At 39.0% G+C, this 71,276-nt stretch overlaps 6 protein-coding genes across 8 annotated transcripts; 1 reads left to right on the top strand and 5 right to left on the bottom strand.

Moving 5' to 3' along the window:
- The first annotated feature begins 2,335 nt into the window (after positions 1–2,335).
- LOC122038174 lies at positions 2,336–8,008 on the top strand. 3 transcript variants are annotated; one of them, XM_042597806.1, is made up of 5 exons: positions 2,338–2,621; positions 4,612–4,951; positions 5,843–6,293; positions 6,710–7,005; positions 7,166–8,008. In XM_042597806.1, exons 2-5 carry the CDS (start codon positions 4,640–4,642, stop codon positions 7,475–7,477), a joined length of 1,371 nt encoding a protein of 456 aa, XP_042453740.1. In that variant the 5' UTR covers positions 2,338–2,621; positions 4,612–4,639; the 3' UTR covers positions 7,478–8,008. The 3 variants fall into 3 exon arrangements, 2 of the variants coding, with proteins under 2 accessions (XP_042453740.1, XP_042453741.1); XM_042597807.1 differs by lacking the exon at positions 2,338–2,621 and adding an exon at positions 2,668–3,693; XR_006127817.1 differs by having other exon boundaries at positions 2,336–2,621; positions 4,612–6,534.
- A 4,160-nt stretch (positions 8,009–12,168) lies between these two features.
- Positions 12,169–13,240, bottom strand: LOC122038175 (transcription factor MYB2-like). Its single transcript, XM_042597808.1, has 3 exons — positions 13,042–13,240; positions 12,828–12,957; positions 12,169–12,739 (listed from the first exon to the last, which is right to left on the bottom strand). The coding sequence occupies exons 1-3, from the start codon at positions 13,190–13,192 to the stop codon at positions 12,244–12,246; spliced, it is 777 nt and encodes a 258-aa protein (XP_042453742.1). The 5' UTR covers positions 13,193–13,240; the 3' UTR covers positions 12,169–12,243.
- A 9,929-nt stretch (positions 13,241–23,169) lies between these two features.
- On the bottom strand, positions 23,170–25,373 carry LOC122011775 (WAT1-related protein At1g09380-like). The gene is made up of 7 exons (XM_042568156.1): positions 24,996–25,373; positions 24,803–24,865; positions 24,382–24,498; positions 24,047–24,296; positions 23,813–23,971; positions 23,567–23,718; positions 23,170–23,488 (listed from the first exon to the last, which is right to left on the bottom strand). The coding sequence occupies exons 1-7, from the start codon at positions 25,172–25,174 to the stop codon at positions 23,281–23,283; spliced, it is 1,128 nt and encodes a 375-aa protein (XP_042424090.1). The 5' UTR covers positions 25,175–25,373; the 3' UTR covers positions 23,170–23,280.
- An 11,287-nt stretch (positions 25,374–36,660) lies between these two features.
- On the bottom strand, positions 36,661–37,466 carry LOC122011767 (ubiquitin-40S ribosomal protein S27a-1). The gene has a single exon (XM_042568147.1). The coding sequence runs from the start codon at positions 37,378–37,380 to the stop codon at positions 36,907–36,909; it is 474 nt and encodes a 157-aa protein (XP_042424081.1). The 5' UTR covers positions 37,381–37,466; the 3' UTR covers positions 36,661–36,906.
- A 1,299-nt stretch (positions 37,467–38,765) lies between these two features.
- Positions 38,766–42,012, bottom strand: LOC122038173 (transcription factor TIP2-like). Its single transcript, XM_042597805.1, has 3 exons — positions 39,556–42,012; positions 39,059–39,484; positions 38,766–38,925 (listed from the first exon to the last, which is right to left on the bottom strand). Exons 1-3 carry the CDS (start codon positions 40,036–40,038, stop codon positions 38,854–38,856), a joined length of 981 nt encoding a protein of 326 aa, XP_042453739.1. The 5' UTR covers positions 40,039–42,012; the 3' UTR covers positions 38,766–38,853.
- Positions 42,013–42,140: 128 nt separating this feature from the next.
- On the bottom strand, positions 42,141–45,427 carry LOC122038172 (CBL-interacting protein kinase 1-like). Its single transcript, XM_042597804.1, has 13 exons — positions 45,065–45,427; positions 44,917–44,979; positions 44,485–44,556; positions 44,303–44,410; positions 44,134–44,214; positions 43,995–44,048; positions 43,778–43,903; positions 43,488–43,697; positions 43,288–43,392; positions 43,048–43,164; positions 42,880–42,951; positions 42,721–42,795; positions 42,141–42,608 (listed from the first exon to the last, which is right to left on the bottom strand). The coding sequence occupies exons 1-13, from the start codon at positions 45,248–45,250 to the stop codon at positions 42,483–42,485; spliced, it is 1,395 nt and encodes a 464-aa protein (XP_042453738.1). The 5' UTR covers positions 45,251–45,427; the 3' UTR covers positions 42,141–42,482.
- Positions 45,428–71,276: the final 25,849 nt, after the last annotated feature.

Below are 71,276 nucleotides of genomic sequence, written 5' to 3'. Positions count from 1 at the left end.
CACTGCTTGGACTAGAGCAACTTTCTTATCAGTTTCCTGATCCAGTCAAGATTTGCCATTTGTTTCTTGAATTTATAAACTTCACCAGCAGTAACAAGCTCGTTTCCTCCAACTTGAAGGAAGGCAGAAACATTGGTTTGATCACTGACCGCATTTTCCAACCTAAATTATCCTAACAATCTTTGCAATTCACCATCTGCCCCTTGTCCAATAGCTTTAATATTCCAATTTTTTAACAGAAACGAAAGGTTGGTGATGAAGAAATCCACTAAGTTGTTGCATGGCTTTCTCATTCACCAATGAATTTTTCTTTCGCTTAAGATATTGATTTGTATAATGCCAAAACTCTTTCCTTGATACACCTCTCGTCCCAACTTCCCCTATTAACTCATTCCAACCTTCACGGACCAAGTGTATCCTATTCCATTTCTCCGATCCCTTTTTTCCTCTCCAATTTCTTGAGACGAATTCTTCATCCCAAGTTCCTAAAACCTGTTCTTGAGTTCCTCTCCCTGTGTGCTTGTTGGGCTCCAAGGATCTTCAATCAGAAGAGCAATATAAAGTTTAGTAATTTCTCCTCCTTTTTTCCCTCTCTTTTCTATTTTAAACACTCCTGTTCTTAACTACTTTGCAGTTGTAGCTTTTGATTCATCAGGAAAAGAGGCTTCTCCTTTAGTTAACGATTGTGTTCATCATCATAATGTCCTTCAGTGATACAACAATCTTATAGACTTTATGACGTTCCTTATCTGCTTCCTCCAATCCTACTCAGTTGCATTCCTCTACTGGTTCTACTCCATCCAATGAGATCCACCTCAACAACTTAATTCTTGTACCGGTTCCTTCAAAGGAGAACCGAATTATCCAATTTATATTCAGCTTGCATATATATGATTTCACAAATCCTCCAAAATACCATGTTTACTGAAGGAGATCCGCAGCTTGTCGGAGAAGAAAAGAAACGGAAGCGAATGCTGTCGAACCGCGAGTCCGCAAAGAGGTCAAGGATGAAGAAGCAGCAACAACTGGATGATCTGACAAACCAAGTATCAGAGCTGAAGAGCCAAAACGAGCAGCTCCTCTTACAGGTCCATCTGCTGACGCAGCAAAACATGTTTATGGAGTCCGACAACGTCATCTTGAGGACTGAGTTAAACTCGTTGAAAGAGAGGTTGCTGTTTCTGAATTCGACAATCCGAAGCATGGAGCAGATCAGCGGGATATCGATCGATGTGCTAACGGCTCCAGACCCACTCCTCATGCCATGGCAGCTCCCCTGTCCCTTTCAGTTGATCATGGCAAACCATGGCATCTTCCAGCTTTAAATGAACTGGCTACAAGGTGACAATTGGCTACCATGCGTTAGGTTTGATTGCTTGAACATGGTGTGGTGTGCTACGTTTCCGTTCAGTTTAGCTGCAGTCCTATATGTAAATGGATGTGTTGTTATGACTCTTGCCTTAGTTAAATCATGTATTGTATCGCTTGTTATATTAATGTTTGGTTTTGCAGCAATCTATCACTTGTAGTCTTTGCTGTATATTAGCTCGTTCTACAAGAAGTCTTTAGCACCTCCAAAAAGTAAAGTTATCAAAGCATTTTTTGTTTTTGATAGATGGTCAACAAATTGTGAAGATATTAGAACAGGACTATTTCAAAGGTTGCAGAGGTGTCTATTTTGTTTTTTTTTTTTGAGAGAGAGAATCTTCCTGTTGAAATATCAACTCCTTTGTCGTTTGAACATTAAAAATTAAATATTAAATATTTTGGGCCATTTATCCATAGGCATCCCTCGTACATACACATCTGTTTACCATAGCAGAGGACAGAGGTCTTCGCCAGCTTCGATATGTTCTTTAGCAAAACATAATTGCATAACCTTTATGACCTTCAAAAGATCATGTCGTCATAAAAATATTTAAATTTAGTGGGTCTAAATTTGTTTATGTTTCTGTCTATAGATTTGCTCTTTAATTTGGCGAAAATAAAATAAAATATTATTATTTATTTTATTATAGTTTTAAAAATGTCAACCAAAGTTTTCAAATAGCTAAAATACCTTAAATTTTTAATCTCTTGTCGGTTCAATTTTAATTATTAATAAAATAAATTAACTAATGAGACGAGATAGCACGCGTTCCATGTCCAGTAAGAACGATAAATAATTTAGGAGTTCTGAGAATATTCAATCGTTATAAATTTTGGGGAGATATTTTAAAATGAATAAATTTTAGGGGTAAAATGAAATTTTATGAAATTCTAAATCGTGTATGTTGGATTCGGTTTACCGTATCGGATCTAGTGGGAACCCGAACCGTAATCTAGAAGAATAGCACTCAGATCGGTGAGCAGCACTTGCCCTAATTCCAGTATTCCATCCACTCGATTCCGATACAAGTTCCTCGCCGCCACATGCAATCGTCGCTCTCCCGCTTCCATGGTTTCCACGTGAGAGTCCACTCCTCGACCGCGCTTCGAGTTTGCGCTCCTCGCCCTTGAGGACTTTCTCTGTTGTCATCGTCACTTCTTTATCAAGGATATCAAGCAGCCATATAATTGCAGCATGTGGCATTTGAGGTTATAAGTCTAGAAGTTTTAAATTTGTGAGATTTAACTAGAAGGTATGAATTTGCCTTCGTGCCCCTTCACTTTTGCTTTTTTTTTTTTAATGAATTTTCAGTTCGCGTTTTTTTTGCCTCTGCTGTTTCAGAGCTCTTGGCTTAGAGCCTATTTTGTGCTACATCCTTTATCGTAGAAATTGTGATCTATGTAGGGAATGTTTATGCTTAGAATGAATCAAGTCTCTAGCTATTACTATTCATCATGCGCGAACTTTATCATTTGTCTTTTCTGAATATACTAAATTAACAATAGTTTAGATTCAAGCTGAAGAACAAAATTTTGTCTTTATTTCATTGTTTTAATTGTATTTAATAATATCTTGCACATTAAGCAATTTGGTTGTTGAAACATGCAACAAAAAAGTATATTCTTGACCTCGCATTAAAGATCCACTCATAGGAAGTTTGAGTATAGAACTTCTGTTTTTCTTGCTATTCTGTGTATTAAACTTGCTTGTTAAACCTAAAAATAAGAATCTTTCAGGGTAAGTCTAAAATAAGATCTTAAAAGAACTTGATAATCTGCTATGATCAGAAGTAATCAGATGATACCCTCGGTATACTATTGGTAGGTCTAGTGTTATTAAGTTTATTTAAAACTTTGCTTAAGAATAGTTTGAAGAGAACAAAGTTGTTACAGGTCCAAGGCAAAAAATAAATATATAACTCCTTTCTTGATTTTTGGTAATAAAGGACAAAAAGGCGCCCATCTACCAAAGTGTTCTCTTAGTTTTGTGATTGACAGCAGCTTTTACTATAGAAAATATTTTAATTGGCTATTACAAGATGCGGAATGCTTCCTTGACCTATATTGCTTGGACTCGCTTCTCCTCCTTCCGGTACTTGTGTTGACAGGACACAACTCATCTACTGGTATGAAATGAACCTGAGCTAAACTCTTCTTCCTCAAACAGAGGGGAAGAAAAAAAGAAGAGAAGAAACAAGAGGATGAAAAATAAGAACTGAAGAAGAGGAGACAGACTTAGATGAGGAAGACGAAGGGCACCACAAGTCGCTTGTTGTTCTCATAGGAGGCTTGCTGGCTGGCAATGTGACACTTTCACAATAAAAGGTGATGAGGAGAGGAGTGTGATTGAGTTGCACTGCATGAGACTCATGGGGTTCACAGGGGAATGCCATGCAAAAAGGGGGGAAAAACCCTGAAATCCATTCTCCCATGTGAACTGGATTGGTTAATTTTGGTTCACCATCAGTTCATTTATAAAATGCTCAATTTGAATTTGACTCATGCCCATTTGAGTCCAAGGCAAACTCAACTTGATAAACATGTGATCCAACCAGATATTGGGTCAAAATTCTCAAATTGGGCATAAACCAAGCAGAATCCTGAAAACCCCGAAACACTCTGATGGGTCATATTAAATTTCCCTTATTAACATCTCTAATAGATTAGTTTTAACTATAGCAGATTAATATTCATTTGTATTGATACTAGTATTTATATCTGTTGTGTTCCTGTATTTGTTCCCTAAAATAGATCCTTTTTTGATAAGCCCTCATCTCCCTTACCCAAAAAAAAATTATAAATCTTCGATCCTTTTTTCTAGCCTTTGACTATGGAAAACTAATGCTTATTGCTTCTTATTGCTTACATTCTTGATAAAGATCCGCACTACGCGGAGTACTTCAACATTGTGCGTTGAACATCTTGTTTTCCTTTACCTGCAACCTTTTAAGCAAATAATTTAATGTACTGTTTATGTATTACTAAAGTTGGTTAAACGATGAATATAGCTACAATTAACTATTAGGAATTGAATGCCTCTTTGGTCATTGTTTTCATGTTAACACTTTTATTAATTCATTTTAGCTTTGTTGTGCAAAATTCCATTGGGTGTTATGAGATGGAGATAATCTAGTAGATGATTATAGTCATTCTATGGTCATCAGATGAGCAATTTCTCATTTCTCTGAGGAGTGAGTAGAATATGTCAAATGAAGATTATAACTGTACTTATTTGTGATGCAGACTTAAACTGATTTGCTGGCTTCTTGAAATGGCCAGACATCCAAGTCCTGACATAGATGATGAGCTTTTTAATGAAATCTACGGGAAGGCATATACTGGTCCAGCACAATCAAAAGCTGATATTGCCACACAGAAAGAAGCAAACAAGAGGGTCCTTTCTGGTAGTCATTCCGATGAGGAAGATAAGCCTCGAGATCCTAATGCCGTGCCAACTGATTTTACAAGCAGAGAGGCAAAGGTTTGGGAGGCTAAAGCCAAGGCAACAGAAAGAAATTGGAAGAAAAGAAAAGAAGAAGAGATGATATGCAAGATTTGTGGAGAGTCAGGCCATTTTACTCAGGTAAGTTGTATGGTTTATGTAAGGTATTGCTACAAGGGAACCAACTTGCACATAAGTTTGTCAAATTCTTATAGGGCATCACTGCCTATCTTATTATACAGAAAATTGCAAAGAACGCTGCTTATCATAGTACCCTGTGATAATGTTTTATCTCTTTCGTATACATTAAACACGTATATATTATATGCATCTGTTTTTGTGATAACTAGAATAGTTCAATGGATGCTTATGTTGACTGATAATATTTAATTATATTTTTTTTGAAGAGGTAAGCAAAAAAACTGGGATGGGAGATGATTGAGTTGTGCTACCATGATCTCTCTCTCCTCTATAGCACCTTGTGCAGAACCAAAGTTGGTTACATATGTGCCCTTATTTTAATTATGATGGTCTTTTTCCTCAACCTGAACATGGTCCATTCATCTTTTTTCATAAACATAATTCACTGACACTCACTTCTAAAGAGCTGGTATGGCATTTTGAAATTGTGTTCTTTAAAAACAACACAAACTTAATTTGATTGTCTGCTCACTTAGTGTCAATGGTCATAGGTTTCATCTCCCCCTTGGATGCTTTCCCTTTGTAGCTGGCAAGTGAACTACTAAAAATCAATTTTTGAGGAGAGCACTGAATTAGCAATAGTGGAAGGAGAGTGGAGGAGACTTGGTTTTTGGTTTCCTTTAAGTTTCTTTTCTTTTAACATTGTTCTTATAAATTTTTCTACAATTTTGCCAACATATCTAACTTTATTATAGAAGCATTGCATTTAGTCGAGGAACCATTCAATGTACAAGAGCTGTTGTATTTAAGGAAGCCAGATATCACATAATTTTTCATATCCTTTTATGTTGTAAAAGATCTAATCCTCTCTACTTCCATTCTTCCCTTTAGGGATGCCCATCTACACTTGGAGCAAGCCGTAAATCTGCAGAGTTTTTTGAAAGGGTTCCTGCTAGGGACAAGAATGTGAGAGTCCTTTTCTCTGAGAAGGTGATACTTCAAATTGAAATGGATGTTGGATGCAATATTAAAATGGACGAGAAGTTTTTATTTGTTAGTGGGAAAGACCGATTAATTTTAGCAAAAGGTGTAGAAGCTGTTCATAAAATAATTCAGGATGGCAGGGATAGACAGAAAAGCCCAAGTAGGTCCCACAGAAATGAGTCCAGATCACCTCACGGAAGTCCCAAGTCTACACATCTAAGACCTTCTGAATCTCAAAGGTCTCATTCTAGCCCTAGAAGCACATCACACTTCCCAAGTAGAAGCTTCAATCAGGAAAGGCCTGCTGAAGAACATGTACGTCAAGATCCACATAAAATGTCTAGGAGTTCTCCAAGAGGTAGGACTTCAAACTGATTTTTTGTCAGTTGCAGAATTATTGGTACTTGAAACATATTGTTTGGTGTAATAGTTTTCTTTTTGGTCCAATGATCATTTAAGAGATTATCTTATCTGTTTTATCATGAAGTAATTTGGTACTTGTCCTTTGCAGCAAGAGGTAAGTTCAAGCTTTATGTGTTCGATTATGAAGTGATTTTCTCCGTGCTTCTGGGTCAGACTGATTTATTGAGTGAAAATAGGTATACTGAAAGGACACAGAGCCTATTATGATTTGTTTACCTTTTTTAGATTTGTGTATCTTTCTGGCAGTGATCCTTCTTCAATCATATTCTACCCTCTAGATAAAGCATCAAGCTACCTTATAAATCTGGATTTATAGTCACAAATTGCTTACATGTTCTTCATTTCCTGAAGCTTATCCAAATGATGGAGGAAAAGATCGCCAAGCACGTTCAAAGTCTCCTCTTCATCCGGATTTTACACGGGACACATATAGATCTTATGATGGGCGCAATCATTTTACTGGTTTGCATGAAGATAACTGGGATCTTGGGAGGCAGAGAACAGATCCCCTTCCCGAGCACAAGTATGAGTTCCGTAATTACCCTCAATCTTTGGAAGAGCTTGAGAAGGAATTTAAGGAAGAAGTCATAGAATTGTCAAGGATACAAGCTCAAGAAGAGGATGAAGAGAACTACAAACACCGTGAGGTATCATTTAAGCATATTTATTAACTGTACATCTATTAAGAAATCTTTTCATGTTTGCAGTTAGTATATGTACATGAAAGATCCTTGGTTTTCTGGTGGTTATTGTGTGTGTGTGTGTATTCATGGAAGTTTCTCAGTATTTTTCTGTATGAAAATGCAGTGCATAAGGCAGCTGAGAGAGGATTTCATGAAAAAGCTGACGGCTATGAGGGCTGAGCACTTGAAACACTGGGAAGAATTTCTTCAAAGGCGGCTACAAACCCAACAGGCTGTGTATAGCCAACTATCTTTGGCTGAGTATGACCAATCTTCGAGGAATCTGCAGTATGTTGGGTCTAGTTTACCCGTGGATTCTGCGAGCAGATATCAGTATCCTTCTGACAATTATTCAGCTCCAAGGCCACATGAAGGGTATGGTGAGTTTCAGCACCAAAGACATGAAGATTTTGGCAACACATATGGCCGTTATTGATCAGTATTGGGTCTGGCGGTGACTTGAATTTTGATTTTTGAACCTTCCAGAGTTGCAAGAGAACTAGGTGATATTTCATCTTGGTTTTTTTCTTCCATGATGCTTTAAGCCACAATACTTAAAAGAATGATGCAAAAGCAAATTGGCTACAGTTTGTGAGGTGTGGCTACATTGCCTAATCTCTGACTAGGAAAGGTATCTTTTGACACCAGTGAATGGGAAATGGATCCTTAAATAAGAAATTTTCAGGGAGCATATGTGGGACATAAGGCTGAGAGATGGTCTTTCCTCTTAAGCAGCTGGCTCTTTATTATAGTTAAGTCGAGGTTCGTGTTAAATGATTTGAATGTTTTTGTGATACTTAACCCAATGCTTTATTGTATATGTTTTGATGTCTTTGCTTTGCATTGGATGGTTTGTCACATTGAAAAGTGTTGAAGGTGTATTTTGTTAGTAGGACCTTGTTTGCACATGTAAGTTATCTGACAACATTAACTGCATTTCTAGTTAAATTTGTTTTACAAGCTGAAATGCTAGATGAACTGATACTGACTCTGCAAAGTTTAGAGTATTGTTTTTTTTATAATATTTCTAAAATTTAAAATAAATTATTTATTTTATTAACAACATTCACATTAACTTCTCTAAACATAGAATTTATCAATCTACTTTGAATTTTATATTTTATATATTTTTTTTATATTTTACTAAATTTAGATTTTATAAATAGTATTTTTTAAAAAAATATTTTTAATTATATTTCTCTCTTTCAATATATAATATCTATTTTTTATTGCTCAGCGTTTTTTAAATTTTTTTTCCTTTTAAATTAAATAATATGACAAACATTTAATGAATGAATTCATTAAATTATTGTGTTAATATTAGGTTGTTCTCCGGAAGGAATGTGTTGTAGGGTATGACTGTAACATCTCGACAAGGATCGTTACATCTCTAGAACTCGGGTGTAGTGATAAATATGTAAGAGTTCGCGTTACAAGATCTAACTGTAACGTCTCAGCAAGAATCGCTACATCTCCATGAAAACTTGGGTGTAGTGTTAAATAGGTAAGAGTTCCCATACCATAGGTTGGATAAGAACAAATATAATAGGAAAACTAATAATCTAAGGTTTGGAACATGAAACATAGGAATTCTCACTGGTAAATCAATAGAGGTAGTAGATATGATGATTAGGAGAAAAATTAATATTTTGTATGTACAAGAGACAAAATGGAGAGGCGAGAAGGCAAAGATGATAGAGAACTCGGATTTTAAGTTATGGTACACTGAAAGAGTAAAGCAAGAAATGGAGTAGATATTATTGTAAATAGTTTGTTAAAGGATAAAGTTGTAGGAGTAGTTAGAAAAGAAGATAGAATTATAGCCCTTAAGATAATAGTGGTGAAAGAAACTATGAACATAATTAGTGTATATGCACTACAAGTAGGATTAGATGAAGCTACCAAATCAAGGTTTTGGGAGGACTTAGATGAAATATTACAAAATATTCCACCAAATGGAATGATTTTAATAGGAGGTAATTTAAATGGGCATGTCGGAGTGAAAAATGAGGAATATGAGAAAGTACATGGGAGTTATGGGTTTAGAACGAGGAATGAGGAAGGGAAAACTATATTAGATTTTGCGATAGCATATGACCTTATATTAGCTAATACGTTTTTTAAGAAAAGAAAAGAACACTTAGTCACATTCAAAAGTGAGAATAATAAATTGTAAATTGACTTTCTTATATTTAGGAAAAATGATAGGAAGATTTGTAAAGATTGTAAAGTATCTCTGAAGAAAGCTTAACTACCTAACATAGGGTAGTAGTGTTAGATATACGCCTCAAATATAATATCAATAGAAAGAAAATATATACAATTCCTAAAATTAAGTGGTGAAAATTAAAGAATGGGAAGCAAAATATATTTAAGGAGAATGTTGAAGTACAAGCATTAGGTGAAATATACGATGACTCTATACAACATGGGATAAGATGGTATCAAAGTTGAAAATAGTAGCTAAGAGTGTACTCGGTGAGTCAAAGGAACATGCACCACTAAGTAAAGAATCTTGATGGTGGAATGAGAAAGTACAAGAGAAAGTGAAGGAAAAACGAATAACTTATAAGGAATTATATATTTGTAAGAACGAGGAAAACTTAAAAAAATATACAATATCCAAGAAAGAAGCTAAGAAAGTAGTGAGTGAAGCAAAAAATGAAACTTTTGAACGGTTATATCAAAAATTGGATACAAAGAAGGGGAAAGAGACATTTATAGAATAGCTAAAGTGAAAGAAAGGAAAACAAGAGATCTTAGCCAAATAAAATGTATTAAAGATGAATGTAATAGGGTATTAGTAAACGATGGAGAAATAAAAGAGCGGTGGAAGAAGTATTTTCATCAACTTTTTAATGAAGGTTTAGGTGATCAGCTTAACTTAAATAATTTAATTAGGTCAAATGAGCATAGAAATTTTAATTTTTATCGTAGAATTCAAACTTCAGAAGTAAAACAAACTTTAAATGAGATGCACAATGAAAAAGTCGTTGGATCAGATGATATTCCGATAGAGGTATGGAAGTGTTTAGGGAAACAAGGTATTGAGTGACTTACAAAATTATTCAACATGATATTGAAAATGAAAAAAATGTCTGATCAATGGAGGATAAGTACTCTAGTTCCCTTATATATGAACAAAGGAGACGTACAAAATTGTGTAAACTATAGGAGTGTTAAACTAATGAGTCATACTAAACTTTGGGAAAAAGTAATAGAAAAAAGATTAAAGAAAGAGACAACAATGACAGAAAATCAATTTGGGTTCATGCTTGGAAGGTCGACAATAAAAGTTATACATCTTTTTAGACAATTAATTGAAAAATATCAGGAGCAAAAACAAGATCTACACATGGTATTCATTGACTTAGAAAAAGTTTATGATAGAGTCCCAGGAGAAATTATATGGAAAATTTTAGAAAAGAGATGTGTTAGCGTAATATATATTGAACTAATTAAGGATATGTATGAGGATGTAACGACCAGAGTAAAGACTTCAGGCGGAATAACTGAAGCATTTCCAATAAAGATAGGGTTACATCAAGGATCAGCTCTAAATTCTTATCTTTTTATACTAATTATGGACAAACTCACTGCTCACATCCAAGACACAGTACCGTGGTGCATGTTGTTTGCAGATGATATTATTTTAGTTGATGAGACACGTGAAGGAGTAAATACTAAACTAGAATCTTGGAGGGAAACACTAGAAGGGAAAGATTTTAAACTTAGTAGATTAAAGACAGAATATATGGAATTTAAATTTGTAATATTAGAAGTAATGAAACAATTGTTAAGATAAAAGAGGACGAGTTGCCCGGAAGCGAGAGATTTAAATATTTAGTATCACTATTACAAAATGATGGAGGGATTGAGAGAGATGTCTTACATAAAATACAAGAAGGATGAGTGAAATGGAAGGGAGCGTCGAGTGTTTTATGTGACCGAAATGTACCTCTTAAACTTAAAGGTAAGTTTTATAAAACCGTAGTTAGACCTGTTATGTTATATGGAGGTGAATGTTTGGCTATGACTCGAGCACATGAATAGAAGATAAGAGTTGAAGAGATGAGGATGTTAAGGTGGATGTGTGGACCTACGAAGATGGACAAAATAAGAAATGAGAGCATTAAAGAGAAAGTCGGAGTTGCATCTATTGAGGAAAAACTCCGAGAGACACGTTTAAGATGGTACAGACATGTACTTAGATGACCACTAAATGCTCCAGTTAGGCGATGTGAAACTATGATAAACATGCATATCAAACGAGGAAGAGGAAGACCAAAAAAGACTTTGTTAGGAATAATAAAACAAGATAAAATTTATTTAAATATAGATGATGATATAATACGAGATAGAGTTCAATGGTGTAAAAGGATCCATACAGCCGACCTCACCTAGTGGGAAAAGGCTTGGTTGTTGTTGTTGTTGTTGTTGTTGTTGTTTTAAATTAAATAATATTTTAATATTTAAAGAATAAATTTTATTTTTTAAGTTTTAAAATTTTAAGTTAGAATGAATACTATAATTGATGTAAAAAAAAATTAATGTAAAATATAAAATTTAAAATGAGTTTTATGTTTAGTGAAGTTGATATGGATAATATGATAAATTTATAAATATATATTATAATCTATCTATGATAATAGTATCCTTCTATATTTTCTTACATAACGAGCACTTTAGAAACCTATTGATTTTCAAGTTTGATTCAAACCTAAATTACAAAATGATGGCAGTAATTTTCAATATACAAGGTCTGATGCAACTGAACACTCTTATATCATGTTTTCTATATATATATTTTAGAATTTATTTTGTTTGGTACTCAATCATTTCCTTTAAAGTAGTTTATATTCATGGTATATTATATCATGTTTTGCAGTCTAAAATTGTCAGTTTCTTGAAGTTTGAATTAATTCCATTCCAGGTATATTTTTAGAAAAGGAGCACATATAATTCTCTCGCACAATCAATAAACAAATGCCTGATCTAATTTGTGCTCTTTACCAATTAGATTCATCAATCTTACAATAAATTCTTACATCAAAACTACTGTTTTGCTTAAAGAATCTGACGTCCCTTCTGCACTAGTTAACGGAGATATCCGGAAGAAGATTACAGGAAAGAGTTAAAATTCCCTTCGCTTCTTTTTTTTTTTTTCGTTTTTAGAGATTTTTACTCTGTTCTTCATGTCTGCTAAAGCACCTCCATATTCCACAAGCTTTCGTCCCACCCACTCTGCTCCAAATCCTGCAACCAAAAGCTATCGCAAATTCCTGGACTCCGCAGCGATTCCATCCACCCCTCGCTCAACTCAGCCGCTGCCGTATCCTGAAACCACCCTGCATCGCCGCCGCCGGCGAAGTAATCCGACGCTGAAGCCGCATCCGACGACTCCGAACACAAATTGACGGTGTTCGAGTTGCCGGATGTTTCCGGCAGCGGGATGGCTAACCGTGCGCCTTCCTCCGCCGGCCACGCGCTCTGTTGAGCCGAGGAGCCACCGCCACCGGAAGCGGCCAGAATCCTCTCAGCCAGCTGGGGCATCCACATGTACCTGACCATATCCCTGAACTGCTTGCTGTCGACGTCGCACCGGAGCTGCCTCGCGTGCTTCTGCACTCGCGTCCTCCAGTAGTTCTTGATCTCATTGTCCGTCCTTCCCGGCAACACCTGCGCTATCTTCGACCACCTGCCATGTTGTTTCAACCATTTAGGACCGACCGACCGACCACATGCAATATATCTCCTCTCTTCGCTCATCAACGACGACGACTCACCGGTTTCCCCAACGAGAGTGGAGCTCGAGAATGAGGAGCTGCTCCTCCGGCGTGATGTTCCCCCGGCGGACGTCCGGGCGGAGGTAGTTCAGCCACCGGAGCCGGCAACTCTTCCCGGTCCTTCTCAGCCCTGTTATTCCACATCGATCTTTATCCAAGATTTCTGAAGGCAACTCAATGGAAAATCAAGCAAACGATCGAAATAAGAACGTACCTGAGCATTTGGCTACGGAATCCCACCGGCCCTCGCCATGCAGAGAGACGTAGTTCGCCAGCAAGAGATCTTCTTCCACTGTCCACGGCCCTTTCCTCAACTCCATCTCCACATCAGAGCTATGATTACCAGCTCTCGCATCAAACTCCATCACTCTATGATGATCGATGTTTAGGAGCTAATTAAATTGCTAAAACTCTAGTGCGTTCGAGTTAATTCCATGGATGATTATTGCAGGGCTTTATAGAGGGTGGCGTCAAAGCAAACATGTGTTGTAACGAGATTAGTTCAAGCTCATTAAAGCCTAAAGTGAGGGCTTTAATCAGCAAGGCCAAACCCAACAGAGAGAGCGAGACGATGGACTTTGACTTTGCTTCGTAGATCCTCATGCTTCCAAGTGGCGTGCGTTTGGAAAATTTGCATGTGATTGTTTTGGATTTCTTGGATGAGACGAAGGTCAATGATTGTTTTGCTTGAGGAATTAATGAGACAAATCAAATTGATGCTTCGCAGTTTGGTATGCGATCGATATTTAGATAAATTTTAGGTTGAGGGGTTGACATTCTCTGAGGGAAGGACATAATCGAAGTCAAGCGGCCGATGGGCAGGCTGGTTGACTTTGTGAAGTGTAGTTATTGGAACACAGCTTTCAAACAACATTTGAATTGGCAAGAAATAAAATGAAAATTTGTCAAAAGAAGAAAAAAAAAACTTCTATAACTCATTTCGATAAGGTTGTATTTCTCCACACAAAACGAAAAGGAGAGGAGAAGATAGACGGCATATGTTTTGAGATTTTTTTAGTTCGTTGTTCTCTTAGGAGAGACATTTGACAAGTGTATGATGGTATTATGATTTGAGAGTTAAATTTCGATTAATAGTTGAGTGTCGATTCTTTTTCATACATTATTTAACTATTCAAGATTAATAGTTATTCTTGATTTATTATTTTTTTTTTCATTTTAGTATGAGAACGGATCAATGGAGACCTTGATATGAAGGAATCACTGTTTACCATCAAAATAGTGAACAATGTTGAGTTTATTGAGCAGAAGTCATGAGTGCTAAACAAGGTCACGTATAATGGGCGAGGCCATGAGCGAACTATGTTATTGGTAGACTTAAGGTTCGCAAAGAGGCGAACTAGGTTAGGGCAAGGTACGAGGTTGACAGTTGACACGCACATACAATGATAATATTATATTGGTTATTAAAAAATAAAAAATATATATATTAAACTTAAGAATAATTAGGTGTAATTGCACTAAGTGATAAAAGACAAAACTGTATTCAAAGAAGATTAATAAATTCCACTTTTATAAGGCAAAGTCAAAATGGTTAAATATGACTTGGAGAGAATTGTACTCTGTTTGGTGGGACTCGAATCTGATTGAGCCGGTCTAATATGCTTATCCTAGATTTTCAAGTTTGGTTAAGTGCAACTTAGTTGCAATGACTCTTATCTCAACTCCCAACCATAACTCACCTTCTAGCTTGGTCTCAGTTGACTGATTCCGATGTCCACTCTAGTTTAGTCTTCAGCTTAGACTTCAACTTCATTTCTATCTCAGTCTCAACCATTTACATCTTTCAGATCTAAGCTTCGATCCTAGTCTCAATGACTGACTTTAACTCTCTCTCAATCTCGGCTTCGATAGTAGACATTATCTTTGTGACGCCGGGTACGTAGGATAGCGATTATCCTATGGACTATCAAGAAAAGAAAATTGAGGAGAAAACAAAAAAAGTATCCTTCTAAAACAAAAAGAAATACGTCGTTCTCTGAATTTTACCACATTAAGGCTACGTTTGGTTGGGTGTAATGTAATCTAGCATGTAATGTAATCAAATTTGTAATGTAATGTAATGTAATCTTGATTACATTACTACGTTTGGTAATGTAATGTATGTAATCTTTGATTACAAAGGTGATTACATTCTTTTGTTTGGTGTCCATTATTTTTTATAAGGAATCTAATTCATATTATTATAAAATGACAAAAATATCCTGTGACCTCTATCGGCGGTCGCCACACCTCTGTCGGAGTTTGCGGCAGCCATCGGCAACCAGCTACCGCCGCCACCGTCGGTCGCCGCAGCAGGCCACCATCTTTGCCAATCGGCGGCGATGGGCGACGCCAAGCGGGCGACGGCGGGCAACGGTGGCGGAGGTGGACGGCGATCGGCGGCCGGCGATCGACGGCTGACAATTGGCAGCGGCGATGGCGGCCGATTGTCGGCGGCCGGCGACGGGCGGCAGCCGGCGACCGGATACGACCGACGACCAGCGGCGGCGGCGACCGGTGGCCGACGGCCGGCGACCGGCGGCCGACGGCCGGCGGCCGAAGACCGGTGGCGGGCAGCGGTCGACAACAGACTAAGGGTATATTCGGCATTTAAACTTTGGTGAAACAATGACCTCGTAATGTAATCGGATTACATAGCATTTGCTTTGTAATCCAGATTACAAATCTTCACTACCTTTTGTAATCCAGATTACATTACATTACAAGTTTTAAATCAAACTAAACAAAATAATCAACTTTGTAATGTAATCTGGATTACATTACAAGGTAGATTACAGGCTACCAAACGCAGCCTAAGAATTTTATTATGAAAAAAGGATAATTTCTCAACATCTAAACATTACTCTTATATAGACCATAACCAATAGCGGAGCCAACTCGGGTGATCTACCCTGGTTGTGGGTCACACCGACGTCGATGCCGACGCCCAGGCTAGCCTCCGCTTTCTCTTTCGTTTTCCCCTTTTTTTATAGTAAAATTGATGTTTTTCTCTTCTCACCGCCGTCGGACATCCGTGGTACAGCCCAAGTAGGGTTGTACCTGGCTCCGCCCTTGATCACAACCTACGCAGATCTTAATTCTAATTCTGTAAAGAAAGAAAATAGATTTTTTACCTGAAAACGAAAGTAAATAATTGAATAATTTTAACGCAAAACAGGATGCAGATCAAGACAAATCCTCTCTTATAAATACCAGAAATACCAAAATTACTTTAAATACCCTAAAAATGAAAATTACTAAAAATAACAAAAAAAAACTCTTAAAAATATTTAAATTGTAGAATTTAAGACCAAAATTTGACGATTACAGTTTCACTAGAAATAAATGTAGGTTTTCAAATTCTATACGTGTGGTCATCAAGGGTTGGGCCTGCATCACTCTGTCTCGGACGCAGTTGTCAATATTATTTATAGCTTAGCTCCATATCCTAACAACATCTACCTAGGCCTAACACTAAGTCCTGACATCATCTCTCAGTCTTAGTTTCAATCGCCGACATCATCTTTATCTTGATCTTAGTCACCAACTCCCTTTCTCAGCATCGAATATCGGCATCTTCTCAATCTCAGTGTTTGATCATGACTTGGTCTATTCTCAAGGTCACTCCATATCAACATAACCGTTTTTCACCTTAAGATAGACATATACCTTATACAGACTCGTTGATAATGGCTACAAATATTCCAGGATGCATGATATCCTAAGAATGGGGGAGTAGTTACGAGGTTATCAGATTTGGTCTCCTAGAAGCCCCCTACTGACACATGGCGCTAGATGAGTGAGGAGGCAACCAACAACAGTTGGATATGGTCCTCTCACCGACTCCTATAATGATGGTATTTTGGCCGACATGAAGATAATTTTCAAACAACCATATGGACACTCACAAAAGTAATGACAAAGGAGTCCCAATTCTTAAAATCCTAGATAAGGTTTTCTCCTTACTCTTCATCTTCTTTTTGCATATCACCTCAAGTAAATCCTAATTCAAAGGGCCAGAGTGGCCTCGGGATCCATCCCTCAATCGATCTAACTCTCTCTCTCTCTTTAAGTGCATCTTACGACTCTTCATCTTCTTCATCAACAGTCTCCAAAACGTGCGTATGTCAATGAATTTGTTGACTAGTGACTTGACCATTCATGATATTTAATAATAATAATAATAATAATAATAATAATAATAATAGTACATGATTTGCTTTGACCAATGAACTTTTTGAGAATCCATATTCTTATAAGATGAATCTTGTTTGAGCCAAAAACTTGTGTACGTGTGCTTCCTTAATTTATCAGCCCATTGTTTTCATTAATTTAACTTGGGATCTGCGTGGGTGAGTGATGTAATGTATATGCGAGCCTAATGATATTGGGCATTGCCATTAACCAGCATGCTCATTGGTTAGGATGATAAGATTAATCCACTAATTGGCATAAATTATTCAGCATGATGTAGTGAAATGTTTCGGTATAAAAGTCCGAACCCATGAAACAAATTAATATTTTATTAAAAATAACATCTATATTTCCTATTTGGTATGATATAATTTTTAAGCTTTTTATTTTTTTCAATTTTCTAAAATATATGATATTTTTGGTTTGTATTTCAGTAGAATACTCTAGATCATAATTTACAATCCGAATAGATCATACAAGTTGATTTGTTGATGAGGATGGATTCCATTTATTTAATAAATGGGATCCATTCCCATCAATCAATGAATGTAATGATTCATTTTTTTGGACCTTTGTATTTAAATTCAAGATTTTATGTAATTATATTATCGAGTCTAACGTCATGAATGAGACCAAAGATAGTCTCCTTGCATGGGATGGTACGATGGTTAAGACATAGGGTATTGCCACATGAGATTTTGGGGTCGAAACTCGGTGTGACCGAGCATAACCTCCTCCATGTCTTAGCCATTTTCACTAATGGCTAGTAGTCACCCGTGATTTACCTCCTCCGTGTTGACCTAGGGATGGATTGGCGGGGATACTGGGGGCGAGCGAATCGCCTTTATGCCACATGAATGAGACCAAAGATTAAACCCTAAAACGGAGAATTTTTCTATGCCAATTTTAATGTATTTAGGCTATGTTTTTGAGCTGAAAAATTGACCATTCCCGTGTGTATATATATATCTATATATATTATAATTTTTGAATAATTTATTTTTTTTCCCTTTTATAGAGAAGTTTAGAGTACTCTGTATTTCTAAGTTTTAATTTTAATTATCGATTTCGGCGCCATTGTCCTTTTCTACCAATTTTGGTGCCGACATCATGTGCTGCCGATTTCGACGTTGACACTCTTTTCTATAAATTTTGACGTCAATATCTTGTGCTGTCGATTTCGGCACCAATGCGTTTTTCTGTCGATTTTAGCGCTAACGCCCTGTGCTATTGATTTCGGCGCCGACATCTTTTTATGTCAATTTCAGCATCGACATCTTGTGTTGTTGATTTTGATACCAACGTTCTTTTCTATCGATTTCAACATTGACACCCTGTGCTGTCGATTTCAGTGCCGACATTCTTTCCTATCAATTTAGTGCTGACGTCCTATGCTGTCGTTCGGCGCTGACGTTCTTTTCTGTCGATTTCGACGCCAATGCCTTGTGCTATCGATTTCTATGCCAACATCCTTTTTTGTCTAGGATTTTTCAAATGACCACATATCGTCTTGACACTAAGTTTTTATGGATTGTACAGATATATTTCCTTACCGTTTGATTATTCTGGGTATTATTAATTTTATCATCATTCTTAATCATACAAATGCTTTATAAAAATTTAATTTGTATATGTTAAAACAATTTCAATAGTTTCTAGCATGTCAAGTTCGATCTATTTAGTCTATCTTATCTCACATTCAACGTCTCCTAATCCTTTCTATATAGTCTAGCTCATACGGTCGGTTCCACTCATCTATCTTGATGAGTCGGACTAACCACTATATCGGATCACTCATTTTATTTATCTCTATTTTAATTTTAGTATAATTTCAAAGTAATACAACATTTTAACTATTTCTATATCTTTATACCTAATGGCATCCACTTTATACAATAACAAAACAAAGTATTCACTGATCAAACAAATGGAATTGCATCATGAGAATAACCTTAGTTTGAAGCTATGATTAGGAGGATAAGGCATACATGATAAGCTTCTTTTATAATGAAGTAAAAAAGAAAGTTCATGAGGAACTTTGCTCTTCCGAGGTGACATTATATTTAAGAAGCCAGACAAAAAATAAAAATATAAATATAATATAAGACAATGTTTCCCATCTTGTTGCCATGACGTGAATGTCTTGCTTTCTAACTCTCCCTATGGCTTGCGCATGCAAGTAGTCTTTTGAGAAAGAAGTGATTTGTCTAATGAAGCATGTTGTGGCACAAGTAGGCAAAGGCCATGATAAGCTTTGTATAGCTAGTTTTAATATAAAAATGGATATTGTGGCACCGTATCGCTAACAATTATATCCTCCTTTCCTCTCTCACTGTTCAACTCTTGTCAATGGAGAAAGCAAAGCAAAAGTGTACAAGAACAGATATTCTTCTCATGCACTACCCTTTCTTTGTTCGTCTAATTTCCACTTTACAGCGCAGTTGCTTTCATGTTTCGTACATGCGTCCTGATCTTAACTCAACGGTGACCTCGAGGTGCTTGAGCATGCCACCTGGATTCCAAGTTCATTAATTTCTCTGAATAATGGCTTATAATTTTCTATCAGCTTTATGTTCGTAGTTCAGATAGAAACATGTGTCGAAGTCTAAGAGATGAAAGAAAATAAATTAAGGTCTGTAAACTGCCATGATTAATTAGTTTTCAAACGGCAGGTCATTGAGCAATTGCAAGTTCTTCTCCCTTGGGCGATGACTACCTTGGTAGATTGTTCAACTCTTCTTTCGATTTTCTTAAAATACAGCAGGTTCACCTTTGTGTGATTCAGCGATGACTGCAACGGTGACTTAAGTGGCAAAAATGACTGTGTATTGAGAACAGAATTCAAAGGGTTGAGGCGACGACTTGAAGTAAGGAGGATGTGTGTTCATCTCAGATTTGCCTACTTGCACCGGCATTTCAAGAAATTCTATCATCATATATCTTGATCATTCTTTGCACTTTTTTGTTTATGACCCCATCCAAATATTGCAAGAAATACTAGACTCGGTGTGTCATCCTAATACAGGGGGTGAAGAATAGTTTGTCTTCAGATATTGTCAACTTTGTAGAGACATGAACTGGTCTCGATCGGCGTAATTCATGGCCCCAATACATGTTCCACATGTTGAACCCTGGAGAAAATATATGTTGGCATCAGGAATCCTATTCGTTAGCATTTCATTGGAGGAGAAGCCGTGAATAAACTTATTTGATGTACGTACAAAGCTGCCTAAAAGATCAATCTTTCTGACTTGACTGATGGCCATGCGTGAAGCCATGTGTCATGTAAAGCAACAGTCAGTAACCATGAAAAGAAGAGCAAGAGCCAAAAGAAAAAGGAAAAAAAAAACATATGTTATGTGCTAAGTTAATTTCCTGGTGTTGAATTTTTTAATCTTATCTCATTAGTATATATGTTAACATACAGTGATGTGGCATCCTCTTCGTTGAGATGAAAATGACAGGGGAATAATAGGCAATAATTCCTAGTTGCAAACCACATTAATTGCAGGTCTTCGTCATCTAGCAAGTTGTTATCTTTTCAGAATATATAAACTGCACTATCATACCATTCATCTGCTCTTCCTTTTGGTTATAAAACTAAACTGAAAAGGAAATGAAACCATAAGCTAGCTAGTTAGTTAAAATAGGATATATACCTGAAATTCTTTATCATACTGGTGAAATTTTAAATAGTTTCTAAATAATTCAGGTACGTCGAATTAAGTTGCTGACTGGTGGATTCATCTAGTTTAAATTAAATTCACTTTGAACGCTCTATATATTACACAACTAAGCTAGCTGGTCCACAAGAAACAGTAGCATATATAAGAAACCAAGATACAAACTAAATAATTCTTCTTGGTATCTACTGGAAGTAGAAAAAAAGAGCAAATGACTGAGTTTTTGGCATGGAAATGCATTTTATTAATTTCTGATAAGGTTATGAAAGATGGAGCAAATGCATGACATGACAAAGCACGCAGAAAATACAAAATGACCCGAGACCTTACATTACATTCCTTAGTTACCAATTCCTAAGATGCCGTTCTTGTCCAGTTTGGCTTTTGCCACCATCAGAAAAGCACGCGCGACATGAGGGGAGAAAGATAAGGGAAAGACCGAAAGAGAATGGAAAGGAAGACAATTGGATAACTCAGATTAGTGCGATGTGATTGTATCAACATGGATTCAATTAGCAAGGATTCAAAATCTGCCTGCGCCAAAATGGAGGTTTGCTTCCATGTAAATTCAAAAAAAAAGTCCAAATTAGGGGCGAAGCTCAAGTGGCAGGTGAAGACTATGAATCATACTTGTCGCGACCAAATTTGGAAGAACCATTGCAGATTTCATGCAAAGCAGGACAAACTTTTCTTAAACCTCCTTTGCATGGAATCTCCTTGCACGTTTTCCATCTCCTTAATTCAGGAGTTCTCCCATGAGTTTTCCATATTAAAACCAGTGTTGCCTTCTTTTCTTGTCATTTCTTCTCCTTTTTTTTCTTAACTTTAATCGACGACTAAGAAATTTTTCATTCTGCAAATTTGAGATATTTTGGGTTTAGACAGAAAAAAAAACTTTAGTAATGCTGGGGAATATTGCTGATTTCTCTATTGTGATCATGGATTACTAAGCTGTTTGTGTATTTGAACAGGGGAAATCTTGAAATTAATCTTTTTCTCAGAGTTGATATCTTGCTGGGTTAATGGCAAGTTGGACTTTGGAGGATTGAGCCAACAGCTTTTCAAGCTCGATGCTTGAATGTGAAGTGAGTTTTTGGATAGATTTTGGATTATTTATCTGTGTTGTTGTGTATTACTTTTTATATCTTCTAGTTTTTTTTTTTTTTTTTTTTTTTTTTTGCTTTGATAAGTTTTTGTTTTTAATCTAGGTATCTATACCTAATTTTTCAAACCGATTAATCTAAAGATGATCAGTTCAGTCTCACGAAAATTTCTCACGGGCCACTAGGATAGAAAAAATCTCCTACAATGTACTATAACTTAGATTAAAATCTTAGATCTTTTGAATATCCATGGAGAACCTAACAATTATACATCCAAACTTTGATAAGCTTTTTAAGCCCCCAGGGTATAGCGCAGACGGTGGGCGCATGACATCTCTGGCGTAATGATCAGGGGTCGATTTTCAGAAACTAACGACCTGGGGTTTACCCCACCATGTGGCAAAAGGCGAAATCGCTCGCCCCCAGCGCCCCCGCCGCACCCGACCCAAGACTATCACGAGGGAGATAAATCACAGCATCCTGAGTGAGCATGTGGCAGGTGGGGTGAGTTGCACAGGGACCGGGGATTTACGCCCCGACTATCCTGAGTTTCGACCCCGCGACCTTATTTAACAAGCATCCCACCACATACCAACTCGGATGATTTGTGGGGTCGGGGTTTACCCCACCATGCGTCTGTGGTTTGCGTACGTACATGTACCTCCCTCTATATTCATGATGTCGGCACCAGGGAGCTGCTAAACTAGCGGATATTTTTTTATAAGCTTTTTAATTATCTATGTTGTAATTCTCTAGGAATTATTTATAATCATGATTAGTGTTTGGTATTGCAATGTGAATGGGTTGGGCTCATTCTTGTTTGGTTTGCATGATTGTGAATGGGCTGGGCTAATTCACTGACTTCTAATTTTGTATTTGCCGTTTCTGTACCTCCCTAATCATTTATACGTATATATATGTTTATATTTTTTTTCTAACCAATTCCACTAACATTTTGCTCAAAATTTAATTGAATATCATGTAGATTTACATTATTTATTTTATCGTCTGCAGCTATAGTCATACCTTATTAAGTAAATTTGTATGCTTTTATTTTTTACTTTAAAAGTACATAATTATTTTTAACCTCGGATTATAAAATACTTTAACTGTTACATGTGAGTATCATTGGACATTCTCTTTTCCTTAAACCATCGCAGTCGTGCCTGATCGCAAGCTCGCAGTTAAACCATCGCAAGTTCTTCACTTTTCCTTTCCTTTTTCTCCATTTTTAACTTTTCTTTTTACCGTAAATCTTTTTTCAAGGGTGTTTTTGTTTCTGGATAAAACTTTTAAGGACAACGACTATCGTTCACCATTAAGCTAAATATCATATCTATTTTCAACATCAAACCATGCATTGATGATCTACAAGCGTAGAGCTAGCCACACACCATATATCACAGCAAAGGGAGTTCGACAGATCAGCAGTGCATGAACTCTAGTTTTATACTGCATATATAGATCATTGAACTACTCTTCTTCGTACTTGTGCGGCATTGGAGACTTGGGTGGAGTACTGGAGAGCACCGGCAAACTAATGACAGAGAACCTCCCTCCTTCCTCATCCTCGACTTCCTCTTTTTCAGCTATCTGATTCTCACTCAACTGCTTGATCTCCCTTCTTTTCCCCCAAAGAACCATATACAGCCCTCCAACTATCAACACTGATCCTATTGCACTGCCAAAGGAGTACTCATCTCAGATCATAGACACACTTCAAATTGCACAAATTATATTGCAATATTAATTAATTAACCTTCCCGCGTAGAGCTTCTCATCGAGGATCGCCCAACCGAGGACTGCCACAATGATCAGTAATAGTGGGCTAAACATGGAGACGAACAGAGGACCTCTTCTCGCTATGCACCATGACATGAGTGACACGGCCAATCCGGAGCCAATCAAACCCTGGAAGAGAGAATGATTCAATTGAGCAGTTTGGGTCTGATTTATTTAGGTTGTGAATGTTAATTTATGGATTAGCGTTTGCTTAAGTAATTACAGCGTAGATGGATGCGGCGAGCCTGATGTCCCAACCCATCGCCCAGGCCGAGGCTTTCCTCTCTGTGATAGCTGCCAAAACCAGGCACTGCACGCCGGCCATGAAGCACATCATGGCCGAGCTGGTGTAGGGAGAAGAGAAGCTCTCACTCATCTTCGCCTGCGCATGTATATATATCGCATCGTTAGCATAGATATCAGATTGAAAAGTCATATCATTGTTTCTCTCTCGTACATGGATGATGAACCAACTCGACCAGGCCAAGCAACTGGCGATGACCAAGGCAGCACCGAGGGCCATGTTCTGGCCGCCGGCACCGACCTCACTGTTCATCTCTGCGGCGTACCTCCAGTGAATGGGAGAGGGTCGCATTCTGATGAGGCCTCCTCTGTAGAAGGTCATCAGCATGGAACCGCCAACGCATATAACCGTTCCTGCGACCTTGGCCTGGCCTGCGAGTGTTCGAATACCCACCGTCTCCATTCTGCACGCTCGAGGACAAAATTTAACCAACCGGTAAACGTAAATCCTTAACGGTTATTAAAAAGTCAATTTTTCTGTAACAGTACCTGAAAGGGACTGCGATGATGAAGGTGATGGCAGGGAGAGTGTTGTTGAGGGCACACGCTATCGCTGGGGTCGATAATTTAAGCCCGAGGAAGTACAGGACTTGGTTCAATGTAGCCCTGTGTCCATCATAAACCCATCGTCATATACTTCCTTCTACATTAATTTGCATATAATTACAAATCTAGTAGAGTAACTAAATATAACTAAATTCATATTTGCATCTAAAACATAATTATTTTGTCGGTGAATCAATCAACCAATATCAATTCATGCACAACATGCATATGCCACCTCTGACTTCACCAGTTACATGCCATGTAGCCTAGATGGCAGACTGTCACCTACAACCTGCAATGCCACTAACTTTAACATGGAATCAGTGGAAACATATCATAAAATCATCCTCTGCTGCAGACTCACCCAAAGATGGAGCAGAGGAGAATCTGGCTGATGACTTTGCCTGTGATCAACTTGAAAGCTTCTCTGCACATATTAAATGCAACGAATTAAACAACTTTAATTCATAAATCTAAGACGGCTCGAGAAAAAGTACTTGACGATCGACTCATGAGCAACTGCGTCTGGAGCTCAATTAATTAATTAGATAGCGTACCTCTCGAGGAAGAAGGCAATGGGGAAGAGGATGAGAGTGGCGACGACCTGCCGGTAAGCAGTGATGACAAAAGGACTCATGCCGTCGTCCAACGCCAGCTTGGAAAGCACGTTCATACCTGCGTAACCGGCCTGAACAGCGACCATGGCCAAGGTCAGGATGCAGCCCTCGCCACCCATCTTTAGAAAGACAGATATAGAAGAGGAGGAATTAACTTAGCAGGCAATCAACTAATTAAGATATCAATGAAACTAACATATATATAATGGAAGCCGATCGAGAAGGGAAGGGGAAGTTGAGTGCAGAGACGAGAAGGGCTGCAACAGAAAAGCACCGAGGACAACGGGATACAGCTCTGTCGTCCTGTGTACGCGGCTGTTGCTGCCTTGTGCTTGTGATATAAGGAAGTATATGGAAGGGTATATAGAGAGTGAGAACATCTCGATCGAAGAATCGATGTTGCATGTATCAGTTGCTTGTTTCGTTGGGATTTTGGCCGGTTTGTGGGTTGTGGCGTTTAATGCTTTTTTGGCTTTTGCTTTTGCTTTGGAGTTAATTGCGGCAGTGAAACGGGTTAAGGCAGGTTGTTTGTATGTCCATCTGGAGTTGCAGAGAGGACAAATAGCTAGATTGAGATAGAAAGGGGGCTAGGTCATTGGTGGGGTGTGAGATTTCTAGCTCACATACCTAGCTAATAGCTTTAATTTGCGAAAGAATTAAACATGCAGTGTCGAGTCGACAACAAGTCTTTGGCGTGATACTTTTATCGAGGCCAAATTATGGGACTAATCCTGCCTGGATTATACTCATAATTGAACTGGAAGATTGAGGGGAAAGAAATCGGCAAGGAGAGAATAGGGAAAGGAAAAAGGGCGCTGATGATCCTAAAGATGATGCATAACAACAAAAGAACTGACGAGGAGATCAAGGAAAGCTAATCTTTCATGTTCATCAGGCAGACAGAATAAATATCGTCAAAATAACCCTTACAATGTATCTCTTAGGACTTAGATATAAGACAAAAGAAAAGGAAAGAAAAAGAGAGAGAAAGGACCTACAAAATTATACGTAAAATTTCACCATTTTCTCATTTTTAAAAGCTTCATCATTTAAGTCCCGTATTTTGTCGTCATTTTGTCAGCTTTCCTTCCTATCTTTCACACTAATAATTGGAATGAAAATTATACTAGTAAACATCATATATATGCCACGTCATTTCTTGGTGAAGTAAACTATCTATGTTGGTAGCTAAAGTGGACGCATTTTAGGGGGGAAAAATTAAAAACGCATTTTTATTTTTATTATTTTTAAAAGTACTCTCTTTTTAAAATTTATTAAAAGGACCTTTCATGATTTTTTTTTATTGTGAAAATAAATTTATTTGAGTGTTATTACAACAATTTTGATCAAGTTAGATGCTCAATGTATAATAATTTTAATTAAATTAAAATAATTACATTAATATTAAAATAAAAAGTATTTTTAGATTAAAAAATGATTATATTTTAAAAGTAGTAGAATAAGGATAGCCCCCTTTTAATATTTATCAGAATGAGGCAAGAAAACTCTTTTGATGTTTTTCTAAAATTTTAGACATACTAAAAATATTTTTGATATTTTTTAAAAATCTATAGAAAAAGTGTTTTTTATATTTATAATTGAAATATTCCGAAATGGATGTCCAATGATTTTAAATTTGTGTGCCTATTATAATTTTTGTAATTTTCAAATCTTACTCTGGTTTTTTATAATTTAAGATTTACCCAAACATAAAAAACCTATTGACATAGTCATACTTGTGGTATGAGACTTTCCACCTAAGGAAGAGCAGGATACTCTAGTTTATATTTAGTGGATTAGGTCCTAATCTACTGTAGTGATTGGAGGGATTGAATGATTTTCATCTGTTAAATAAGTGGGGGTCATTCAATCCCTTCAATCATTACCTCTGATCTAAAAGCGGATCAAGACATACGAGACTAGAGGATCTGATCTATCTAAGGAGATCTTGGAACAATTTATGTGCCTAAGATTTTCTCACACTTACATTTTGACATGTAGATTCATTATCTCTCCAAAAAAAAAAAAATAAAATTGATCTTATATTATGTTTAAAAAAATATCTATTAATATCATTTTTATAAGAAAATATCATGATTTAAAATATTAAAAGAAGGTTAAATATTAAATTTTAAAAATAAATTATATAATAATAAATGAATAAATTAAATAGTAAAATATGAAGTAAAGATGTTAAATTAAAATTGGATTAGATTTAAAGTAAATCTAATAAATAAGCATTATATTAGTTAAATTAGAATTAATTTAAAATTAATTTAACCAAATTATAACCGAATCAATTTAAGATTTAAAGGCATTTTAGCTAAAGCAGAAGTAACAAACCACATCAAATCTGGAAGATCAACAAAATCCAGAATATATGGCTCTGTCTCGTGCCGAAGAAGTAACAAACCACAGCAATAAATGAAGTTTTATTAGTACGGTGTATTCCAAATACGAAAATTATTAATAGAAGTTAATTTCATCATGGAGCTCTTGGCATTTTCCTAACATTAAGGTATTTGTTAAATCTTATTTCCTCCATAATAATGATAAATTATCCTAAAATTTTCATATAAAGTTTTAATTTTACCCTCAATCTCTATGTCATAGAATATTTGTTTCAACTCTCTAATCAATACCAATTCACTTAATTCATTATCAGTATACAATCTTATACAATTATACCGTATTAAACTACATATATACTTGATTTTAAATATGTTATGCCTAATAAAGTGAATTATGTATATATATATATATATATACATAATTACACACTACATATTCATATATATAGACGATGTTGATCGATCTGTTATAGATAATGGTCAATTGGATAGAAATATACTAGATTTTAGTTTAAATGATGCAGAGTTTTAAAAAAAAATTATACCTCACTATGGACTTTTTATACCTATATTTTGCTACGTACCTAAAAAATGTATGCACAAGAATGATACTTAATTTAGGAGGAATTATACCTCATTATGAACTTCTTGTACCTATATTTTACCATGTACCTAGCTAAAAATTATATATATAGGTAGTGTACTATATTTGAGTTTAAATTGTGCTAAATTTAACAGAAATTATACCTTCTTTTGGATGAATGATACCTTCTTTTTGACTTTTTATATCTATATTTTGTAATAGTCCCTTGAAATATGTGCACATGTAGTGAATCAGGTGAATTGGTGTGGATTAGGGAGTTGAAACAAATATTCTCTATCATAGGGACTAACGACAAAGTTAAAAATTTTTGCATGGAGAGTTTAGGGCAATTTGCCCCTAAAATAATAGAGAAGTAGACGCTTCACAACGTCCCAATGTATTTCTAAAAGAGCATGCATAAACTGTGAGAGCTTGTTGCTCACAAAGAAAATATCAAGACGAATTATACGGAGATGTTGTAAGCCCCCAACCACCTGTTGGAACTTAGTCGCATCAAAAGACGAAGACTCATCATGCAAAGTAAGACGAGAGCCAACAACAATAAGAGTGGATATCGACTTTGAGTCAAGCATGTTGTATTTGGAAAGAAGATCAGTAACATACTTTGGCTAGGACAAAGGAAGACTATTTTAGGTTGGGCGAACCTCAACACTACAGAAGAAGGAAAGAGCCCCAAAATCCTTAATCACAAATTTTGCATAAGTTTATATACTATGATGTCAACTGAAGAAGCATCACTCTTTGTAATGATTAGATCATCAATATATATAAGAAAATAGATAACAATATCATCCCGAAGATAAAAAAAATAAAGAGGTGTCAGCTGGAGATGCGACAAAATCAAGAGAGACCAAGAAGGCGAGAAGCTCCAAATACTAGGCACACGAAGCCTGCTTCAGGACATAAAGCGCCTTATGCAAATGACACACATGATCCTAAACTTCAGCATTGCGCATACTCGAAGGTTGCATCATATAAACCTCATCTGCATGATGACCATTAAGAAACACATTGTTGACATCAAATTAGCGAAGACACTATCCACGATTCACAGCCGAACTAAGAACAATGTGCATTGTTACTGGATTAATAACATGGCTGAATGTATCATGAAAGTCAATAATAGGACATTGATGAAAACCCTTTGACAACAAGACGAGTCTTATACCGATCAATTAAACCATCAAAATTACGCTTAATGCAAAATACCCACCTGTTACCCACAAGATTTTGATCTGACGAATGTGAGACAAGAGTCCAGGTCTTATTACAGAGAAAAGCATCATACTCTTTGTGCATAGTCTGTACTCAATTTGGATCTTTAAGTTTCTGCATGACAGAGGAGGGTTCACAGGGTTGTAAAAGGTTAGTATGAAGAATATACTATGGATTGGGTTTGTAGATGACATTTTTGGAGCGAGTTTGCATGGAATGCTAGTTTAGGAAAGCGAGATGGGGGTAGAGAGCCAATGGGCTAGAGGATCGATCGCCACCAGGCAGTGTGGACTACTCGACAACATGCGACGGTGATGGCGACGGTGATGGCAACAGTGAAGAAGTCAGTTGCAAGCGGTTATGACTAGTGGCAGGTTGCGACATCGATGCCGAAGGGTCCCACGAGAGAACTGGTGAGGTAGAGAGTTCAGTGGAATCTAAGGAGGTGATGAAAAATGAAAAAACATGCTCCATAAACTTAACATGACGTAATACAAAGACTCTTTTGAGAGCAACATCATGACATAGGAAGACACTCTAGGTGAGAGAATAACCAAGGAAAACATAAGAGGTTGACTTGGAATCAAGCTTGGGGCGAGAGTAGGGGCGTAACCACGAAAAGCATAAGCTCCCGAAGACTCGAAGATTCTAAAAATCAGGAATGATGGTGAACAATTTTTCAAAAGAGGACATATAGGAAAGACTAACCTTAAACATGCGGTTAATCAAAGATTGTTGTAGCAAAAGCATAATGCCATAAAGTAAGTGGAATAGATGCTTTGTGCAACAGAGTGAGACCGGTTTCGACTTTATGACAATGACAATGTTCAGAGTATTCATTGTGTTCAAGAGCGTACGGAGGAGTGGTAACGTGGTTGATACCATAAGTAGTAAGAAAGGAGAGAAGGGCTAAGAATTTACCTCCATTTTCAATGAAGAGTGTTTTGATAGTCATTAAGAACTAATTTTCAACAAGAGTTTTGAACTCAATAAATATAGAGTATATATCTGATTTTTTGCATAAGGAATAAAGTCATGTATACTTCGTAAAATGATCAACGAAGATAACATAATATTTGAGTCCATCAAATGATGATATAGGAGATGTCTAAACATTAGAAAAGATAATATCCAAAGGAACAGGAGATGAAATACTATATTTATGAAAGGGTAATTTATGACTTTTATTAATATTGCCCGAAGTGAATGAAAAATTAGACAAAGTATCCTCATAAAATGAAAAAAAAATATCACAAAACACCTAATGACGGATGACCTAGACGACTATACTAGGGGTGTAATCAAGCTGAGCCGAGATGAACTCTTGGATGTTTGAGTTTGGCTCGTTTATAATCGAGCCGAGCTCAAGTTTTATTTAACGAATATATTCATGACTCACGAGCTTATTCGAACTTTTATTGAGTCTAAACGAGCTTAATAAATATAAATTATAAATTTAAATATTCATTAAAAACTAAATTATATTTTTTTTTAAAATTATAATATTCTTGTTAAAATTTATAATTTTATTCTAATAAATAAATTTAATATATTTGTCTATGTTTTTCATAAGTAGAGTGTAAAATCTATAAATTCAATATCAAAACTATTATTTTTTTTATTTAAAAGTTGATTCATGAGCTTAACGAACATGTTCACGAGCTAACGAGCCGAATATTGTAAAGCTTGAGCTTGATTTGTTTATCTTAACGAGCCTCATTAAACGAGCTCAAACGAGCTTTTATCGAATCGAGCTTCGAATATCTCACGAGCGGCATGACTCATTTACACCGCTAAACTATACCATAAGGAAATAGATGACGAGACAGACATAGAAAGGGCAAAAGGGGATGATAGCGTAGACACAAATTTCGGCCAATAATAGACACTATCTCTGTGAACCTCGCTGACTAGCGTTGCCTCTATACGACGATCCAACACATGAAAATAGGAATCAAAGAAAATATGTAATGGGATTAGTAGCACAAAGTGCAGCGATAGAAATCAATTTTTTTTTAACATAAATGGCACATATAAAATATTGGAGAAAACTAAAGGCAAAGATGGAGGGGAGAAAGAGAAAGAACCAATGTGGGTAATGGGTAGTCTAGAACCATCACCAATAACAACATTATCATTCCCAGAGTAAGGCTCATACAACAAAAGAGTAGTGAGGTCAGTGGTGACATGATGAGAAGCGCCAAAGTCAACCACCCATTCCTAAGAATCAGACGGAGGTGTAAATAAACGACAGTGTGCTCAAATAATGCACTGTACACGGGATGCGGAGCACGCGACGGAGCTGGCAGAAGCAAGGCATGCATCGAGACAGTCATATGACCGCACTAGCGAGTAGAGTGACCTTGGACACCACATATTTGATAGTTCCCAAGATAACGATTGGGACCATACACTGCTGGATGTGGAGGAGGACGTGCAGGCAGCCTCGGGGTAAACATGCACGGCTGATGGGACATCAACGAAACCTGCTGGCAACTTCCATGATAATTTGAATACCGATTACGAGAATTCTCTATTCGAGCCACAAGAGTAGTCATTGGCGCAAAGATAGAGATAATGTTGAAACTTTCAATTGGGCCTCATAACTGAGAAGCTAGTCGAATAGCTCATCAAAGGTAATAGGGATGTCACAAACTTGCAGAGCTAGCATATGAGATATTACAGTATTCTTGGCTAAGACTATTCAAGAAACGAATTGAGAGCTCATCAAAGTCAATTTTGACATTCATAAGCACAAGAGCATCAATGTTTCTTTTGATGTCTTGCATATAATCAGTGATAGATCTGTTACCCTGGTGACGGTTGACAAGATTTTAACAATGAGTCATAATCTTACCATGTGAGAGAGCAGTGTAGGTTCTCTCCAGCGTCTGTCATGCGTCTCTCGATGAAATTGATGAAGAAATAAATTGCACAAGAGTAGGAGACATCAAACCTACAATAGCGCTGAGGAGAAGTTGATCATGATAGAACCAAAGAATATGATCAGGATTCACCTGAGGGAGCATGGTGCATGTAGGTGTTATCTGCAGAGGGGGTTGGGATATGAGCCATCAACAAATCCTAGTAAGTCATATCGGAATAGAAAAGATATGAACTGCAAGCACCGGGCAGAATAATAGGAGGTGACGAGTTTCAACGATGCCTGAGCATTGACGTTGAGACAAACAAGGCTAGAAGGTGAATCAAGAGCATTTGTGAGAGATAGTTGACGGGTAATGTCGTCTGCTGTATCCATTGTAGAAGGCAGCCGGTGAATATTGTGGGCGGCGATTAGGGTTTGAGGAGAAAAAAATTGCTATAAAGTTTACCACTCTCATACCATGTTGACGATATAATACAATACTTTATTAATGATAATATGTGGTATATAAATACAAGTACAACTGTAAAATAGGAAAATACATAAAATAGAAAAGCACATAAAATACTAGGAAATAAATAAATATTTTCTAATAATAATTATTCCCTAATATCCTATTGATCCGGAGAGTAATTAGTAGACGCCACGTGAATAAAAAAGTTGGTGGCCCTGCTGAGATCGTGGTTCCAATAGAGGAGAAGTTGAGTCGACGCTCGACCCCTTAGCTTCCTGGCCCAGCCACCCAGCTCCTCGTCCTCCCTGTTCTTTGGCCTCCTGACTCCCGTCCTTCTAGTTCGTTGAGCTCCTGGTTCCTTAGCCTCTTGACTCCTCGATACCTTTATTCGACCTCCCGTCTCCTTGACGACTCGATTGCGGATGCAAGACCATTTCAAGAAAAGGATAATCATTGCGTAGATCTCAAATTATTTCGAAAAGAGGATAATCATCGCACAAACTTCGAATTATTTCAGGAAAAAAAAACGTGAATAGTCTTGGATTATTTAAGGAATTAAATAATGGTAACATAAACATCGGAAATAAAGGAAAAAGTCTATTATCTCCCTATAAAAGGTAGTCCTTTCCGGCATCCAGGGTACATGCACACATACGTCTAAACCCTAATATTGTTCTTTTACTCCTTTATCCTCTAACTTGAGTTTCGGAGTGATTGCGCTAGAAAACCCCCTAGTTGTCATTCTAACCTTTTTCCCTCCTATTTGTTGTCATTCAGGCTCGCAAAACTACAACATCCTCTTTGTCATCAAGCGATTGGTGATTAAGTTGGCAAGAGAGCCAACTTGAGCCAACTCACCGATGATTCACTCGTCGATGTTCATGGACAGGATTGAATTAGCGTTGTTTGTGAGAACACTAAGTTAAAGACTTGAACTAGAACATGAAGATGGATGATGCCAAAAGATCTAACATCATCACTATGGCAACATAGGATTTCGACAAATTAGTAATGTCAACGATACAAGCAGTATTAAAGAGGAAACTCTCGCATCCTCTAATGATGAATCCCTTAACTAAACTGCCACCCTAGTTGGTTGAAGAGACACCGGTGCACCATAAGGTACCTTACCCTACGAGTATGTCATAGACTACTTCTCCCATACTGATTGGTAAGTCTGTTGCATGAGAACATTTTGTAGAATCTTCTGGTCATCGGGATTTTCCAAGGGAAAAGGGCCTTGAATCTAGTGGAACGAAAGCCCTTCGAGGCCCTCCATTTTCGAGGGACATCTTCTAAGATGAGTTGCCAAGACACTTTTGGATGTTGCAGTTTGAGGAATATAATAGTATTACAAATCTTGAATATTACATCTGTAAATTTGAAAATGGTTCTTTGTTACATCAATATATGGATCGAGTCAAGTGTTGAGTTTTCTTGACCACGCGTGCTTTTAGGTTCGGTGCAGAGATGGTTTAGTAGACTCCCTGCCTCTTCTATCTGAACTTTCGAGTAGTTTAAAGCTATCTTCATGCAGCACTTTGCAACCATTTGAAGATACCAAAATATGTTGCATTATTTACTCACCCTCAGGCAGAAATTTAAAGAATATTTGTAATAGTTTAATAGGGTGAGCATGGATGCTCCTCTAATTACCCCAGAAGTACAGATTAGTACTTTCTCACAAGGCTTGATCAATGAAGATTTTTTTTTCAATTCTTTGGTGAAAAAACCCCCAACTAATTTCGAAGGATTACAAGTATGAGCACTTAAGTATATTCAAGTCGAGGAAGTTCAGCCCACGAAGAGAAAGGAAGCTCCAACTCCTGCTCTCGTCCCCACTAATTCAGATTCTAAACCAACGGTTAAATTGCTCCTTAGATGATAACATTTGCTGTTTTTCTTATTTTGTTGACTCAAATTATTCATAAATTGAACATAAACAATATAAGTCATCTTCATTTCTCGGTGCCCTGCATATCTGTATGTTGGCATGTGATTAAGGAAAGCATGGGCAATTAATATGTGAATTCATAGTGATAAAGAAGATATCTATGGCTGTTGAAAAGAAATTCATTTGAATTGTTTTTCTGTATTTTTACTTGTTGTCTTTATTCATATTTTCTCACTTTAATTGCAGTTATCAGGGGTTGGATCTGTTCCAAATATGACTAATTTTCCTCCATCAGCTGGCATTGAGGTTCGTGGTAATGAAATACCAATCAGAATATATTTTTGAGCAAGACCAAAACTATCTTTCTGCTGAAAATTGTGGTTATCTTTATACTGGTAAGTTCTATTTTCGATAGCACCTACTTAAGTATAAGGCCTTCAATCTTGGTGGAGCTTATATGTTCACTCTGATTTCTATCCACAGGGGAATGGGGTGATCCCCATAGTACATATGGTTTAGATAGTCAAGATATCCATTACATGGCAATATCTGAATCTAAGGGACGTTTTGAGTATATATATTTTGGTTAATGCCAGTTACCTATTAACTAGGTGTTTTTTTTATTTTTTATTTTTGTCAGGGTATGCAAGCTGAAAATATGCCCTTCATGTATTATACATTTATACTCCTGGTTATGGATATTCTCAGATTCCTTATAATCAATATACTTCTTATGTTCCTGGGGCTGCCACTGGCCTTGATGGTCAATTTTTAGGAGTTCAACAGTAGTTGAATATCCCCTCCTACCACATTTCTTCACCTTCTTATGTTCCAGTTATTGTCCAACCTGGTTCAGATTTTGTGCCAACTACCTCTCTGGCTCTATTGATTCCTCTTATGTTGGCAATGGCACTCAAAGTGGTACCAGATCTACTAATGCTGGTTCAAAAATGACATCTAGACAGGCATCTGTCAATTCAGTTCAGTTAGCGACTTCAACACCTCTGTTGGTCCTTGCAAATGTTTCACAGTCATCACAAAACAATCAAACAGTACATGGACCTTTAGAAGCTTCAGAAATCAACATTCGATCAAGTATTCTGTCTATGCCGCAGCAAACTGCAACACAGAGCACATATGTTCTTCCCCATCGGGTAGGATAATTCTATTTGACATTTGAGAATGCTGTAATGTTATCTGCATTTCAGTGTCAAGTGTGTGTTTTTGCTTATTTTCTATTAACTGTTCTAATCCTCAATGCAGTTGAATTTTTTTTTTGGTGAGACTACAATTTCTTTTCAAGTTATCATAGTATTTCTATTCTCAGTGCTAATAATGCTACATTTATGTCTACATCATAATATTATTCTTTTCTGTATTTTGGTTTCTTTTCCTTATTGCTAATTCTGCTTGTTGATTACTCTGTATTATTTTTGTACTAAAATTTCACTTTATCAATGTTTATACTGTTAGGTTGCAAGTTCCAGTCAGATGCAAGCAGCATTTCAGTATTCAAACCGGAGGATGGATCTTCCAACAGTGGTTTAACTGAGTTATTTAGACTTCTGCTGGAAGATGCCTTCACTGTGCATGGAAGGTACCTTCCTTACACATGAAAGGCGCCTTCAACTTATCATGAAAAGCGCCTTCCCAGGGTATGGAAGCCACCTTCGACCAGGCTGGTTCGAGTCGTTGCCACGCTAGAGGCACCTTCCAAATCTATAGAAGGCGCCTTCAGCCTGCGTATAAATTTTTCCATGGACTATAAAAAGATATTGGACCTAAAAAATATGTAATTTGAGTATTCATTTTCTAACAATAGCCTGAGCTGTTAGTGTGTGTAAAAGGCTTCTCCACCTTCACCGAAAGAGATTCTTAGTGAACTTTCATCTGCTTTAGATTAATAACTATCCCGGTTGTAACCAAATAAATTCCGCGCATCTTTCTTTTAGTTTCATATTATTTATTTTTATGCTATTGCTGCTAATCTAAGTTGAAAGATGAGAAAGGTATTTTGTTTTAGTATCTCTGGCAACTCAATCCTCTCCAGCCGACCTACCCGACCTACAATTCCAAGTATCATTGAAACTATAAATAAGCATAAATCATTTTGTGATGTTTATTTACTCAACCAGGAACTGAATAACAGAAAGTTAGAAAAAGGAATCAACTTTTGAAGAAATAGCAATAGTCATCAAGAGCATAACAATAACAGACACAATCGCATCCTTTATCATCCAACCAAGAAGCAAACATATGCAGTAATGTAACAGTAAGATTACCAATTAACAACCATGCAACTCGCAGAAATTTAATAGCATCTCAAACAAGGTTTCACCACGAATATTACTCTTCAGAACAACTAAACAAAGTGAACTGCTACTAAATTAAAAAGATGAGTTTTTTTTAGCTTGCTATAGATAAACCTTCATCAAGATGCAGGAATCGCTCACTCGCCTTGAGACTTCTGGTAAACGTAGGTGAGGCCGCACTTGCCGCAGTAGTGGCGATCAAAATGATTGGCCATGAAGGTGCCGGCGCCGCACTCGGCGTTGGGGCACTCCTTCCGGAGCCTGGTGACCTTACCGGTGGCGTCATCAACCTTGTAGAACTGGAGCACGGCGAGCTTGACCTTCTTCTTCTTGTGCTTAATCTTCTTGGGCTTGGTGTATGTCTTCTTCTTGCGCTTCTTGGCTCCGCCGCGGAGGCGGAGGACGAGGTGGAGAGTCGACTCCTTCTGGATATTATAATCCGCAAGGGTGCGACCATCCTCGAGCTGCTTTCCGGCAAAGATAAGGCGTTGCTGGTCAGGCGGAATCCCTTCTTTGTCCTGGATCTTTGCTTTGACATTGTCGATGGTGTCTGAAGATTCCACCTCGAGGGTGATCGTCTTCCCCGTGAGGGTCTTTACGAAGATCTGCATCTTCCCGGCGATTGGTGGTCCGGCGGCACCGTCGCTTTGCGTCGGAGCGATAAGATTAGGGCTTGTGGGGAAGGAGAAGTTTATATACGCATACGGTTACTTGTACCGTTAAATCATGACCGTAGATATGGAATGAACGTTTGGATTTTTTTTCGAGCCTTTTAAGATTAAAAAAATGGACAAAAATCAAAAGCACGCGCATCTTTTTAATTAAAAAATAAAAAATTAAAATGAAATATTATTTTACTTGTTTTAATATAAAATACATTTTAAACTGTAATGAAAATAGGCGGCCTTTTAATTTTAACCTCAAAAGATTTGATATCCACATTTCAAACAATAATCGATATTTTATATGAAAATTAAAGAAAAATTAGTCAATTTTTTAATATAATCAAAATAATACTCAAGGCAATAAAATGATTTTACAGTTCAATAAAATTTATATAGCATAAATATTATTTGATGACTAATTTATTGATGGAAAGATCTTCTCGTCCATAATTTCTAGTCTCCTTAATTAGTTTTACAATTTGTATATCATATCTAGCTATAATCCACTCAAAATTAGTTATAATCTTTCTTAAGTTCACCTTCTCATTCACGTTATAGTTTGAATCGAGACAGACGACCAGATGCCTTCGACGATGGATGAGTCGTCTCTTGCTCGACGTCATATAGTTTGCCCATCGTCGGTGACTTTCGGTCACCTGTCTCAACCTAAACTACAACTTGGATAAAAAGATAAACTCAAGAGATATCATAGTCAATTTTAATTGAATTCGGGTCACATCCTAAGTACAAATTACAGAAGCGAAAAGAGAAAAATCATAAAGTTTCATTATTGAAAAAACTCAATACACAAAATGAAATTTAACAAATTACTTGAATACATATATACCACCAAAACCATTGAATAATTAGCATAAAATATTATGGGCACGGCAATAATATGATGAGTTAAAAAATGTAAAATTTCTAACTACAATCATATAATACCCATTCAATTAATATTGCAATAATAACATATTAAGAATTCTATAAAATATTAGTAAATAAAAATATTCAAATTATTTTCATAAAAGAACATGTACTTCTAAAATATTCATTCAATTCATAGCACTATGATTCCAAAGCTCTTCACAGTTTAGTTTTTGTTTTTCAAATGTGAACTTTTAAAAGATTGCTTAATGGAAATTGGATGTTTGAGTTCCTCAAAGGCCTTTTACACTTTAATTCTACATGAACTAATGATCATTTTGAGATCTCTTAAACTTTAATTATGCATTAAGTTAGAGTTTTGAAGATTTTATCTACGAGATTAAAATATCAAATTCATAAAAATTAAGATGCAAAAAAATCCCATTTAATTTAAACACATTAAAAGTGACAATTAGTACTACTACAAGATCTACCTTAACTATAATTAGCTCTATTATATATTAATTAATTAATTAATCTCCCCGTTTCTTCTTAGACAACATCGATTGCTTCGATAAGTTTCTTGGCGATCGCACTGGCGTAGACCGAAGAACCATCATGAATCTGCAACCGTTAAATACACAATTTAATCCAAAACGATTCTTAATTAACTAATTAATTCGTTTGAAGGTTTGTAATTAAGAATGAAAACTAATTAAAAATCAATTAGATCGCATATATGTATTAGTATAATCACCTTGGCGTTGAGCATGAAGATGTTCGATCCTCCCACATTCCCGGCGGACAAATGCAACAGCTCCAGGCGGAGCTCGTCGAGTGCCTTGGCGACGGCAAGCAAGCAGTTCGCCCTCCGCCGGCGGGTCACCTTGATGTTGACCTCGTCGTCGACGATGCGCACGTCCACGAACGTCTCTTTCGACTTCCTCTGTATCCACGAGCTCCGGAGCATCCCGCTGCTCGGTCCGCCCTCGGCCATCGGCGCCGCCACCGCCAGCGAGGAGCAGCTCTCCACGTCCCCAGCTGCCGTCGCCGCAACCGCCGCCGCCGCCATTTTCTTCCCCCTCTGCCGCTTCTTCTCGGCCAGCATCTTCAGCTCCTCGACGGTCCTCAGCAGCTCGTTGATGTACTCGATCGTGTCCGCCACAATCGACGCCCTGTAAGGCTGCCGGCGGGAGCAACAAAATGGGAGATAAAATAAGACAAAAATTAAATGCGCAAAATGATGAATCAAACCTTGGTGGAGTTGGGAATGAGAGATTTGAGGTCCTCAAACTTCTTCCCGAGCCTTTCTCTCCTTTGCTTCTCATTCTTCTGCCCGCCCTGCTTCAACCCCCACGCATGATGCCTCGTCCTGTTCTCCAGCAGCTTCTGCTCTCCATGCCCGGCCTCAAAGACATACGGCACCTGATTAACCAACGCATCGTAATGAACCGGGTGGTGGTGGTAGAACACGGCATTACTAGAGTCCATCACCGGCGGCAACTCCGCGTATAACATATCAGCAGCCGCCGCCGAGCCGGAAAAGCCGTTGATGGGATCGAAGCACGGCGGCTGTAGCAACTGATGGTGGAGGCCGACGGAGGTTTCATTAATGGTCAGGTCACTGCTGTTATCTCCCATGACCATGAGCGGCAAGTAGTCCGAGTGAGCGGACATGGAACCAACGTTGTGGTACATCCTCCGGCCTCTCTGCATCAATAAAGTAATTCTGAACATACAAAAACATAAACACAGGTGTTAATTAATTACAGCACCGATTAATCAAAACCTGTAGCTGAAAAGTGAAGGAGAGAAGAGGAAAGTAGAGGAGAAAGAGGTTTTGTAATATAGAAGAGGCAAGAGTGATATGACTTGGAGAGGAAGAGAGGAGGGGTTGGGTTGTGCTTGAAAGGAAGCGTGGAGAGAAAGAGATGCTGGTGTCTTTCCGAGGCTGAGCCATCCAAGTTAGAGAAACTGGGTTGTTTGTTGCTTTCAGATTCCATTGGCTCTTGGAGTGGGACCACCACGCGGTCCTCTGTGGGCCTTCCTTCTGTGCAGCAAAATCTTCCGTAGGACTGGCACTCTTCCAGAACTCACAGTACTGCAGAGTTAATTATTGTCTGATTGGTTTGATTAACTGGTGCTAATTAAGGCACTAATCCTTAATTTGGTCAAAACTACTGGACCACTGCGACGGACACTGAGGACAACAAATGGACGTGGGAGACAGAGAGAGAGAGAGAGACATCACTTTCTTCTCTGCACACAGCAGCTTCCCTGCATTGCATGCACATGTAGAGTTGCATCATGCAGAAGAATAACATTAATGGGGATAATTAATTAAAAATCTGAAGACGGATAATTATCGAGTGATACATTTCTGTGATGATTATTCTGTTGAATCATGAGGAACGAGAATCAGTATGATTGGGTTTAAAGTGCGAGGCAGAGAGGGTTTCAGTAACTGATGAGAGGACAGTGTAAGTTACAATGTATCGTGGTGGTCCAGAGAGGGCGACGAGTGCATGCAGTGTGTGATGGTTAACAGCTGCAGCAGCAGTAAGAACAACAACAATGCAGTAAAGATGGAAATATTTTTAACTAGTTATGATTCCTTGAACAGGGGATGACTCAACAGTTTGCAATGCCATGGCCTGCTGCTTCATATATTTTACATGCTCAAATGGACGAGAAACAAGACGAAGTTGTAGAGAAATCAATATATGTTTACATTCTGACTTATTTGGATTAATTTGTTTTTAGGCCTGTTTGACCCTCAAATTAGTGCGTGTGAAAAGTTAGTAACCATTTGATAACTGAAATAACACAGTTCTCAACCTTTTTTTTTTTAAAAAATACTTTGGCTCATGAGTATGATCAATGGCATCACTAATATAGAACACAACAATATAATTGCACAATTAGTCACTAAAACTTTTTACTGTTTATGTTGTTAATGATATATTTTCTTCATTATTTTGAATTGATGAATGATTAGATGTTAAGTTGAACTATTGAATGATTGAGGAAGCAACTGTCATGTGATTTTAACCTATAAGTTTGCAGTTAATGTAATCTTGTGGAAGTTGGCCCATGCCTTAGACGTGTCTTCATCCCATTTTCACCTAAAAATTAGTACTTTTGGGGTCTGATTATTTGGATGAAATACACGAGGGAGAGAAGAAAGTGAAACAAAAATATACATCAAATGTGGAACTCCATGTGTATTTTCTAGGAAAGCAAATGAAGGCCCTAGCTACAATCAGCGAATATTTGGAGGTCATCTTCTAAGTGTGCATAAGCAAGGGAAAAAATTATTGAGGAGACATCCTCTGCTATCTATGTTGGACATTTGATTCACTATTTAAGGATAATAAAAAGCGTGAAATGCTCTAATCCAATTTTTTGAGCCCTTTGCCAGGGATTACTTCATTTTTGTGCTTATGATCCTCTAGGCAAGTTTTATCCTTACTGTAATGGCCAGAGAAGATGGAGTTTTGTCCATAACAAAGTAGAGTTGAGAGTGTTCATCTCCATTTGAAAAGCTTGGCTCATTTCCCTCCCCTTTCTCTAAGTGAACAAGGTCTATGAAATATATTTTCCTCTTCGCTTCTCTTTTGTATAATTCCTTTCTCTTCCTCCTCTCAACATAAATAGGATCTTATCAATCATACAATCATATTATATATCACTTACGCAAGCTAGACTTGCTAGTACAATCGAGGCTAACATTCAGTTTGTTCATCTAGTTAGTTTTATTTTAGCAACAACATTCAATCTTCCTATTTCACAATGAGATCTTTCCTCTCACACGCACGACAATCAACGAAGAATCAGTATCACTCAAACTGTTTAAATTGCTTGATATGCCACTATCATTCAAACTACAGGTTCAATGTGAGACTCACTACTTTGGAAACATTTACTGTAAAAAGGATTAATCCTTTCTTGCTTTGTTCTTGAATGAGGAAAAATAGGTTTTCTCATTCCTTGAATTCAAAACTTCCATGAAAGGGAATCCTGAGTACTTATTACTCAGTAGTCAGGATAAAATCCTTCACAGAAAATGTTAGCGAAGGGCCCCTTTCTGGATGTTCTGTTCATCTTCCTTTGTTCCTTCACAGATTGCAGTCTCTTTCTTTCTCCACACATAAAATGGGTGGAGAAGAATTATCACCCATTTAGTTCAAACAAACGGTAGACACAGGAACATCTCCTTTAAAATTGTTAAGTTCTGGCATAGACTCTGCTTTACATATAAGTTGGCTTTTGCAGCCTCCCAAATCATTTGATAGCTTTGTGCACAACTGCAGTCATAAGCAAAAAATGATTTACACCTTCTGATTTGAAGCTTCTTACTATATGAACTGCATCTTCTAAACTTCTCTTATTTTTTTTCACTAAGTTCAGATTTAATACCTGCCGATATAACATAGAATCTCCTTGTGATCTTCTTAATTCCACGACATACAAAGATGGACTGAGCTCGAACACCTGATAGGTTATCATAATATGAATTTAGTAAGACAATTTCACACTGAAAAGGTGCATAAAATTATGATGACAAAGAAGTTTTACCTGAGCAGCAACTGAAAGTGACTCAGACCTACCGGGGCATTTTGAACCCTTGAATTTTTCAATTACTTTCAACTGCAAAAGTTTAGATATATACTACATTGTGTAAACTTCTCTATTAATTGGCTTAGCTACAATCTGCTATCACAAATGAGGTAGCAATCCACTTACTTTGCCATGCCCTTTTTGGACTTGGAGCCCCATTTCAGTAACAATAACCTCAATCTTTTCATATAATTCATTTGGTGGGCGATTGGACGCGAACCTTATCTTCCTCTCCGAGACATCCTGCAAAGCCAATTCAGCAGAGGAATATGTATAAATATCATTATTCTCCAGGTTGTGATCTTTTTGCTCACTGAATTAAAGTAATGAAACAGAACAAGGTCCTAATCTAATCATCAGAATTACCTCTTTCTCAAAAAATCCTGAAAGATCGAGAGAGGAAGACATCCCAATCAGTTGAAATGCATTGATGTGTGTAGGTGTATTTCCATTGTCATCTGACTCATTGTGCTTAAACAAACAAAAAAACAAAGGTTAATTCACTATCAACCATCACAAAATACTAGAAGGCACCAAACTAGTACATTAGCCATTTTGAGGGTCACCTCTTTGATTGAACAAGGTGTATCATCAAGACATAAGTCTTCCTCATCATCGATGGGGACAACAGAAGTGTAGTCTTGGTTGAACCAATCGTGTGCTTTGATTCCAGTTACATTTATCCTTGTGATAGGATTTGGATCAAGGATTCTCTTTAGGATGTCTTGAGCACCAGGGGAGAGCCATTTAGGGAACTTTGTGTCTCCCCTAACGATCTGAACCCATTGAGCAACAAAGCCACTATGAGGAACTGAAACAAACATCATTTGATTTCATTGTCAAGCTTGATACACACCTTCTGATAAAGCACAGCAAGATTTCTGTCATCAAATGGCAGGGAGCCTGTTAAAATAACATATAGGATGACACCACAAGACCATATATCTGATCTAGCACCATCGTATCCTCTATTGGAAAGGACCTATAGATGGTTGATTCCACAGGAATATTGTCAAAAACATTATTTTTTTAGGAAACAAACTTTTAAATATTTCAAAAGTTATGGGTTTTACCTCAGGAGCAATGTAGTTTGGGCTTCCACAGGTTGTGTGCAGCAACCCATCATTCTGAAATGAAGAGAGAACCAAGTTGAAACATAGCAAATTGTTTGGATCAGTTCTTTTGATGAGCCAAGACAAACAAAATGCATACCCTTAAATGTTGTGGCAAAGCACTGAGACCAAAATCAGATACTTTTATGTTCCCTTTTGCATCAACAAGAACGTTTTCTGGCTGCAACAAGAAAGGGGAATTCAAGTAGGAACTCAAAAAGTTAAGTAAAATTGGGAGATAATAACTTAAACCTTTGCTTAATGATCACCTTTAGGTCTCTGTGGTAGACACCCTTATCATGGCAGTAACTTACGGCATCAATCAGCTGCTGGAAAAGCTTCCTTCCTTCACGTTCTGAGAGCCTTCCCTTCAATGCCTGCATTATCAGTAATGGCTAAATCAACTTACCATGAAGAACCAACCAAGATTAACTCGTGACAAAGTTCTTACAATTCTGTCGAATAATTCGCCTCCATCAACATATTCAAGGACCATGTAAATCTTGGTTTTGCTTGCTGAGACCTGTAAGTTGCCGAAGTATAGAGCTTAATCAGTGAATTCAAGCAGATAGAAAGCCCAAATAGTTATTGTCACCCATCTACCAAATAGTTAAGGGAAAACAATTCCAGGGCCTCATGAACATCCAAAAAGTTTTTTTTTTGTTTTTGTTTTTCTGCAGACCAATCATTCAGCTCACAAGCTGCCATTATTGGTGGAAAAGCATCCTTCTTTTACGAACATATTCTTAAATCTCAAGAAGAACAACAAGAAGAAAAGTATCGAAGACCATGATCACCATCATATTAATAAAGAACTCGGCCTAAACGATCGATTTAGTTTAAGTCACTACCGAATCAAAAGACAGTAAATAATATATCAGACCTCATATAATCTGACGACATGGGGATGCTTCAAGAGCTTCAAGGTGGCGATCTCCCTCTTAATCTGTCACGTAGACACACATCACCTGTCCTTGAGCATAAACATAAACGCAAACATAATAAATGCATAACAACATAGATATACACACTTGTTCCGTGATTTTGAGGGATTGAATGCGGCGGCGGTCGAGTATCTTGATAGCGTAGGGACGGCCGGAATCGACGTGGAGAGCGTACCTGACCTTGCCGAAGTTTCCCTCGCCGAGAATTTTCCCCAGCTCGTACTTCCCCAGCACTCGCATTCCCTCACCTCCTCCTTCCTTCACCATGTCCATCTTTCGTCTCCTCCTCCTCTTCCTTCTTCTTATGCAATCGTGCAGTATGTTATTTCATAATCGTTGAGTTGGAAATGGGGAGCTCTGGATTGGCTATATAGATGCGGATGGAGGCCATGATCTGGCGAGCCAAGCCATGACTTCTTCTCCAGCTCAAAATTGAGACAGGGGGGAAGGATGAAGGAAGCAGGGAAGAGGTCGGTTTGATCGCTAGCTGCGTATTTGTCAATAGAGGACTATTTAGCCGCAATCATTTTATCCGGTCAACCAACGTGACGCGCGTGAATTTAACCGGTCAGAGGCCGCGCTTTATTATTTTTTTTTTAAGAAGTAATTTAGTTGAAATTGAATTCAGTCAATATATAAAATAATTGAATTGCAAAGATGAAATTTGTATCAATTACCAATTGTTCTCTTAATTAATTTAATTGGGGCCTACAGGCACCACCAAAAAAAAAAAACTGTTTTAAAAGATTGAGCTGTGTGAAGGGGCAACGATGGCTTCTGGAACAACAGAATTAGGATTCTTAATCTCTTTTAATGCGCCTCCAGGGACAATTTTGAATTAGATAAGTTAATGCGATTGATACTCACAACAAACCTCGTGGTCACAGAAGTCTTCATGGCTCCCAAAGGACCAAGAGTCACATTTTTATTGAGGAAAACAAAGACAAAACGAAGCCGTCCCGTTACATGTCCAATAATTGTTATTATTATTATTGTGCATGATAATTGTTTAACGTATGATTGTTCTTTATTGATGTCTGGAGTTTTAAAATCACTTTCACTCATCAATGAGACCACGTTGAAAAATAAATCAGTCACATGAGAAAATACGTTAGTGATGGCTAGACTCAACGAAAAGCAAATGAGCTGTCACGTCCCGAGGGAACCTCTATCGAAAAAATTTTAGCAACATCTTTCCTGTATCAAAGACAATCTGAAATATTACTACAAATCTCTCGGGACCACACAAACCTCGGCCAACACGGTCGGTACAATAATAATAAAAATATTTAAACAATCACGCAGTTTATAATAAATCAACCTCCGACTGATTACACAACAATTGACAACCACATAGTTTATTTAAATAAACCTACTCCACTAATACGATGGAAAACTTAAACCCACAACAAAAATCTAACGCAGTGGAAAACAAAGGCAGTAGACCAAAACTCGATATAGAAATCCTCAAGTACAACCACACATCATAAGTATGTAACAAGGAAATCAAAAAGTCCAAAATATGTGAACCTGTCATGACTCATGGTGGGGGACTAGCGACTGGAACCTTCTGACAGCATCAACCTGAAATAGCAATAATCAATCGGGTGAGTCTAACACTCAGCGGATACCAAGTTGACATGCATAGTAAAAAATAATCAATAGTAACAATTATGCGTACAGTCTCCTGGAATAATAATGGAAAATGCAAAATTGAAAGGAATGGGAGAAGCTGTACTCACCAAGACCTCTTATCAGGATAATAATTAAGGTCGTCAGACCGAAAATATCATATCTCCTGTATGCATGTCAATCATATGCATCCACCAAATATGCAGCAAACAAAGTGCAGCAAACACAAGCAATAAATACAATCCATGCATATGATACAAATGACATGGTCACCCCTGACATCAATCAGCCATCTCACACACGATTATGAGACAGAGTGGATAGGGCTATGACAACTGTGCACTCTGCCATCACTGCTTCTGATGAGTGACTGAGTGGACAGGATGTTGTCGGAGTACGCCTATCCTCCTACCCCAAATCATAAGTGGGGGAGTTCAATGCTCTCATCTCCCTGAGATAATCCAGAGGAGGGACCCCTGTCGTGCTACCACGCTGCGTCATGCTACCCATGAGTGGACCAACGGAGCACTAACAGAGCAAACTGCCACACACCCTATCTGATATACCACTAACCCATGAGTGGTTGTGTGTGCAGATCGATGTAACTGGCGATGAGCTCAACAATAATGGGGCTACCAATCGCTCAGCATGCAATCATGCAAGATGGTGCATGACACTAAGTATGTAAATCCTGGCCATATCTACCTCCATAAAACATGTACCAAAAATAAATGACTCAATAAGAAGATTTAGGTATACGTATCACATATGGTAAATGTCTAGTCCGGTATATCATAAGGCACGGTATGTCATTACCTCTATGAACATAAATAATCAAGAGTGTAATGGATGCAAAACAGGTAATAAATAAGCATGCTGAAGAAATTAAGCAATGACATACCGATGCAGATATAACATAATTATTACTACTTATTAAAATCCACTATGTATATCAAATGACAATATCTAGAAGATAAGTTAAGGTACCCGCCTCAAAAATGAAGATCGTATCCAAAAGATCCAATGTCGAGACGCTCGTCTCGAATCAAAGTCCTATAATACATGATATATAGATTTAGCTAATTACATATAAATTAATCAGCTAAATCAAATCCCCAAGTGGATCGCTAACCTAATTAGGGGAAACCCTAATTGAAGGGTTATTAATTAACCTTAATTAATGATCAACTTCAATTAATCACAGCTCCTTATTAATCAGGTCTAGCCCACACTAGCCCTAATGCTTCTCCAATTCGTCCACATAATTAGATTAATTTTAATTATAACTCATCATGATACTCACCAAGATATGTTGTGGTTCCTAGTGGCTCACAGCTAGATTCAGTGTCTGATCGAAGAAGATAACCGGAGCTCTGGATCACTGGTGAACAATACTGCTAGAGATGAAATGACGATCCAAAGAAAGTCTTACAATCCAACACTTAAAATAAAGTCAAGGGAAGAAACGACAAAGCCTCAACTTATCCCTAACAGTCACCCAATTCTGATGTGTTTGCTGGTGGCTGCAATGGTCGGAGCAAAGGTGACGATTGCTGGTCGCTCAACACAGCCGATAGGCATCAGCACACAGGGAACCCGACAACTCTCACGATGGCTGCGGTGTCGCCGATCTAGCCTCACGAAAAAGACAGTGACACCAAGCGATCAGGACTGTGGCACATACGATCAGCGACACAGTGAGATCGCAAGAGATTGGCAGTGATCTACGCTAACAAGGACGAGGAATGAAATTTGGTGTAGCCGAAGAACAATGAATCTTCCTGATGAAATCACTGCTACTTTGTTCAGATCTGGCAGCAAGAGGGGTTGGTCGCCCTAACCCTTTCATTGACCACTCCCTTCCGATAACGGCGATGCCAAGCGGTGGCAGCGGCAGAGGAGATCGAGGACGATAGAGGGAGAGGAAGAAGTGGCAGCCGGTGAAAGAGATGGCGGCCTCAGTGGTGAGGTCGTACTAGCACAAAATCGGCATCAGCTTCACGGTGTCCCTCAGCGTCGCATCGCCGAATGCTCGCCGGAGCCTCTGCCAAGGCCTTCGCTTGAGCAGTTGCTCCCGCACACTCCTCCTCTGGCCGGATCGGAACGGCGACCGAGCGTCGGCCGTCTGCAACGTTACCGAGAGAAAGGGAAGGGGTGAAGGAAGAGAAAGCAGGGGATAGAGGGGAAGAGGAAAAAGGAATCGACGCAAGGGGGAGGCTCAGGCTTGAAGCTTTTGTACTCGTGGGAGAAGAGGCGTCGCGAGAGGGGAGACGAAGGGATCGGCTCGGGGAAGAGGAAGGCGCTGCGCGCCACGTGAGGGAGAGGGGAAGGCTTAGGGTTTGGCGACGAAGAGAAGAAAAAGAAAAGGGAAAAAGGAAAAGAAAAAATAAAATTTTTCTTTGTTTAAATGGGTAGTTTAAACAGATTTTCCCGTGGCACAATAATTGATCCCTCTTAAACTCATCATACGAGCTTCAAAAAATTCCCAGAAAATTTTTAAAAATTTTAAAAAATTCCCTTAAGGTTATATTTAGGTGTCGTATTTTACATTAGTCCTCAACTGCCTATCTGATGGGGTCGTAAAGAGGAGCTCATCCGGTAGAGGTTCGGTAGAGGTCAACTGTCAAAGTGAAGGTTAAAGTTAAGGTGGCTAATGTCAGGGTGTCAAAGGACTCACCTACGGTGGTCAAGCGGAGGTCGACTACAAGGGTCGATCGGGGCAGACAATGTTCGATCGGAAACAAGCTTGGCTGAGCTGACCGCCCGTTTAGCTCGGAACAGTATGATAAGATCACCAGACGCTCAGTACAGAGAGGTAGAACACTAAGAGAACGGAGCACTTGTCCGATCGGGAGGCAGCAATCTACTATACTCAATCATTGTAAAGAAGAATAGCCGAGGCCGACTAAGCAGAGAAGTCCTCAGCCAAGCAGCTACCCCGCTCAGTCGAGTAGCGGGATCATCGTCGTATCTCTTAATATCCTTTTGGGAGATAGTGCCGCTGACACAAGGCATGGTTAACAGGCAGATTGTACGGTGGAAGCTTCTACTGTCTTGTAAGGGATATGCATGCCCTATTAAGATATGATGCCAAAGATGTTGGTTGCTACTCGGAAAACCTAGAGGTTCCACTGTACAAAAATTTTGTACAAAGGTCTGAACCTTTTCCTAGCTACCATGTGTTCTTTTAAATTAAATTTTGGATCGCCTGCAGAACTTAACACGTTTGATCCAAAACTTAATCTATTTGTTCTTTTAGGTTTTGACTTGGATCTCCTGCGGAACTTAACACGTTCGACCCAAGTCTCCTTAAGTTATTAATTCCATTAAATATTAATTTCCATAATAGGTTCCCAGTACTGACGTGGCGAGGCATATGGCCTTCTTGGATATGGGAGCAACCACCACCGACTAGACAAAACCTTTAATAGAAAGCTAATATTTAATTTCCTAAAATAACTTTAGGTTAACCAAAGAGAACAATCAAATCACAAGGAAAAGAAAGAAAACAAAAGAACACAACTTCGAAAAACATATTCGAAATACTAGAACGTAAGCCTCTTGTATTTGGTATTATTTCCATAAATAACTAGCATGATGCGGAAAGAAAAATTACTAGTTATACCTTGTAGAAAAACCTCTTGATCTTCTACCGTATTCCTCTTCTAACCTCGGACGTTGTGTGGGCAACGATCTTCCGAGATGAGAAACCACCAAGCACCTTCTTCTCCTCCTAGCTAGGTTCGGCCAAAACAAGAAAGCTCCACCAAGGAAGAAGAAAAACACCAACCAAGCTCTAAGAGATGCAAGCTTCCTCTCCTTCTTCTTCTTCTTCTCTAAGTAGTATCCGGCCTCCACAAGACCTCCAAGCAATAGAGAGTTTCGGCCACCACAAAGAGGAAGAAGAGAAGAGATGATGGCCGGCCACAACACCAAGGAAAAGAGGGAGAGAAAACAATAGAGGTTGTCTCTCATGAAGGCACCATCACCCCTTCTTTTATATTCCTTGGCCTAGGCAAATTAGGAAATTTAATTACAATAAAATTTCCTCAATTTCCTTGACATGATTTAATTTAGAAAAATAAAACAAATTTTCCAAATTAAACTTCAATGGCCGGCCACATCATTGGAGAGTAAATTGGACAAGTTTTAATCAACAATTAAAACTTCCTAATTTGTTTCCGGAAATTTTAAAAATAAAATTTCTCTTTAAAAATCTCTTCATGGTTGATAAAAAGAAATTTCTATAATTTTAATTTTATCAACATGTGGATAATTTTTAAAGAGAAAATAAAATAACTCTCCAATCTACAAATAAGGAAAGAGATCTAATCTCTTTCTTTAATCTTTTGTAGATCTTTTACAAGAGAGATATTTTAATTTTAATTCTCTTTAATAAATTAATTCTTCCACATAATAAAAACTAAAATTAAAATCCCTTTTAAATTTAATTTGGCCGGCCCCACTAGCTTGGGTTCAAGCTAGGGCCGGCCACCAATTTTATACCTAGGCGGCCCTAGCTTTTCCCAAGCTAGCTTAGCCGCCCTATTGTGTGGGTATAGAAGGTGGGTATAGGTGGGTATAGAACTCTATAAATAAGAGGCTACGATAGGGACCGAGAGGAGGAATTGGTTTTGGTCTCCCGATAAAATTAAGCATCCCGTGTTCGCCCCGAACACACAACTTAATTTTATCAATAATAATTCATTCCACTAGAGAATCATTATTGAACTACCGCACCAATCCCAAATTACATTTTTGGGCTCCTTCTTATTATGAGTGTGTTAGTCTCTCTGTGTTTAAGATATCGAATGTCCACTAATTAAGTGAGTTACTGACAACTCATTTAATTAATTTCTTAGTCCAAGAGTAGTACCACTCAACCTTATTATCATGTCGGACTAAGTCCACTTGCAGGGTTTAACATGACAATCCTTATGAGCTCCTCTTGAGGACATTATCAACCTAGTATCACTAGGACACAGTTTCCTTCTATAATCAACAACACACACTATAAGTGATATCATTTCCCAACTTATCGGGCTTATTGATTCATCGAACTAAATCTCACCCATTGATAAATTAAAGAAATAAATATCAAATATATGTGCTTGTTATTATATTAGGATTAAGAGCACACACTTCCATAATAACTGAGGTCTTTGTTCCTTTATAAAGTCAGTATAAAAAGAACGACCTCATATGGTCCTACTCAATACACTCTAAGTGTACTAGTGTAATTATATAGTTAAGATAAACTAACACCTAATTACACTACGACCTTCCAATGGTTTGTTCCTTTCCATCTTAGTCGTGAGCTACTGTTTATAATTTATAAGGATCCGATAACATGATCTTCTGTATGTGACACCACACACCATGTTATCTACAATATAAATTAATTGAGCAACTACATTTATCATAAATGTAGACATTTGACCAATGTGATTCTTATTTCTAGATAAATGTTTATACCAAAAGCTAGGCTTTTAGTATACACTCTAACAATCTCCCACTTATACTAAAAGACTAAGCTGCTATATCTGCTGCCATACATCTGATTCCTAACCCTTCAACATGTCCATCAAAAGCTCTTGCCTTAAGGACCTCGGTGGAAGGATCTATAGGTCATCACCTGATGCAATCTAGGTAGCAACAACTTCTCCTCGTTTATACGATTTCTCGTATTGGGTGGTACTTGCGCTCTATTGTGTTTACTTGCCTTTATAGACTTATGGTTTCTTTGAGTTTGCTACTGCACCAATATTATTACAATAAATTGTAATAATCTTTGGACAAACTAGAAATCATATCTAAGTCTATCTTGAGGTTATTGAGTCATTCAGCTTTTATGGCTACCTCAGAGGCTTGCCATATACTAAGCTTTTATGGTGGAGTCCAGAAAAACACCTATGCTTATCACTCTTCCATAGTTATGACTTTACCTCCTAAAGTAAACACAAAACCCCGATGTCGACTTATTATTGTCCCTATCCGATTGGAAGTCAAAATCCATGCAACCCACAAGGACTAAATTAACTGCCTTGTAAGCTAGCATATAATCTCTAGTGCCTCTAAGGTACTACAATATATGCTTTACTGCAGTCCACTGTCCTTGTCCAGGGTTACTTTGATATCTGCTAACTATGCCCTTGGCAAAACAGATTTCTGATCTCGTGCATAGCATACATTAGGCTTCCAACAGCCATAGCATAAAGAACTGCCTTTATTTCCTTTATCTCCTTTGATGTCTACAGAGACATATCTTTAGATAAAGTTACTCCATCCTTAAAAAGTAAGAAACCTTTCGAGGAGTTTTGCATGCTTAAAACGAGCAAGGATTTTCCGATGTATCAAGCTTGGGATAAGTAAAATATATTTTTCTTTTGATCCCTTATTATTTTGATCTCAAAAAATATATACATTCTCCCAAGTCCTTTATATCGAATTATTTGGACAACCATACCCTTACTTCTGACAACATTTTGATATTGTTTCCAACTACCAAAAATGTTATCTACGTATAGTACAAGAAATACCACCACGCTTCCATCACACCTTTTGTATACACAAGACTTATCCAGTTACTAAATAAATCCATAGATCTGGATTACTTTGATAAACCGGATGTTCCAAGACCTTGAAGCTTTGCCTCAGTCCATAGACTGATTGAGCTTACACAAGATGCTCTTAGCCCTTTGCAATGAACCCTTCTGGTTGCTTTATATGGATGCTTTCTTCAAAACTTCCATTAAGGAATGCTGTCTTGACATCCTCTTGCCAAATAGATAGAAGAATCCAGATAGAGTTAAGCATGACTACCAGTGAAAAAGTTTCCTTTTTCATCAAGCCTTGCTTTGAAAGTTACTACCTTCCTTTCTATCCCTCTTTTCCTATTATAGACATTTTTATACCCAACGGCTTTTACACCATTTGGTGATTCTACAAGCTTCCAGATTTTTTTAGAATACATATATTCTAATTCTTTTATTCATTACTCTTTGCCAAGATGTTGCATCTTTATCTTGGAGTGCTTCATCATATGACCGGAGATCAGGTTCATGCCCTCCAGGGATCGAGTCCAAAAACTCTCCCAAAACATGAACCTATTTAGGTTGCATAACAACCCTCCCACTACAATAAGACACTTTCTGTAATTGTGTATCAATTTGTGATACGTGTTGCAGTTTTCTTGTGGTATCTCATCTTGTACAGTTGGTACTAGGTTAGACATGTCCTTTATTATTTCCTTAAGAACAAATTTACTTATGAGCACGTGGTTCATTATATAGTCCTTTTCTAAAAAATCAGTCATTGATGCTAACAATGACCTTCTGATTTTTAAGACTATAAACTTACTTTTGTTTATCTAGGATAACTTACAAACAAGTGAACTCCTATCCAACTTATCATTGTCTCTCTTTAACATATGTGCTGGATTACCCGAATCCGAATATGCTTCAAAATAGGTTTTCACCTATTCAGCAATTCTATATGAGTAGAGAGTTCTAACTTGGAAGGTACTATGTTCACTTTCGTTATCAGAGTTTATCCTTAAAACAAATTTGATAATTTTCTAAATAACTCATCATCTATCTAATTATTTCATAAGAGTCCTTTACCTTCTTTCTACTACACCATTCTGTTGGGGTGTACCAGGTGCAGTTAGTTGGGATTGAATCCCTACTTTTGATAAGTGACTCCTAAATTCTCCCAAGAGGTACTTGCCACTACGATCTTACCATAGTGATATTTACTTTAACATTTCTCCGCATCAGCCTTGTACTCTTTGAACTAATCAAAGTACTTAGTCTTGCGGTACATTAAGTAAATTTATTTGTATCTTGAATAGTTGTCTATAAAATAGATGAAATATTCAATACTACCTCTTGTCTGGATAGTCATAGGATCACACAAATCAGAATGAACCGATTTCAACATATCTTTGACTCCATACCCTTGGACTTAAAAGCTTCTTGGTTATTTTCCTTCCAAGTAAGACTCGCAGGTTGGAAAGATTTCCACTACTAATGAACCCAAAAGTTCATCAGCTACCAATGAATCCTACTTAAGTTAATATAACCTAGCCTTAGATGTCAAAGATATAATTGGTTCCTTTTCGAAGGTTGCTTTCTCTTAAGTTAGAAGATGTGTTATTAATTTCAATTTGTTGCATCATGGGAGTTATTGGATTATAAATTGTCAACCAACATAGAATAGATAACTTGCCTATTTTTCTTGATAACAACTTTGTTATCAAAATAGACACAATATCTATTCTATAATGGTTTAGAAACTGAAATCGGGTTCTTTCTAAACTTAGTATGTAAAGACAATTCCTAATAATCCAAATTTTATTCTATTAGAGAATAAACCTCTCCCACTCTGCTACTTTTGCAATAGTGCCCATGTGGACGGTGTTTTTTATTTTTATTTAGTTGTCGGGTTTCTGGAACCCAATGAATTGCAGACATGATCGTGGCTCCCATATCTACACACAGGTACGGTAGATAACTCCACTAAACATGTATCAACTAATGAATAAAATACACCTATATTGTTCTTAGTTCTAAGAAGACAGTCTACCTTAATGTCCAAATTCTATTTCCAATCAATTATAATTGGGACCACTAAGTCTATCCTAAAGTATATCAGCTAGGGATTGACCATCTTCCTAAGAATCACAAAAATATTTGGTTAAGACCAACTCCTTAAAAATCCCCATGAATTTTGTATGCCACGTTAGTGTGGACGTATACAAATTCAAAAAGGAAATTTTATTTAATTTTATTATCTCGTCAACCTTACTTTATGACGAATAAAATTAATAGTTGGTCTATCTTTAATCAAATATTTGGTCAAGACTCTAAATTTAAAATAATATTGATTCCTCTAACAATACTATTTAAATTTACCAACACCTCAAAACACCGTGAATTTTGCATGCCACGTTAGTGTGGACGTATACAAAATCAACATTTGTAAGAGGAGGGTTTTACCCATTAACTATTTTGTCAACGTAACTTTATGACAAATAAAATTATCTCAAACACCGTTAATTTTGTATGCCACGTTAGTGTGGACGTATACAAAATCAATCATTTGTAAGAGAGGTTTTAACCCTTTAATTTTATTATCTTGTCAACCTAACTTTATGACAAATAAAATTATCTCAAACACCGTTAATTTTGTATGCCACGTTAGTGTGGACATATACAAAATCAATCATTTGTAAGAGGGGTTTTAACCCTTTAATTTTATTATCTTGTCAACCTAACTTTATGACAAATAAAATTATCTCAAACACTGTTAATTTTGTATGCCACGTTAGTGTGGACGTATACAAAATCAATCATTTGTAAGAGGGGTTTTAACCCTTTAATTTTATTATCTTGTCAACCTAGTTTTATGACAAATTAATAGTTGGTTTCATTTGGTCACACAAATAATAGCAGTGACTCCGATGGGGAGGATACTATTAAATGTATCTAAGTGTATACCATTACTTGACACTAAGTCCATTAATAAGATTATGCCCCTTCCGTTGGGGAAGATCACACGCTCTTAATTAACTTCCTATAGTCATCCAAAAATGGAAGTCTGTTCTAGTGATCCGCAAACAAGCTCATCCGTTATGGAGGAAGGCACTCAGAGCCAACGCGCAAGCTTGTTTGCATCACTTACAAACCAGTAATGGAGACCATGGGATTTACTTAAAAAAAACCCTCTCCCACTTAGTTATTTATTAATGAGGAATTTTAACTATGCTAGCCTACTAAACTTGTAAACTAACATGCACACACATCACAATATAAAAGCAATAAATAGAAAATCTAATTTTCAACTATTATGGCTTTTATCTCTAGTTGTCCTCCGTGTGTTGTCATCCCAAGCTGCTGCCATATTTGGCCATCGCCACCGGATCTAGCTGTCGCATCCATCTTGCTCCTAGTTCCGCTGCGCCTCTGATCCTTAGAAGGTTCCACGCTTTGCAAGATTCGATCCGCGACATAAATAGAATTTTACAATTTTGATCCTATATTCCATAAAAGGAATGTACATGTATCTAGATCAAAAATAAAATCCTAATAAAACTAAATACAGCTCCTGCTGTATTTTATAATACAATCATGCACACACAATAAAATGCCCTTGACATGTCCAAGGGTCCAATCACACACATAATAACTATAAGCCATAATAGTTGGATCCTGCATCCACAAAATTAGCACATCCTACTATTATCCTGCCTAAATTATATATGACATGTGCATAATTAAACTAATACCAAATACACAGAGGCAAACCCTAGCTCTGATACCAATTGTTGGTTGCTACTCGGAAAACCTAGAGGTTCCACTGTACAAAAATTTTGTACAAAGGTCTGAACCTTTTCCTAGCTACCATGTGTTCTTTTAAATTAAATTTTGGATCGCCTGCGGAACTTAACACGTTTGATCCAAAACTTAATCTATTTGTTCTTTTAGGTTTTGACTTGGATCTCCTGCGGAACTTAACACGTTCGACCCAAGTCTCCTTAAGTTATTAATTCCATTAAATATTAATTTCCATAAAAGGTTCCCAGTACTGACGTGGCGAGGCACATGGCCTTCTTGGATATGGGAGCAACCACCACCGACTAGACAAAACCTTTAATAGAAAGCTAATATTTAATTTCCTAAAATAACTTTAGGTTAACCAAAGAGAACAATCAAATCACAAGGAAAAGAAAGAAAACAAAAGAACACAACTTCGAAAAACATATTCGAAATACTAGAACGTAAGCCTCTTGTATTTGGTATTATTTCCATAAATAACTAGCATGATGCGGAAAGAAAAATTACTAGTTATACCTTGTAGAAAAACCTCTTGATCTTCTACCGTATTCCTCTTCTAACCTCGGACGTTGTGTGGGCAACGATCTTCCGAGATGAGAAACCACCAAGCACCTTCTTCTCCTCCTAGCTAGGTTCGGCCAAAACAAGAAAGCTCCACCAAGGAAGAAGAAAACATCAACCAAGCTCTAAGAGATGCAAGCTTCCTCTCCTTCTTCTTCTTCTTCTCCAAGTAGTATCCGGCCTCCACAAGACCTCCAAGCAATAGAGAGTTTCGGCCACCACAAAGAGGAAGAAGAGAAGAGATGATGGCCGGCCACAACACCAAGGAAAAGAGGGAGAGAAAACAATAGAGGTTGTCACTCATGAAGGCACCCTCACCCCTTCTTTTATATTCCTTGGCCTAGGCAAATTAGGAAATTTAATTACAATAAAATTTCCTCAATTTCCTTGACATGATTTAATTTAGAAAAATAAAACAAATTTTCCAAATTAAACTTCAATGGCCGGCCACATCATTGGAGAGTAAATTGGACAAGTTTTAATCAACAATTAAAACTTCCTAATTTGTTTCCGGAAATTTTAAAAATAAAATTTCTCTTTAAAAATCTCTTCATGGTTGATAAAAAGAAATTTCTATAATTTTAATTTTATCAACATGTGGATAATTTTTAAAGAGAAAATAAAATAACTCTCCAATCTACAAATAAGGAAAGAGATCTAATCTCTTTCTTTAATCTTTTGTAGATCTTTTACAAGAGAGATATTTTAATTTTAATTCTCTTTAATAAATTAATTCTTCCACATAATAAAAACTAAAAATAAAAATCCCTTTTAAATTTAATTTGGCCGGCCCCCACTAGCTTGGGTTCAAGCTAGGGCCGGCCACCCAATTTTATACCTAGGCCGGCCCTAGCTTGTTCCCAAGCTAGCTTGGTCGGCCCCTATTGTCTGGGTATAGAAGGTGGGTATAGGTGGGTATAGAACTCTATAAATAAGAGGCTACGATAGGGACCGAGAGGAGGAATTGGTTTTGGTCTCCCGATAAAATTAAGCATCCCGTGTTCGCCCCGAACACACAACTTAATTTTATCAATAATAATTCATTCCACTAGAGAATCATTATTGAACTACCGCACCAATCCCAAATTACATTTTTGGGCTCCTTCTTATTATGAGTGTGTTAGTCTCCCTGTGTTTAAGATATCGAATGTCCACTAATTAAGTGAGTTACTGACAACTCATTTAATTAATTTCTTAGTCCAAGAGTAGTACCACTCAACCTTATTATCATGTCGGACTAAGTCCACCTGCAGGGTTTAACATGACAATCCTTATGAGCTCCTCTTGAGGACATTATCAACCTAGTATCACTAGGACACAGTTTTCTTCTATAATCAACAACACACACTATAAGTGATATCATTTCCCAACTTATCGGGCTTATTGATTCATCGAACTAAATCTCACCCATTGATAAATTAAAGAAATAAATATCAAATATATGTGCTTGTTATTATATTAGGATTAAGAGCACACACTTCCATAATAACTGAGGTCTTTGTTCCTTTATAAAGTCAGTATAAAAAGAACGACCTCATATGGTCCTACTCAATACACTCTAAGTGTACTAGTGTAATTATATAGTTAAGATAAACTAACACCTAATTACACTACGACCTTCCAATGGTTTGTTCCTTTCCATCTTAGTCGTGAGCTACTGTTTATAATTTATAAGGAACCGATAACATGATCTTCTGTGTGTGACACCACACACCATGTTATCTACAATATAAATTAATTGAGCAACTACATTTATCATAAATGTAGACATTTGACCAATGTGATTCTTATTTCTAGATAAATGTTTATACCAAAAGATAGGCTTTTAGTATACACTCTAACAAAAGACACTTTTCTGACAGGTCCTTTCATAGGACATATTGGAGAACGTGCTCATGCCTTGAGGAGCGTGCACATCGCCCATCAGAGCTCTATATAAAGGGGGTACATACATCGGCGGAGGTATGTGTTATTCACTGTTTGCGCTTGTCCTACTGTTGCTCCATATTCTTCTACAGTTTCAATGACTGACTTGAGTATCGGAGGGCCAACGTCGGGGACTCTTTCCCTGGCTTAGCACTAACATTGTTTGTTTTGCAGAGCGGGGCGCGGTCTACATCAAGTCAACGTAGTCGCTACATCCCCAGCTAGTCACCTTTCCATTTTCGGACAGGATCATATTAGCGTCGTCTGTGAGAACGTAGCCTGCATCTAAAACGAAAAGATGGAGGACGCTGGATGGCTTACCACGGTGACGCCGACAAAGGAGGAGCTCGACATGCCGATACAAGCCCGAGCGGCAAAAATAGTGAAGCAACAACAATAACAGATGCTGACCGAACTCTAAGTGCATGAGCCTGCAGCATTAGCAGCGAGTCATGGGAGGCATTGGGGGCCTACATCCAGCGCTTCAACCAGGTGACCATGGATATTCCATCAGTCTTCTTAAAAGTATTGGTGAACGCCTGCACCCAAGGTCTCACCGAAGGGAAGTTCTTTCGATCACTCATCCAGAAGCCGCTGAGGGATTTCGACCACTTACTCAGGAAAACCACAGAATACATAAACATAGAGGAAGCCCAAGCGGCCAAAAGAAAGGAGGTGTCTACCGAGCCCATAGCAGCACCCAAGCAGCGATCATCTAGTAGCCATCAACCCCCCAAGGGGCCCCGATCGGGAGGAGCATAGTCACACCAGGAGCCAGGACGTATGCCGTGCAACATGTTGCAGCCGGTCGACCAAAAGCTGCAAAAGGCAAGGCATTGACGCCGCTATTCTGCTCCTTCCACCAATCGACGACACACAACACACGCGATTACTACGACCTGACATTAATAGCTAGCAGACCGGCCCCATAGGGATATCACTGCCAATCACCACCTCTTGATCGATGCCATAGGCGCCGATCAGTTGGGTGAAGGGATGAAGAAAGAACGACTGATGAACCACGTCATCATCAACCCTAGCAGAGGAACAATGCAAGTCTCGCCAGAGCTTCTACTGAGCGAAACAAACCCTCGGCTCGAGAGGAAGAAAACAGGAGCAACGCCGCTCGGGGAGAAATTGGAATGATCGCTGGTGGGCTGACCGGCGGTGATTCTAACCGAGCTAGGAAATCCCACGCTCGACGACTGGAGATACACGTTATTAGATGCAGCAAGGAGAAGGCCGAAGGACCTGAGATTAGCTTCGACCCTCTAGACTTAGAGGGAGTGGAGATCCCTCACAACAACACCCTGATCATCCAAGCGGTAAAAACTAATTATACTATTTACTGAACTTTTGTTGATACAGGAATCTCGATGAATATCATATTCAAGAAGGCGTTCAACCAACAGTAAATTGACCGGAGTGAGTTGTAGCCAATGACGACCCCACTCTACGGATTCATAGGCAACGAAGTGTTGCCGATCGGCCAGGCACAGCTAGCCATTTCGCTCGGAGAGGAGCCGCTCAAGAGGACTAAGACCATGAACTTTATTGTGGTGGACATGTCGTCCGCCTATAACGTCATATTGGGTTGACCGACCCTCAATGATTTTTGAGCGGTGGTGTCCACCTTCTGTCAGAAGATCAAATTTCCGATAGATAATGAAGTGGGCAAAGTCAAAGGCAACCAATTGGCCGCTCAACGATGCTATGTCAAGATGGTCAAATCCAAAGCAAGGGTCCTGCGGAAGACCCCGCACTTGGAGGTGAATGCTATCATGGAAGAATCTCCTACGCTGGTCTATGAAGAAAAGGAAGAGATTCAGATTCACCCCAGCCGGTCAGAGGCAACTACGTTTGTCGTCGCCGACCTGGAAAGCAAGAAGAAGGCAGAGCTGATCACCTACTTTAGGTGAAACCATAATGTGTTTTCCTAGTCAACGCACGAACTCCCGGACATCTCGTTGAGCATAGCTCAGCACGAGCTTCATGTCTGACCGGACGCTCGGCCGGTGAAGCAGAAGAAGAGAGACTTCAGCACAGAACATAATCAAATCATCCGGGTGGAGATAGAAAAATTACTAGGAGCTGGTTACATCTATGAAGTTCAATTCTTGAGCTGGCTTGCCAATGTTGTGTTGGTCTTCAAGTCAGGCAATAAGTGACAAGTCTGCATCGACTTCCGTAATCTAAATAATGCATGCCCGAAACACTTCTATCCGCTGCCCAGGATAGACCAGATGGCGAATTCCAAGGCGGGCTTTGAGTTAATATGCATGCTCGATGTGTACTAAGGATACTACCAAGTGTCGCTCGTCCAAGAGGATCAAGAGAATGTCAGCTTCATCACGGTCGACGAAACTTATTGCTACAATATCATGTCGTTCGGATTAAAGAATGCCAACGTCACCTACTAGAGGATGATGAACAAGATGTTCTGTCGGTAAATCGACCATAACATGGAGGTATATGTCGATGACATATTAATAAAATTTCACCGAACTGTTGATCTTTGTACAAATATCGAAGAAATATGTCAAACTTTAAGGGCATATAGGATAAAGCTGAACCCGAACAAGTGCGTGTTCGGAGCGAAAAGTGACCGCTTCCTCGGATACATCGTCACTGAACAGGGGATCGAGTCGAATCTAAACAAGGTAAAGGCGCTACAAGACATGCCCTCATCCTGCAGCTTGAAGGAGTTCCAACAGCTGACCGGACTGATGACTGCACTATCAAGGTTCATCTCCAAGACATCAGAGCGATCTCATCCATTTTTCAAAGTGCTGCGCTGAGCGACAAAATTTTAATGGGACGAAGAATGCGAGAAGGCGCTGGAGGAGCTCAAGGAGTATCTTAACTCCTTACCTGTATTGGCTAAACCGAGCGTTGGCGAGCTACCCTGGATCTACTTATTGTCCAACGAGTATGCGGTTGGCTCGACATTGGTGAGGAAGAAAGATCATGAGCAACAACCTGTATATTTTCTGAGCCATATATTAAAAGATGCAGAGTCCCGCTACACCTGTCTCGAAAAATTGGCATACGGGCTAGTACTCATCGATCGGAGACTCTGTCCATACTTCCTTTCACATCCAATTGTTATGATGACCAATAGCGCCTTGGGAAAGGTCCTTTTTAACCCAGAGGCTTTTGGACGGCTGATCAAATGAATAATCGAGTTGAGTGAAGGACATACAGTATCAACCCTGAATGGCAATCAAGGCCCAGACCTTAGTTGATTTCATGACCGAGGTCCAGAACGCCGAACCAGATGCAATTTGGAAAATATATATAGATAGTTCATCCACTCGGCAACGCAGTGAGATCGACATTGTCTTGATTTCACCTTGAGAGGACAAGATGCAGTTGTCCATGTGGCTGAGCCATCAGGCGATAAATAATGAAGCTAAATATGAAACCTTAATAACTGGCTTATAGGTAGCTCGACATGTAGGGGCCACTAGAGTGCTCATCCACTTGGATTCTCAACTGGCGACCCAGTAGCTCTTGGGGACGTTCGAAATAAACAGTTTCCGACTGAGGCTGTATGACAAAGCTTTCGAGAAGTTGAAAATCTGTTTCCAAGATCCCCCGAGTGGACAACTTGGCTACGGATGAGTTGGTTAAATTAGTCAGTTCATTATTATCGATCGTGATAGTGCAGTTGATCAAGCAACTCTAACTGGTGGCGCACATCGACATGATAGATGGGATAACCTTTCCAAGCGACTATAGGACCCCATTGATAGAGTTCCTCCGATCAGGTAGTACTCCAGCCGACCGGGAAGAAGCTCGTCTATTGAAAAAGAGGGTCGGATGGTTCACTCTAATCGGAGACAAGTTATACAAAAGAGCTTTCTCGAGGCCGCTGCTCAAGTGTATCGGACCGGAAAGACGTGGAATACATCATTCAAGAAGTGCATTAAAGCTCCTACGGAAGTCATCCGGGCGACAGATCGTTGGCTCAAAAGATCCTGTTGGCGGGATATTTTTGGCCCACATTACAAGATGATGCTACTCGGATAGTAGTCATCTGCCTGTCGTGTCAAAAATATCACAACATCCTGCACCAACCAACTGAGGAGAAGAAGGCGTCCATAGTGTCTTATCCTTCTGACCAATAGGGCACAGATATCGTTGGACCATTCCCAATGGCGATCGGTTAGTGTAGACTTCTACTTGTCACAGTTGATTATTTCTCGAAGTGGTTGGAAGCCGAGTCATTAGCCAAGATAACCAAACACAAGGTCATCAAGTTTATATGACAGAATATCTTGTGTCGGTTCGGCATCCCTCGCCAGCTGGTCTTGGATAACAGCAGGCAGTTTGCCAGACAGAGGCTCAGGGAGTGGTGTGAAGGATATGACATCGAGCAAGCTTTCACCTCAGTGGCCTACTCCCAGAGTAATGGCTAGGCAGAGGTTACCAACCGGGAGATCCTCAGAGGTTTATGGGTGCGACTCAACTATGTTTGAGGTAGCTAGGTCGATGAACCCTTTAGTGCCTTGTGGGCTCATCGCACTACACCAGGGGAGGCGACCAGTGTCACACCATTTCATCTGGTGTACGATGGTGAAGCAGTGGTTCTAGTGGAAGTCGGAGTAGAATCTGGCAAGGTGAAATTCTACGATGATGGAAACGCCGAGCGTAGACTCATGGAACTCGACTTGGTAGACTAGGCGTGGGAGAAGGTTGCCATCCGACTGATGGCATACCGGCAGCGCATGAACTAGAACTACAACCGGAGGGTGATTCTGAGGTCATTCCAGGTCGGCGACCTCATGTGGAAAAGAGTGAAGCCGGTCGGCGACGTCTCCAAGCTGGAGGCTCCATGAGGAGGACCTTTTAAAGTCGTGCAAAAGCTCTGATCGGGAGCCCACTACCTGCAAGACGAGAATGGAAGAAAGCTCGATCGGCCTTGGAGTGCGAACCATCTCCAACCCTATAGGGCGGGGTGAGAGGTATGTGGTTAAATCTAAATAATATTGTATCAGAGTATGTCCTATAAACGTAGGTGAATGATGAATAAAATTCACAAGTATCCAAGATTCTTATGCTGATCGGCCAAGTTAAAAATCGAGCGACGACTATAAATCCTAGTCTTCACCAACAGTTGAGCGACGACTATAAACCCTTGTTTACGTCAACAGTCGAGCAGCGACTATAAATCCCTATCTACGTCAACAGTTAAGCAGCGACTATAAATCACTATCTATGTCTGTAGTTGAGCGGCGACTATAAACTTCTATATATGTTAACTACCGGAATGCATTAATGAGGCTTAATTAAAAGTGGGACACGTGGCAGTCAACTACCGGAATGCATTGATGAGGCTTAATTAAAAGGTATGGTCACATGCTCGACCATACTTATCGAGGATTTACACGGTTTCTCGAAAATTTAGAGGACGCCAGCCACTATCACAGGGCAGTAACTACCAACCCAGGGTAGCGAAATAAAGCCGAACGGCGAAGATAGGTAAGCTGATCAGAAATTCAAGAGCACAGATGGTCTGATTGGATGTAGAGGTTACCGAAGACGCTATTTGTCTAATCAGTCGGACTTGTAGCCTCCTTCGACTAGACTTGAGGGGAAGACTTGTGATATGGTGATAAAGGGGGGCCCGCCCGATACGTGTCAACTGCCAAGGTGAAGGTCAAAATCAAGGTGGTCAACGTCAGGGTGTCAAAGGGCTCGCCTATGGTGGTCGAGCGGAGGTCGACTACAAGTGTCGGTTGGGGCAGACAATGTCCTATCAGAAACAGGCTTGGCCGAGCTGACCGCTCGTCTAGCTCAGAACAGTGTAGTAAGATCGTCAGACGCTCAGTACAGAGTGGCAAAATGCTAAGAAATCGGAGCGCTTGTCCGATCGAGAGGCGACAATCTACTCTATATACTCAATCGTCGTAAAGAAAAACAGGCGAGGCCGACTAAGTGGAGGAGTCCCCAGCCGCGCGGCTACCCCGCTCAGTCGAGTAGCGGGATCATCGTCGTATCTCTCAATATCCTTTTCGGAGATAGTACTGTTGATACAAGGCACGGCCAATAGGCGGATCGTACAACAAAAACTTCTACTGTTTTGTTAAGGATATGTACATCGTGTTAAGGTATGGTGTCAGAGACACTTTCCTGACAGATCCTTTCATATGACACATTGGAGAACATGTCCATGCCTCGAGGAGCATGCACATCGCCCACCAAGGCTCTATATAAAGGGGGTCCATACACTAGTGGAGGTACGCACTATTTACTGTTTGCACTTGTCCTACTATTGCCCCCACATTCTTCTACAGTTCCGGTGACTGACTTGAGCGTCAAAGGGTCAATGCTGGGGACTCCTTCCCTGACTCGGTACCGACATTGCTTGTTTTACAGAGCGGGATACGATCTATATTAAGTCAATGCAGCAGTCATATTCCTAACTAGTCACCTTCTCATTTTCAAATATGATCAATATTTATTTTTATTTTTTTATAATCGTATTTAACTCTTGATTAATTTTGAAAACGACCAGTCAATCCCTCAACCATCATGATAAATCGAGAATGATAAATGGATCTTAATGAATGGCCAGCCATAAATTTTTTAAACTCCCACGTCTAATTTATCTGAGATGAAATTTGAATTCTTGTTATTTAAGGACTTTGTCCCATTTTTTATCATCACACCATAGCTCGGGGCAATCATCTATCTAATTAATTAATATATTTTGTTAAATATCTTTTCAGAAATATCCATCAAATTAGTCCTGAAAATTCTGGCAGTTAAATGGTGGACGCGTTGAAAGAGATGGAAGGAGTCAAATAGAAATGCTCACCTCCCGCACATATTGAAGGCTAGCCCAACACTCCTCGTGAACGCATGTGAACAAAATGGATGATAAATACGGATAGAGTCTTGAAGCCAGAGTCAAATCGAATTAAATTTTATATTGTTTAAATTTATTTAATAAAAGTCAAATTAAATTGAGTCTAAAAAAATAAATTAAATCACTGAATAGTTGTTCAAATTTGATTTTTTTTCATAAATTTATCCTTGATTTAAATTTAACTTGACCTCACTGAGATATTATTAATATTATTCATGAATCTATGTTCATCAATATTAACACACGTATTTTTTAATTTATTTATTTAATTAATCTCATCTTACTATTATATTAAATATCGATATTTTAATAATTAATTTCGGTAAAATTCAAAATGAAATTAAGTTAATAATTTTTTACATTGAAAATAATTTTAAACTTTATTAATAATTTTCTTTAATTATTTTATATAAAAAATATATATTGCAAGAATTCTTTTTAGTCCAATATTTATACTGCTAGCGGATAAACTTCTATAAATATCTTGAGCCATGATAATAAAAAATATATTTTTCTCAATTTTTTTTTTGCTAAGATCAAGTGTAATATTAAATTAATCTTTTATGAAGGAGAGTTCATTACAATAACTTGTTGTTGGAGTTCTCGAAAAAAGATAGATCCGTTATCTTAACGACCCCTCTAGTCTCGATCACATAGATATGGAGGGAGGTAAATATAGATACACAGACGTTATACGCATAGTGAGGTAAACCCTGTTGGGGCAATTTTCCTAGGTCAAGTTTGACCAATTTGACTAAGCTTGAGTTGAGTCAAACTTGAGTCGGGGTTTGAGTTTTGATGTTTGACAATATAAGGAGATTGCTGGAGCAATCGTCCAGTTATGGAGATGGTCAAAGGGTTGACCAGATTGATGAGAATACAAGTCAAGTAGGTCAAGGTTGATAGGAGGCTTGACTGGGAAAGTCCTAACTGGAGGTTAGGCGTATGGAAGTCCTAACTAGAGTTTAGCGAGTGGTGGAAGTCCTAATTGGAGGTTAGGCAGATTGGAAAGTCCAAGTGTGATCTTGGCAAAGGAGAAAGTCCTGGTTTGGAGCCAGTCATTTGGGAAGTCCTGGTGAGGAGCCATGCAACTGAAAGTCCAAATGTGATCTTGGCAAAGGAGGAAGTTCTAGTGAGGAGCCAGGCAATTGGGAAGTCCTGGTGAGGAGCTAGACAACGGAAAGTCCAAGTGTGATCTTGGCAAAGGTTGTAAGTCCAAGCATGTGGTCTTGGTAAGGTAAGTCCTAGTGTGACTTGGCAAGGATAACTCGATAACTAGGATAAGGTCGAAGGAAGCTCTTGAAAGCAAGGCGTGAAGGATGGGGAGATATCCGAGGGACGCAAGACTGATGAAGGAGGCTAGAAGGCTAGTTCGAGGTTGGTCGAGTGTGGTGGTATAATCCAACAACTAGGATGAGGCCGAATGAAGCTCCTCAAGGCAAGGCGTGAAGGATGAGAGATATCCGAGAGACGCAAGGCTGATGGAGGAGACTAGAAGGCTAGTTTGAGGTTGGTCGGGTGTGGCCAAATGCTAGGCATGGAGACCCAACAGGTCACGGTTGACCGGGAGTTGGGTTGGAGACTTTGGACTTGAGTTTAAGTCAAGTCCAGGCTGGTCAATCGAGCGGGCGATCGATTGAACCAGAGTCTAATCGATCGGTCGATCGATTGGACTGTGCTGTGATTGTGGGAAGTCCCAATCGATCGACCGATTGATTGGGATGTGAAATCGTGAGCACAGTGGCTTTCCCAATCGATCGGGCGATCGATTGGGAGCTGCTAGTCGATCGACCGATCGATTGGGCAGCAGAAGCTCTCGCGCGATCGCGAGAGCACAGAAAGGCTCTAAATCGATCGGGCGATCGATTCAGGTAGTCCCAATCGATCGGTCGATCGATTGGGAAGTCACCGCTGGGAAGGAAACGAGCGATGGACGGCTGCGATGAAGCGGTGTTGACGTGGCAATCGATTGGGGATGAATTGGATCGATTGGGAGCACTATTTAAAGCCTGGGCGGAGCATTTTCTTCGCAGTTCTTTGCGAGCTTTCTTCCTGCGATTTTGCTGTGATCTTCAGCGACTTTCTCCAATCTTTACCGCCAGTTCTTGAAGGCTCTTGAGAGTATTCTCTCAAGGTTCAAGAGGCAACAACAAGCACAAGTAAGCAAGAAGAGAGTGTATTCATTTGTATTTGTATTTGTATTTCTCTTTCTTGTGTGAGTGTTGTGTTGTAGTGTGAGTTTGTACGAGGCTTCTCTGCCTCCGGCTGCGACTGAGAAGGAGCACTGATTCATAGTGGAGATAGCGTGTCGTGTGTGGATCCTTGGATTAGTCACCTCTTCTTGAGGTGGATACCAAGTAAATCCTAGGTGTTAGCGTTGTGGTTGTTTTTGTCTTTGTATTTCATATTCCACTGCACATCATCAAGACGCAATCGACGAACACGCGACGAGCCGCTATTCACCCCCCCTCTAGTGGACACAAAGGTCCCAACAATTGATATCAAAGCAAGGTCGCTCTTCTACGGACTAACCGCCAAGAGAGCAAAAAGCTAGAGGAAGAAGAAGATGGATTTGGAAGGACCACTCAGATAGGACATCCGGATTCCACCTCCGTACGACAAAGAAGATTTTAGTTCATGGAGGAATCGGTTGGAGACTTGGTTCCAAATGAATTGGAATTAATTGGTGGTCTTGGAGGATCCGTTTGAAGCTCCAATGGATAAAAAGGGTAAACGCCTCCGACCTCGACATTGGACCAAGGAACAAAAGGAGCAAGCGGAGGTGGATAAGGAGGTAACAAAAGTTTTGTTAAATTTATTACCTTCTAATATCATTATGAGTGTAGATGAATGCACAAGTACATGTGATATTTGGAAAAAGATCATTGCTTATCATTGATCCGGCGGTAAGAATGGGGGACCCACTTCCTGAAGGGCCCCAGCCTGAGGACGGATGGAGGGCTGACTAAGCGGGTAATGGCCTCGTCAAGCAGTTGAGCAGGTCCGAACGGAGCCAGAGATAACCTAGCCATAGGCTTGGGTTTCCGACGCCGAGGCGGGAGGATTGAATGGCCGAGCGGGTGTCTGCCCGGCTGGAACCGAAGGGCCGAGCGAGTGGTCCGTTCGGCCAGGATAAGGGCGAGGATACAAAGGTTAGCCGAGCGGCCTATTCGTTCGGCTCGGGATATGGGATGTCAGCAAAGGCATGTCTGATGATTATGCCGTACACAAGATTACACGATAGAGGGTCTTGCCGTCACATCATGGAGAGGTCGATATAGTAGCGGTATGGCCTTATGGATGCCCTTCTGACAGACCCATACCTGGCCCTTCTGACAGACCCATACCTGGGCATGGTCGAAAGCAGGTGATTGCTTTGATTGGCGCGCCCAGGCTCCTTCGAGAGGTCTATATAAGGTCTCCATTTCTTCACCGGAGGTACGCTGGTCTGAATCTCTGAAGCCACCTCTTTGTTATTCCTCGCCTGACTTGAGCGTCTAAGGGCCGTCGCCGGGACACCCCTCCCGGCTCGGTTTTGTTGCAGGTTCGCCGGAGCACTCGAGGATCCAGCAGAGAGCGCCACATCCCCAGCGTCCGTTGACTCCTGGTTCGGACAGGATCAATTTAGCGCCGTCTGTGGGAACGCACCTGCATCCGAGCAGAGGCAATGGACGAGGCTGGAAGACTACATACCGTGGTACTCTCACAAGAAGAGTTGGACGCTATAGTCGAGGCGAGGGCAGCCAAGATAGTGGCGCAACAAAAGGAGAAAGCACAAGCTGAGCGAGCGCAACAGCAAACAACCTCGGCTTCAGCAGGCCGGGCGGCGCAAGCAGACCGCCCGGAATATGTTTCAACAGGAGGGTTCCCTCAGGCACTCTTCCGTACTCCCCCAGAAATCGCGCCCGCTCACGGGGAGCAAGGATCTTCATCTGATGAGCCTCCCGTTCGGGATCATAGGAAGGGCAAAGCTCCCCGAGCGAACGCACCGCCCGAGCAGGTTCACCGACAGTTCTCTGAAGCCATACATCGGGATCCGTTACCAAAATACTACACACCACCGCCGATCGGAGCTTACAATGGGACGACCGACCCCGACGATCATTTGGGGAAGTTCGACAGCATCGCCACCTTGCATCAGTACTCCGATGGCGTAAAGTGTCGGGTATTTCTCACCACTCTATCGGAATCTGCACATAGGTGGTTTCGGAGGTTGCCGGACGGCTCTATCACTAGTTTCCAGGAGTTCCGAACGGCATTTCTTCATCACTTTGCGAGCAGCCGACGTTATCAAAGGACAAGCGTCAGCCTGTTCACCATCAAACAAGAACCAAGAGAATCTCTTCGGGCGTATATACAGCGATTTAATCAGGTAGCGGTGGACATCCCCACAACCACCTCGGAGACAATGGTAAACGCCTTCACGCAAGGCCTCGTGGAAGGGGACTTCTTCCGCGCGCTCATTCGCAAACCGCCCAGAGACTACGACCACATGCTACACCGGGCGAATGAGTATATAAATGTGGAAGAGGCGGAGGCTGCCCGACGGAAGGGAACTCATGCCGAACGTCCGGCCCATGCCGAACGGAAGCAGCCCGCTGCCCATCAGCCACCAAGAGGACCAAGAGTTGAGGCATCCCGGGCACATCATGCGAAGTCCCCGGTGGTCCAAGAGGTAGCGGCCGAGCGGTCAAAGATGAAGAAAAAGAGGGTATGGACCCCAATGTTTTGCTCTTTCCATAATACTGACTCCCACAACACCCGCGACTGTCGGGGCCTGCCTTCAATCACCCATCCCGTACGACGGGGTGGCCCTCGTCGATCGCCTTCACCCGGCTGCCGGCAGCGGCATCAAGAGTCCGGTCGGCGAACATATAGAAGATCTCCCGAACAACGTTTCCCTCCAAGGCATGAAGATCGCTCTCGGTCCAATGAGCGACCTAGGCAGTCCGCTCGGGAAGAGGAGAAC

The sequence above is a fragment of the Zingiber officinale genome, chromosome 1A (genome assembly GCF_018446385.1).
Source record: "Zingiber officinale cultivar Zhangliang chromosome 1A, Zo_v1.1, whole genome shotgun sequence".
In the NCBI taxonomy this organism is placed as follows: Eukaryota; Viridiplantae; Streptophyta; class Magnoliopsida; order Zingiberales; family Zingiberaceae; genus Zingiber; species Zingiber officinale.
This window is presented reverse-complemented; position numbering and strand designations above follow the sequence as displayed.

Bases quoted from the DNA above. Each gene is read 5' to 3' on its own strand.
- LOC122038174 (XM_042597806.1), top strand. From the start codon at position 4,640: ATGGCCAGACATCCAAGTCCTGACATAGATGATGAGCTTTTTAATGAA. The intron at 6,294-6,709 runs GTAGGACTTCAA...CATTTCCTGAAG, and splicing joins GTCTAGGAGTTCTCCAAGAG to CTTATCCAAATGATGGAGGA. The intron at 7,006-7,165 runs GTATCATTTAAG...ATGAAAATGCAG, and splicing joins AGAACTACAAACACCGTGAG to TGCATAAGGCAGCTGAGAGA.
- LOC122011767 (XM_042568147.1), bottom strand. From the start codon at position 37,380: ATGCAGATCTTCGTAAAGACCCTCACGGGGAAGACGATCACCCTCGAG.
- LOC122038175 (XM_042597808.1), bottom strand. From the start codon at position 13,192: ATGGAGTTTGATGCGAGAGCTGGTAATCATAGCTCTGATGTGGAGATG. The intron at 12,958-13,041 runs GTACGTTCTTAT...GTGGAATAACAG, and splicing joins TTCCGTAGCCAAATGCTCAG to GGCTGAGAAGGACCGGGAAG. The intron at 12,740-12,827 runs GTGAGTCGTCGT...ACAACATGGCAG, and splicing joins CACTCTCGTTGGGGAAACCG to GTGGTCGAAGATAGCGCAGG.
- LOC122038172 (XM_042597804.1), bottom strand. From the start codon at position 45,250: ATGGACATGGTGAAGGAAGGAGGAGGTGAGGGAATGCGAGTGCTGGGG. The intron at 44,215-44,302 runs GTGATCATTAAG...TTCTTGTTGCAG, and splicing joins TCTACCACAGAGACCTAAAG to CCAGAAAACGTTCTTGTTGA. The intron at 44,049-44,133 runs GTATGCATTTTG...TCTTCATTTCAG, and splicing joins CTTTGCCACAACATTTAAGG to AATGATGGGTTGCTGCACAC.
- LOC122011775 (XM_042568156.1), bottom strand. From the start codon at position 25,174: ATGGGTGGCGAGGGCTGCATCCTGACCTTGGCCATGGTCGCTGTTCAG. The intron at 24,297-24,381 runs GTACTGTTACAG...TCGAGCGTGCAG, and splicing joins ATCATCGCAGTCCCTTTCAG to AATGGAGACGGTGGGTATTC. The intron at 23,489-23,566 runs GTTAATTAATTA...CTCCTTTGGCAG, and splicing joins GAGAAGCTCTACGCGGGAAG to TGCAATAGGATCAGTGTTGA.
- LOC122038173 (XM_042597805.1), bottom strand. From the start codon at position 40,038: ATGTTCAGAATTACTTTATTGATGCAGAGAGGCCGGAGGATGTACCAC. The intron at 39,485-39,555 runs GTTTGATTCATC...TCCCGCCGGCAG, and splicing joins TCATTCCCAACTCCACCAAG to CCTTACAGGGCGTCGATTGT. The intron at 38,926-39,058 runs GTGATTATACTA...TAACGGTTGCAG, and splicing joins TCTTCATGCTCAACGCCAAG to ATTCATGATGGTTCTTCGGT.